At 38.8% G+C, this 51,040-nt stretch overlaps 1 protein-coding gene across 1 annotated transcript; it reads left to right on the forward strand.

The window, feature by feature from the left end:
• Window positions 1–4,167: 4,167 nt before the first annotated feature.
• LOC139139920 (aldehyde oxidase 3-like) lies at window positions 4,168–49,349 on the forward strand. Its single transcript, XM_070708885.1, has 6 exons — window positions 4,168–4,291; window positions 34,548–34,641; window positions 35,587–35,644; window positions 37,765–37,861; window positions 40,185–40,293; window positions 49,293–49,349. The coding sequence occupies exons 2-6, from the start codon at window positions 34,552–34,554 to the stop codon at window positions 49,347–49,349; spliced, it is 411 nt and encodes a 136-aa protein (XP_070564986.1). The 5' UTR covers window positions 4,168–4,291; window positions 34,548–34,551.
• The last annotated feature ends 1,691 nt before the right edge of the window (window positions 49,350–51,040 follow it).

The following is a 51,040-nucleotide window of genomic DNA, read 5'->3' on the forward strand; positions in this document are numbered from 1 at the left end:
TTCTAATACTAAGTTCTCATAGAGAAAACATTCAAGGATCGGGTTTTTGTCATACTTTGTTTACAGATTTCATAATGATTAGTATGCTTTGCAAAACAGACTTTCAATTTGCAAACATCCAGGTACTCTGATATATTAAATTAATTATTCGCCCGAAGGTAGTCTTGCCCTCGCCGGAGATTTTTGGCCTTCATGGCGAAAGCAAAAAAAATTCAGAAGGCAAAAATACTCCCGCAAGAGACTAGACTAGCCCGAAAGGCGTACCGAAAACTGTAAGTGAATGATGAAATTCGTACTTGTATGATGCTCTGCGAAACAGACTTCCAATTCGCAAACATCCCGATATCTCTGATATACATTTCTGATATATTAAAGCCAAAAACTTCAACTGAATGATGCAATTTGTGGCTGGTACAATGTATTTTATGCAGGTATGAGCTTTATTGTGATTCAAAAATACACTACCCCGACTCCCGCCCTCTGGTCAATTCAAAAGCATGGTGACACCCATTACTTGGTTCAAGACTCCAAGCTGAGATGGTATTCATTCTTCATCCTGGAGTACTCAGAATTACGACCTCTTTATTGAAATGCTTAATGAATATCATTTATTCCAAGTCAGTACATTTAACACTTGCAATAACCATCAAGTGGATTTAGTATTGTGTGACGACCCTGCTTGTGTTCAAGTCTCTACAGCTGATCCAGCTATTTCTTCGGACTATCTTGCATTATCATTCTCCATCAACATACCTGACACTGTAAAAGGTGTTGAATGTCCGGAGAGATCGATACATAATTATCGTGAAGCTTATATTGACCATCTTCAAAATATTATCAGTATATTCAAATGGACTTTACTCTACGGTATAAACAACATCGACAAAACAACATAATTATTCTACGACATGCTGACTGCATGCATTGACAAGTACGTTCCAAAAATCAAAATCCGCCCAAGAAAATATCCGCATTGGTTTACATCAGATATTATATGTCTGTTAAAAGAAAAATATGCAGGACACAAACGATACAGAGCATCAAAACAGAAGATGCGTACACAGGTTTTTAAGGAACTACGAAGGAATCTAAACAAGCCAAGAAGCTCGCATACAATGATTACCTTGGTGACGTACAAGATTAAATTGTAACAGACAGTAAACGCTTTTGGTCTTCCTTAATAATAGGGGTAATTCTTATTCTTTCCCGACGTCTCTTACATTTCGCGGGATCAGTGCTGTAAAGTCCGAGGCTATTTTTTAGGAGTGTTGATTGCAATGTTGTCCCTGAATGTGAACTTTTTAACACGACTGGAACTAATTTGGGATAATAAGATGGTGAAGTAATGTCGATTTGATCTGCAAATGTAGGTTCATCTGCTTTTCTTTTTAAGTTATACTTTTGTTTTTATGAGTAATTTGTAATATTAAATTGCAACATTCGGATATTAAGATATAGGGCATGTAACACTTTTGAGAAATTTGAAAAATATGAAGATCCAATTATCCCAAATTAGTTCAAATTGTGCTGATATTTGTTAACGATTGTTTAAGCATTGTCATTATTACTGTTGATGCACGTGACAAACATTCTGAACAAGCGAAACCCTAACAGGTCTCTAGGCCCTGATGGATACCCGCCAGAGTCATTCTTACATGTTCTAAACAGCTTGGCTTTGCCGCTTACGTTGATTTTAACAAGTCACTTCAAACTGTCTTTCCGTCTTTGTTCAAAAGAGGTAATGTCGTTTCAGTTATAAATCTGGCCTTCGTAACCAGGCCTGTATACGTAATTACCGGGCAATCTCACTCCTACCAATTTTCAGAATTTAAAAAAAAACCTGTATTTCCCAACATATATAATGAAGTGCAGAATGCACTGGCCGACAATCAGCACGGATTTGTTAGGGGCTGTCCACTGTGACGAACCTTGTTTCGTACACAGACTATTTATCCAGAGTTATCAATGATCGTTTATATATATATATATATATATATATATATATATATTATATATATATATATATATTATATGACGATCGATATATATATTTATCACATGAACTGGCCCGAATTCCTACACCTCAACTGAATAAATGAGTATAGTATAATCTTCGGGAAAGCGACATAGGAGGCACAAGCCTCAAGTCATTCGACAATCAACGATCAATTTCCTTAATCACACAAAACTCCGTAAAGTCTCGCTCGGAATCAAACTTGCAGCGCGGCATAATGCCGTAGCGAAGACATAAGCTATCGAGCTGTGTGCAGCGCTGTGGAATCCCATGTACTTCGAAAGTTGACTCAGACAACACTCAAAACAGAGTTTCCGTCGACAAAATTAGGATGTATCCATGGACGAGATATGTGTCAATGCAAACATCAAAGTTCGTAAGACGAAAACATTGATGACCGAGATCGGGATTGACGAGTTGCCGGACGAGTTGACACCGGTAGAGACCGGTGACGGCAACGTTGTGGGCACAGACATGCAATGAGTGTGTCATCGAACGGAATCTTTCGCGCTCGCAAAGGTCGTAAACTTGTGTGATATTTTGAAAGCCACGGCATCTCTGAGAATGAGAATTACTGTTTCGATCGTGTCGTCTCATTTACTTCATAAATATAATTGTAAATATTCTAAATAACTCTGAATACTATGATTATCAGTCGCTAGCACGGTTGAAAGCTATGTCCGCCGATGGCCAACTTGCCTTGGCATCCGTACAGCACGAGACAATGATTGACACGTTCACGTGACCGAATCCGTACGTCTGGTTGGTGGAGCTAAATAGCATCAAATTTATAAAGTTTAGAACGATAATTATCGCGCTAAATATCGGATATATCACCCCAAAATTTTTTTCCTTGGTCGGCCAGAAAGCCCCAGCTAAATAGCATCAAATTTATAAAGTTTAGAACGATAATTATCGCGCTAAATATCGGATATATCACCCCAAAATTTTTTTCCTTGGTCGGCCAGAAAGCCCAGCTAAATAGCATCAAATTTATAAAGTTTAGAACGATAATTATCGCGCTAAATATCGGATATATCACCCCAAAATTTTTTTCCTTGGGCGGCCAGAAAGCCTCAGCTAAATAGCATCAAATTTATAAAGTTTAGAACGATAATTATCGCGCTAAATATCGGATATATCACCCCAAAACTTTTTTACTTGGTCTGCCAGAAAGCCCCAGCTAAATAGCATCAAATTTATAAAGTTTAGAACGATAATTATCGCGCTAAATATCGGATATATCACCCCAAATTTTTTTTCCTTGGTCGGCCAGAAAGCCCCAGCTAAATAGCATCAAATTTATAAAGTTTAGAACGATAATTATCGCGCTAAATATCGGATATATCACCCCAACATTTTTTTCCTTGGTCGGCCAGAAAGTCCCAGCTAAATAGCATCAAATTTATAAAGTTTAGAACGATAATTATCGCGCTAAATATCGGATATATCACCCCAATTTTTTTCCTTGGGCGGCCAGAAGGCCCCAGCTAAATAGCATCAAATTTATAAAGTTTAGAACGATGATTATCGCGCTAAATATCGGATATATCGCCCCAAAAGTTTTTTTCTTGGTCGGCCAGAAAGCCCCAGCTAAATAGCATCAAATTTATAAAGTTTAGAACGATAATTATCGCGCTAAATATCGGATATATCACCCCAAAAATTTTCCCCTTGGTCGGCCAGAAGGCCCCAGCTAAATAGCATCAAATTTATAAAGTTTAGAACGATAATTATCGCGCTAAATATCGGATATATCACCCAAAGCCTTAGCTGAATAGCGGCAAATTTATAAAGTTTAGGACGATAGTTTGGTAGTTGTTTAGCTGTGTTTAGCCACTTTAGCTACATTAGCTCCCATAGACAATACATGGAGTTTAGAAACGCATCAGTGTAAAAGACACAATTCCGCACCTTACTCAAATATACAGGTTGTTTATTTAAAAGCAGATACGAAGTACCCTTTCGTATTGTCATGCTAATCACAGGCTACCTACAGAGTTTGTGCCTTTGTCATTGACAATAGTGTGTACTGCTATTCATTTCGTGTCCGGTCACGTCTGATTGATAGGCTGACTTCATTATGTAACGCTGGTAATGAATCACAATAGCATTAATTGTCCATACCTTTAAACGCTTAAAGTTATCATAATTCTCATCTTTAAAGTGTGGTCAGCACCTAGACAGCTATCGGCAGAAAACTACTGACACCCGCCGTTGCATATATCAACTCTATTCAACCGAGAGATATAATACTGAAGTTTCACTTTCATCCCGGTAAGTTTATGGTTTCGGATTTTAAAAATTGTGTTTCCTAGAGCATGTTCTTCAGGATATACAAAAAAAATCAAACATGTTCAATATTTTGCTCAACGGCACAAAAGTAAAAAAATGTCGCAAACTAGATATGAACTGAATTGCCGCGCGTTCTAATTTTGTGAAGTAGTTCTTGAGATATTAGCTTTCTTGAAGTAGGACAATGTGAAAATAGATGACAAAGTTTGGTCCCGAATTTCTCAAAATGGAATAGCTGTACGATAAACTGTTTCAAAGTTAGAGTGTTGAACCATGAATGTAGAGTGTGCTTCAAGAACTGAAATGAGATGATACTAGTCATTGTTTTTCATAGTTTACACAGCATGCGGTTACGAATCCTTGCTGTCAATCACACAACCACATGCATGGTAATGATGATCGCATGCATGCACCACCATACCACAGACAAATAGAAACTATTTGCTGTGACCATACACACTGGCGTCGATTTCCGAAATTTCGCAGTTTATACAGCATCATAAGGCAGTCTCCGCCTTTAATTTACACAACCAAATACGTGGCGACAAAGGCCCTGGAGTGAATGGTGGCAATCATTCATGGTTACATCACAGGGGCTCAGAAGTGGCTATATAAGTCAATATTACAGCGTTTTTCTTTCTTTTTCAATGTTAAAAATAAACTAGCTGAAGAGCAACACTTGTGTAGTTGTCTTTTGTGTAGCTTGTATTGGCATGTATAGTGCGCCCTCAATAGGGAGTGTGATCATATGTAAATGCGACCTTTAGTTCCGTGACCTCTAGCCATGCCTACTTCCCTCTCCATATGGCCGGCCATGCGTACAGACGTCGCTGTGTTTACTGACGTCGGTGTGTTTACTGTACTAATTTAGTACAGTAAGCATAGCGAGGACAGGAAGTAGGCATGGCTAGAGGTCACGGAACTAAAGGTCGCATTTACATATGATCACACTCCCTATTGAGGGCGCACTATACATGCCAATACAAGCTACACAAAAGACAGCTACACAAGTGTTGCTCTTCAGCTAGTTTATTTTTAACATTGAAAAAGAAAGAAAAACGCTGTAATATTGACTTATATAGCCACTTCTGAGCCCCTGTGGTTACATGATGCCATGGCATAGAATACCAGAGAAGCGGGTGCCAAGTCGAAATACGCCTCGCACTTTCAATCTCTACCTTCTGTATAATATACACTATATCTTTTATTTTTTGTAACGCCTAAAATCAAATACATCGGAATTACAGCAGTAGGAACTAGGAAAAAAACTGAAACCACATGTCAGATTTAACCACCGTTATTAATATGGCTTCACTGTGCGACTAATTTGTTACCCTTGTACTCGCATGCGCGCGGCTGTCGGCCAGAGCATCTGAAGGCCGCACTCATTTTCTTTCAAAATCACGTTTAAAAAGATGTAAGATTGATTCAAATAGAAGCGGACAATATTATCATAGTTACGCTAGCCTGCCCCCCCCCCCCCCCGGCACAGAAAAGGGAACCATGAAACAAACTGAACAGGCCTAGGACGATACACTTGTTTCTCAGTAAATTTCAGATCATCGTCAACGCCCGGGTTCTCTACCCAGTGTCAACGATGTGCTCAGTTTGGTTGCCGGGGTTAAACGGCGTCGATTCTCGTGCAACATTCTACAGGGTTTCACGTTGTAGTATTTAATGTCAATTTACAGCGATTTTAAACTTTAAAATATTTCGCATATGTCACAGGAATTGAGGGAAACAAGACGTACTTACTGTATCGCTGCACTGCGACACATGCGGACGTAATCAATCCTGTTCAGTCGAATTAAATACATTGTTTTAGGGTTGTTGTTTTAATTAGCGGTTATACGTCACTGGTGCGCGACCTCACGTAGACGCGTTCTCATGGTAAAGCTATGGCCATAGACAATCATACATTAGCGTAAAAATATCAATTTCAAGAGCTTTATTTATATGCAGGCGACACCCGACAAAAACTAATCAGTTTTTTTGCCATTAGCAAGTGATACCTGTCTACCAAATTTGACTTGAATCCATTCAGCCGTTCTTGAGATATAGTGTATACAGACACACACACAGACAGACATTGCTAAACCATTACCTCGCTCGCTGCGCACATGCGCCCGCGAGATAAAAATCGCCCGCACACAGGGAGAATTTTCCTCCTGAGGAATTTTGCTCAGCCAATTTCTTTCCTGTGAGGCACGCTTTATTACCAGGCATAAATTACCCAGAAACAATAAAAAACTGAATGCAGTCACTCTCCCGCGCGTGAGCAACGAAATTCCTTGTAAGGTGCTCGATGTTGATAAATATTTGTAATCTTGAAAAAAAGTTCAAGGCCTGAGTAAAAAGAATTTCAGTCTGAACCACTCCCTCATCTGTTAATGAATGGCTCTACGCAAATGGAGATGCCCTTTCACATATAAGCGAGAATAAAAGGCGTCAATGCAAAGCGGGGAATTCCTATCATGAGATAACATTTGGAGTGAATGATTAAGACAATAGCGATGGAGTGTTTTTGGCTTGTTCTCTCTGGGTAGACTCTCGATTGTTACTGCCGTATAGAGTTTAGCCAGCAAGGCGCGAGGTATGTCCCCAACCTATTGAATCGGGTGAAGATGGGCTAACCACGGCCACTTGAGCCTTCACGAGCTTAAAACCATAACTTTAAATCTGAATGACCGGCCGTGGATTCCGTGGTCTGCCTATGTCCGTTGGTGAGAGGTTCAATCAGTTTTGCCTATGTACTATGACCGAAATGTCGCGTATTTGTTGAAACAGTATTCGCTGGATATTCATGAATTCATTAAGCATGAATACGTGTCAAAAACATGCCTCTATTAGTGCTTCGCGGGGTTATTTTGCGGCGCTCTCTAGCAATGCTGTTAACATTTTCTATTCAAAGGAGATAAAAATCATGTTTATACTAGCTGCGCTACTTTTATACCCGCTGTCCGGGGTTAACGGGAAATTAGGATCTGAGAAACCATGCCAATAACCCATGAAATCACTCGAATTTCAACAAATCAGAAAAACCTTATTCATCAAAAACAAACAATCATACAATGATAACAAACTAGAGAAGAACAGAAAATTCAATAGTATAAAAAGGCAAAATATGCAACAATTTTACAAACATTTGCCAGAATGGTGACCGACGATAACCTGCCAACGCGACTGAATCTTCGCATGAACGACTACAAAGATCCGCCGATAATCCTGTCAGCGCGACCGGCTATGTCCACTAAAAGCAGCACATCAGAGTTCTCCTTTACCTTGATGAGAGAAGAAACCAATCCAGATCCACAACGAAACCACAACCTAGTTAGCATCGAAGTCTTCCTGAAACTGAAGCAAACCCGAGGCCATTTAACCATACTGTATACAACCAAACACAACCTACAGAAATAGCAACGGTGCCTTGAAACGGGGAAAGTCCCCCTAAATTTGCAAATCACAAAAAGGCGCTAATTCTAGGAGGAAAGCCGACCGAAGAATTTTTCCGAAAGTGTCAAGAATTAGAACGACTTTGCGGATATAAATTGTTAGAGATTGTCTACAATTATCTGTCGGATCATTTTTACCACCATTACAAACAAGAAATTACTATACGGTAATCTGACCAACCCGGTCCTTCAAGAACTCGGAGAAATGGACACATATTAAAAAATCAAGCCAAAATAATCTTCACCAAATTCATCAAGGCAGCTAAATGATCCTCGAAAGAAAAATCGAAAAAGCGTCACCATAAACGCAAATAAACCAAATGCCAAAACAACAACAAAACGGCCATTTTCAGGGTCACCATAGTCTCCCAGAAGAGAACTACCGAAACCTATATCATGGAGGTTACTACCTTCATGCCTAGACACACACACACAAACAAAGAAGCAGCTAAACAATAAACTCCTTCACGGTTTCGCGTACCGACGTTCTATACCCATGATGCTTTCGAATCTAGCGGCTTCGAGGGTACCACTTTGTGCGTATCGCCTATTCTTTAACACAGGGCAGCTATGGTCAGATTCATATTTCGCATGTTTTCAGACCCATTCTATTGACAAAAGTTTGCTCATTGGCCATTTTGTATATTTCTATGTATTTTACAGCCGTTGGATGCAATAATATGCCTTTTACTCAACAAATTTATGGAATTATAGAAAATATTTGTGCCGTGTAGCAAGCTTCCCTGGCTTTGCAAAAGTACATTTGAGTAGTTGCAACAAAAACCTTACACTGGAACACTTCCAGGACCTGTCTCCTCTAGCTTACGTGTGACTATAGTGTTTCTATGGTCCAATGTTTGCCTCTGTGTGGTATCAAGTTTTACGTGTTTGTTTACATTAGCGGAGATTCCAACGGCTCCGAACTGGAAATGTTGTTCAATAGATTTCCTCTGTAGATATTAAAATCAGCAATAGTTTTTGTACGTACTCTTCACATGTTCAGTATTGCATCTACATTTCATATGGCGGCAGTAACATTATAGTACCATTCTGCGCCAAATCATAAGGTACAGCTGAAAATTGTCATCAACATTTCGCAGGTGTAAGCGTACTGCGAACATTAACGACACGATGTTTTCAAGGTTTCTATAAAACGTAGATAAATAATTGGAGAACTATTACATCCAACGGCTGTAAAATACATAGAAATATACAAAATGGCCAATGAGCAAACTTTTGTCGATAGAATGAGTCTGAAAACAGGCGAAAAGTGAATCTGACCATGGCTGCCCTTTGTTAAAGAATAGGCGATACGCGCAAAGTGGTACCCTCGAAGCCGCTAGATTCGAAAAGTATCATGGGTATAGAACGTCGGTACGCGAAACCGTGAAGGGGCTTATTATCCACATAAAAACAACAGCAACAACAAAAGAAAGCTGAACACAAAAACAACACAACACAACACAACACAACACACACAACACAACACAACACAACACAACACAACACAACACAACACACCACAACACAACACAACACAAAAAACAAACAATGTCGCAGCCAGGATTTTGAAACCGGGGACACTGTATCCCCCCCCCCTCTATTTATTCTTGGGGACATTTGCATATTTTGGGACAACATAACCCATGGACGTACGTCCATGCATAAACATTGCACGCACACATACATACACATATATACATACATACATACATACATACATACATACATGTACATACATACATACATACATACATACATACATACATACATACATACATACATACATACATACATACATACATACATACATACATACATACATACATACATACATACATACATACATACATACATACATACATACATACATACATACATACATACATACATAAACAGTGACATACCACATGCAAAAAAGACGTATAATTTGATATCTTTAATAAAACATTCAAGCAACTCTCTTGGGTCTGTGTCACACTGACTGTTTACTTTACCCTCCACTTTATATGAATCACTTGTCAAAATCACATGGTCAAATCTAGTGTTCACAACAGTCCAGGTCTGTCCACTATTGTTCTGATAAATAAAGTCACTGCCGAAGACTGTTTATGCGTCTTTGTTTTACTTGTCTCCATTCATTGAAGGCTTCTCTAAACGGAATTCCGTGATGGGGGTCCTCGGCTTGTGACAAAGTTTGCAATCTTTCAGCTTCCAAACGGTTATGACAATTTGTTTCAATTATATTTTCGACCGAAAATCCCCATTCGCAGTGAGCTGTCTGAACTGGCAAAACGAGTGCAATTTTAGCTAAATTGAACAAGTTTGGGAATTATCTCGATGGTATGTGTCCAGCAACTTCCATAAAACTGCCATCTTATCTTGCGAGTATAACTGAGACAATACAAGTGCCTTCACAGTTGCCCACTCACGAAAAACTGTAAACAGAATTGCAATCAAGGATGGGATCGATTACCGTTTCATCTTCAAGTGCTTTTGATTCTCCGAAATGTGATACTAACACACCGGTTTCCTTGTTTGCGAATTTGCTGACCTGATCGGCAGACAGGCAGGTCAGGGTATCACTGTCCGATAGCTTCGAATGTGAGACATCGTGCCCCTAGGCCTGAGCATGTGGTACATTCATGCCCTGAGCAACAGACTATAGTTGATAGTCATTGCGATCGGTCGACGAACTTTGGGTTGGCTTTATGAAAAATGATCATGGTAATTCGCTTTTGACGTCATTCTAAACTTGAAAGTAAGAAATGCGATGTCTTTAGTTCAATATTCAAAGCATGGTAATATTGGAATTTTTCGCGAAAGAAAACAAATGTGTTGACAGTTGTCCATCTAATTCTGTTTCCTTTTTGCAACAAATTAGTTTTCGCATAACAAAAGTCGGCTGTCGGACCGCGTCTGTGTTTAAATTTCAAGCAAGATACTGAAACAGTGTACATTATCTGCCGCCAGTCAGAGTTGTGTCAGACTACAAACAAGTAAATATATCAAGAGCAATCTTTTAATTACTGTCAAAGGCAGCTCCGGCGGTACATACTAGTAAATACAAGCGTCAAAACATCTTGAAGGAAAATGTCACCATCAGTATCAATTATCACCAGGGTACGTCTAAAGCTACACTCATTCGCCTATGAATGCGCCCGAGGTGACCCGCAGTATGCCAGAAAGTGCGCCGGTGGCTTGAGTTTTGGGGACATTGTCGCAAGGGCGCGCTCTGGCGGCAATACTGAACAAAAGACAAAGAAATATAAACCGAAAAACAAACACAATAAAAATAGTCATCGGATAAAACAAACAGCGAAACTTAGAAAACACACAACTAAACTCGAAAGTTTCATCAAACCCATCATCACAGAAACTTATCGACGTAGAAGTCATAGCAACTTAGCGAAGGATTGAAATTTTTCCGACATTAAAGCGTCCTAAGGCCCCCCAAAAAGTTGTGTTTCTTGTCCATCTTGAAGCAAAATTACTACCAGATATGAACTGAATATGCTCACGTGTTTGGAAAGATGAAGTAATGCATAAATAAGAATTTAAGTAAATATGAAATACAGCATCTTTTATTGCAATAATAATCAACTTAACAGTGCTCAATGCTTCACAGAACAGTCATGTATTGTAAGATCAATATCTGTAGCAAGTTTCATCACATTTGGTGTAGTCATTTTTGAGTTATATGACTACTTACAAAACTTCATTAAATATGCAAATTAGCTGTTTATTTTCTTGACACTGCTCAGTGCCTCATGGGACTATTAGATATCTATCAGATCAATATCTCTAGCAGGTATTATCTAATTTAGTGTTGTAGTTTAAAGGCTTGTGTCGGCGCCAGATTGTCTCACCCAAAAGTTTACCCACCAGACTACCAATTTCAATGGAGAACAAAAGATTATGACACCTCCATAATCCTCTTTTTTGCCTTGAACAAACTTGATCCCGGGGATCAAGTCCCTGGCCTTTAAGAGTTATATCACTAATTACGAAGTTCATTATATATGAAATCAACAGTTTCTTAAATTTGCACAGCTCAATGCTTCACAGTACAATCAGATGACTATCAGATCAATATCTGTAGCAGGTTTCATTAAGTTTGGTTCAGTAGTTTCTGAGTTGTACCACTAATTACAAAACTTCATTAATATCTAAATGAGCTATTATTTACTTTACACTGCTGGATTTTTTTACAGTATAATCAGATTTCTGTCAGATCAATATCTGTAGCAGGTTTCATCAAATTTGGTGAAGTACTTTCTGAGTTATATCACTAATCAAAATTATCAAATTAGTAAATAATTGACATGACACTCGTAGTACCATCATAATGCTGTCTGATTGACATCAGTGATTAGTTTCCTGAAATTCGGTGCATTATTTCTTGATATATGTCAACACTGGCATTTCAATCACTGGCTCCGCTAGATTTATCTTTCTTATTTTATACGCATTCAACCTTATAGCGTACAATGTGATGAGATGGCACAGACAATATTGGTTATGGAATTTCATATTCAAATATCAGAATAAATTTCACTCATTTGGTGTCTGCATGCTCAACTTCTTTCTGTCCAACGAGATTTATTTCCAGTTTTCCGCTGATTGACAAGGCGGACGTATGCTATTTGTCCCTCGCAAAGCTCTGACCGTATCACCATCCATGAGAGAATAAAAAGATAGTTTGAATCATTAATTTTCCCACGACTTCTCCTTTATTTTGTCAGAAATTTTACCTACAATTTTCGGCGCACTTGTGTATGTTACCGTTGGTCGGACTTATTTATATTTTGTGAAGCAGCCCTGAATCCTGAAATACAGAAAGTGGCATTCGCGATGTGCAATTTGATTTTCATTTTCTTCGCCACGCACACCATCGGCTATCTGCACTGCGCACTCGATAAATAGCAAACTTCTTAGCTCTCTTTGCTTGCGTCTATATCCAAACTTATTCGTTCCCTTCGTTCACTTTTAACGACTGACTGGTTAGGTTTCTTCGCAATTGTAAGCGTACAACTTCCCCGCTTTGGTTTGTAACTGCATTCAGCATCGACTCAACCGCAAGGTCTAAACTTTGGCCTGCCTCTAACTTGGTCGCAAAAAAGTCAGTAATTTTCTTACTACAATTCTCCTTACAAAATGAGGCTAACAATGGTCTAATGATGTTGGGTGTATTTAAAAACGATGATGCGTGAAGCATGTGGAGAGAGATGATAGTCGATGACCCGCCAGGCACGACATCAGTGTAGTGCAGTGCACATCGCATGAAAACATGCGAGAAGGTGACGCGATATGTAGCGATATTTTGACATCAATGAAAGAGTCAATGGACTGTCAATCAATCAAATTAGCCAATTAAATGTAGGAATCTACCAAACAAGTCTCAACCAAAAAGCGGTGCCGACAGTGACGTTCATCATGTTTATGAAAAGTGATTGCATTTTTTGGACTAGCGGAGAAAGTTTGGCGATCAGATTACACACATCCAATCTATCATGTTCATTCTTGTTCTCGAATCCACACTTCCGGCATCAAAATATCGCAGCAAATACGGCAAGCCATGAGAGTAGTGCGCCCATGGCCTATTACTAGTAATTCGCTTGCTGAATGCAAGCGGATTTTTAATGCCGCTCGCTAAATGCAAGTGCCTTCAAAATTCACTCGCAATGTCAAAAATGTTGGGCGCAATTCCTAAGCTGCCAATACTATGAGAAATTCAACGCCAGATTTTGAATTAGACTTCTGACGTGTCTTCCGAGTTGACTGTCAATACGTTGTTGCCACATCTGAATTTTGCAAAGCATGACACAAACTTGATTGGTTTTTGACAGAAATTTCTCCGTCTTGTCAAGTTTAGTACATCATTACCCTTGGATTAAAAAAAATAATAAAAATTTTCGCTCGCCGCTCCTGAACCTTCGTCCAAAAAATCCGATGAACAATTATTTTTTTCTTTCTGGCCTTACGGTGAAAATTTTAATCTCACATAATCCCAAAAATATGGAAGCTACACCTACCAAAATCTAACCAATCTTGCGACTGTCAAACAGTACCTGTGCAACAAACAGACAGACAGACAGACAGACAGGCAGGCAGAAGTAAGACATTAGCTCACGTACGCGTGAGCTAAAAATGATGCGGGCGCGCGGCTTTCTTTTTTTCTTTCATTTTTGGAGGGATGTCAAGAAAGGACTATCAAGCAAAATGTATTTTCTTTTCATCATATTACAAATGTTCACTGTTCAGAATTTAGTATTTGTAGCCATTCCTTACAAGTGTGTCATGTGCTTGTGGCCTTGTGGGTTGTTATACCCCTGAAACCTGTCAAATCGTTCCGACAGTCTGCAGGTCCGATCATTCATGATCACGTTCTGACGATGGGGATCAATTATCCTCAGACAGTCTCCAAAACTAGTAACAAAGTGTTCACCGAAAGTATGCTCGTTTGTTCAGCCTATACGAAGATCTTGAAGCCATCTGACGATAGCATTTCTCAGTTCAAACTTCTGTTCGTGCGATCCAAATTGCTAAATTTTGGCCACTCTTTTCGATGTCTTGCAACCATCAATACGGTAAACGCATTCTTGACAGGCTCCGGTGGATCTTTTTTTTTTTTTGCATTATCAGTAATCAGGGCAAATTTTACATCCTTGCCAAATTCAGTGCAATTGTCGAGTTTGGAATTCAAAGGTATCGTCTGGAACATACCATTTGCTGCGCTCGAGACAGACGCTTCTACCTGACACTGTTCGCTGTGCAAGGATATTACCGTCATTGGCACCACCCCTGGGGCGGGCAACATAACGTGATATTGCCCTCGCTATCATCAGTAATCGCGCTAGACTTTTTGATTTTGCGTACAATGAACGCATGGGGTCACTCAAAATGCGTAAAAGTCTCAATTCATACAGGTATTATCGGTGAGGCTCTTTATCTCGGTTTTCTTGATTTTCTTGTTACCCCAAAAACGCATTTAAATGACTCTCCCCTTTAATGATATTAGTGTTTTTGTAATTTTACACTTAAGTGCATACCGACTGCACGCTCAAATTAAAATGATCCATACTGTTACCTGCATCCATTAGCATGAGGTCGTCAACATTTAAAACGAGATCGTCGTGCATTTTTTATTCGATTTTGTGTTGAAAATCCACGCTCAAACGATAGGCTAGTTACAGTAATTACCAGTGTGATTCAGTGAAGAAAAGGCTGGGTATATGTCATTGTATTCCATCACCAACAACCTGCAAGTCTCGTCAAAGTTCAGTTGCGCGCACGTAAGACTACAAATAAGCCTAACGCGTCACTTTCAACACTTTTTAACTAATTAGGGTGTCCAGGCGTGTTTTGGTGTCATATTTTACACAATGTATCAAAATCGCTTACAGTATAGATATTAGTGAATTACATTGCTGCGCCACATGTACATGTATGTCAGAAGTCACAACATAGACACAACTAGTGCCTACCGGTGATGAGCTGGACAGCGAAGCGATTCGTTCTCCTTGGGAGGTAAATTTCAACAGAAAAGATTGCGGACGCAACGGAGCACTTATGCACTTGTCGGGATTTTGCGTACAATTAACGCATGAATACAATTTTTTTGCGTTTTTTGCCTTTTCTATATGCATTATTCTACGCAGATTCCTGCGTTAACGCCATCTCTGTTATCATGTGTTATTATTTAATTATCGCTGGGTCAATTCTGTGTACCTTACGTCTCAAGGCTGTCCTTATTGATGATGTTGCTGACAACCCTACGAAACGTTCTGTGAAAGGTCCGTCGTTTCATTTGATTCCTGTTTTTGGTTTTCTTGTTTGCATCGCGGGATCACTACCTTCGTAATTCAGTCGGGTTGATACGTGTGTATTTTCCACAACAGAGTGGGACCGGTTTCTCTCGTATCTGCTCGAAAATAATGCACAAAGCGAACTTACTGTGCCAGCGACTCAGGCCAAAGACATCACACCCAAATTATGCCTACAAAGACCACAAAGTGCGATATCAGAAGTTTGGGTTGTGTGGTTTAATGAGAAGAAAAAAATTAAACAAGGTCTTGCAAGTGGATGTCATAGAAATTCAATTACCCTGAATAATGTCAGTTTTTTACAGCTGCACGCGGGAGCTGACCGCGGCTTTTTTCAATATCCAACGTCGCTGTTTGCGTTGTCGGTCACATCACAGCCTAGAATCTATCCTTCGTTCAGCTCTACTAAGCCACACTCCCCGTGTTTCTTAATACTGGAGCTACATAGCACTAGGGGAAAGCAGATCGACTGTCGCATTGGATGTTAACCTCGTATATAGTTCTATGTGTCGCATTCTGAACTTACACTTGCAGCTTGTGATTGTTTGTCTTATCGGGTTAATTTGCATCATTGGTTATGATAGCACAGACTTTAGCAAACCGCATATCATGGCCGTAGCCTGACCAAATCGCCGGGGGGGGGGGGGGGCAGAGTCAGTCAACATTTTATCGCCTTCTAAGACAGCTGCAAAGTTGCCGGTTTTTTTTTTCAAACAGACAATGTTAACAAGTAGTCCATATACCTTTAGCCTGACTGCACCCAAATGTCAAATGATGTTGACACACATACTACTGCATGGGACGAGATGGCAGATCGGGGGTGAGTGTGGGAGGGGGTGTCCCCCTCCCATGGTCAGAAAATTTTTGGAAAATAACATGTAAAAACAATGAATTTGGTGCTATCTGGACCCTTATTGTTTTTCTGAAGATAGTCACTTTACATAAACAAGACACATATAACGCATAATCTTACTCTACAAGTAGCTCAAACGGAACTCCAAAAATCGGTTATGGTCATAGATTGCGCCCTATAATGGGTTTTATTTCTTTCATGTTAGCTTCATGTATTTTTTTTCGCCAAGCCATGTGTGGCCGATTTTTTTTCATTGATGTCTGCTTGGAATCTTTTTTGTTCCAATATCTTCAAGACCGTCCCCAGGATATCAAACGGTCCATCCCCTAGTTTAACAGCTTTCTCATCAATTCAAGAAGCACCAAAACTTAATATAAAGCTTACACTGCCACAATATTTGGATCAAATGTAATTTAATTCAGAGAAATTCGGTTGACTTATTGCATTTATTAAAACCTAAAATAGGAGTGCTTTCATGGATTGCGTACAAGTGCATCAATGAGTGTAATTCAAAGCTGTGCACAATATTCACCATTATTACCGTGATTAGCATTCATGTCACACTACTTGCCGTTGCGGTTGTGTTTTGCTCAATTGCGAAGGCTTTACTTTTTGTTCATGAGAGTGATTTCAACTTGCCTATAGTATAATCTAAACACTGGCTCGAAAAATAGTAGTAATTACTGCATATCAAACATCGAAAATGTCATTTGACATTTTTTTCGGTGGGCATGATTACGTGTACTTGGCGTTCGGTCTCCAATTCAGTACACTTAACTAAGGCTAAAGTTATTAAAAAATATCTGTTTTGCATTTCCATTCACGCATGTTTTTTGAAAGTTTCTATGAGAAACATATGGTATTTTGAATAGGACCTTACAAGTCCAATAAGCTTTCGTGCCCGCAAGTCTTATCTTACAAATGTCGAATAATGTGCTGGGAAAATTATTGTTTCTGTGTGGTTTATGACTGCTAACCATTCGAAAATTTGAGGACGTAATGCAGTGAAATTAACCTCAATGGCGTCATTCATGATTGTACGTTACAAAGTATTATAGTTGGTTCATACGCCAAAGACGTCTTTCCTATTTCAGCTGATAGCTTGAATTGTCACAAAACGGTCGACTTCAACATGAGCGGGAATTTTTTTGAGTTCCAGTTCCCATCGACTAACTTTTGTCAGGTGCGCTTTCTTTGAACGTGTCCTGAGTGACTGTACATTCAGGAACACAAGAATTCTGATTGAGCTTCAACTGCTATTTTCGCGCCTTTAGTTAGACATCGAGTTTGGGGACATATTGAAGCTGTTTCGAGAACTGTTGCTGCGACGATGTTAGAGGTTTTGCCCGTACCGCATATAAGAACTTACATGAGCCTCCAAGCTCTGATTCAGAATAATCATACTGATCACCAACAAACCAAACGGCCGTTTTCAGGATCCGTATTGGCATCCGTAGCAACTGCGGTGCATGCATGCGACCTGACATGCGACCTTACGATACGTTGAATGACTTTTCCCCGACCTTCTACAAAATGGTACGCTTACCCTGCCTGCTTCCTGACAAATTTCAAAATACTAGTAGACTGCTGGATACGACGTCGTTTCTTCGGACTTTCACAATCCGACATTGTTGGCAAATTGCAATAGCCGAGAGTGTTCAAATGAAGGCGACTACTTAGGGCAACATCAAAAGTTCAATATAGTAAATCTAACTTAATTGCTTAAGTTTGACCTCAGACCCCCCCCACACCCCCGTTCTAACTTAACTGACCTAAAATTGAAAAACTTTGCGGACTCATACCCTGTACGAATTCTTTCAGACGACGTACCAATGTACCATTGAATTAAATAAAAATCGAAAATCATTATAAAATAACAAAAATACTTTTATTGCAGCCCAGAACACAACAAATTTGCACTGAAATTTGCCTTGAAATCGTAAAATTTGCCAAAAAGCGTTAAATCGTTTTTGACGGCACAAAAATTAATTGGCCAAAAACCCCCCACCCCCAAACTTAAGCAATTAAGTTTTTTTTCAAACATCGATCTTTTGACGTCGCCCCTTATACAGTAGCTGTGTTGAAAACGGACGCTATAAAAATTACAATAAAATAGCTTTGACTTTACCGACGTTACAAAAGAATAAAAGTGTACAATTGTCAGTCTACCCGTATTTGACTTTCATAAGAGTAGTTTGTTTTTGTTTTTTTAAGGTTTTTATTTAAACAAAGAAAAGAGAACAAAGAAATCAAGGAAAGAGTACAGGAACAGAAGGAAAAAAAGAAAAGACAACTCAATGAAATGAATTAATAATTCAAATTACAAATGCGAATAGAAAAGGCTTCAGTGTTACAATTTTCTATTTCAGTCTTCTGAGCACAATGATAAAAAAGATCTCCATTTAGTAAGAAATGCAACGTTTCTTCCCGATTTTTGTGCCATTTTTTCCTCTATAGAAACAACATTTTTGACAGCCTCAATAAACAATTCTATTGACGGTCTTTTATTGAGGAAACGAATCGAATATAAATGATATTTTGCTATTAGTACAAGATGATTCAGTGTTTCATTTGCTTTCGTGGGTAATATACCAAAAATTACATCTCTACATGTTAACTTTACATTTTGTTCTGTTTTATGATGAAAGAAAGTTTGAAAATCTGCCCAGAATAATTTAGCTTCTTTACATTCCCATAACAAATGCTCTAAAGTCTCTTCGGAATCACAATTTTGACAAGAAGAGTTGTTTCTGATTTTATTTCTTTTTAAGTACACGTTTGTAGCCAGTATACGATGGAGGATTTTGAACTGGAAAACCTTTAATTTCACTTCTTTTGTTGTTTCGTGGGGTAGATTCCATGACTTTTCCCATTGAATTTCCCTTGCATAATCTATTTTGAAAATGCTAATTCTGATGTTGGTTGTTGGAACTTTTTCTTTTTTAGTAATTCATAAAATTCCTGTGTGTTATATTTTTTAAGTTGAAGACCTTCTACAATATCTCTGACATTTTCATCTGTTGCTTTGTTGAAATTTTCTTCTTTCAAAAGCTTTCTCCTTTTCCTGGTATTGCTGAAATAATACTTTGATAATTTAGAAAGTTTATTTTAACCATATATTTCTCCTGAAAGGCATGCCAAGATAGTGGAATTCCACTTTCATCGAAAAAAACACTTACGTATTTGATATTATGGTCTAAAAGTTTCTTGTTGAATATTGATTTTCCTTCTATCGTTATGTACTGATTGTTCCAAATTATTTGGGAGGCTATGTCTTGCACTGTTTCTAAATCTGTAGTTTTAAGCTCAGCAAAATATGATAGTATGTCTGTGTAAAAGGGTGGAAGTTTGAATGGGAGAAATGGAATTCTATAATTGCAGTTCAATAGGAATCTTAAGCCTCCTAGTTTTTGAAAATAATAGTTTGGCAATTGTGTCCAACTGGAGTCACCTTTCAGAAGTTGTTTTAAGTAGGATAATTTTAACGCCTTGTTTAATTCTACAACATCTGTCATTTTCAAACCTCCCTTATTTAAATCGCCCATCATTGTCACATTTTTTACATGGGTTTTCTTGCCTTTCCATCAAAATCTGAATAGAAATGAATTAGCTTCTTGGACAAAACTTGTAGGGACCGTTATGGCTTTCATGGTGTAAATAAGCTGTGATATTCCAAAGCATTTGGAGAGGGTAACCTTCCCTGCAATGCTTAGATCTCTAGCTTTCCAAATGTCTAATTTACTTTTCAATTTTTTCAAATGATTCCAACAATTCAACATTTCGTTTTCCTTTTTGTCATGTCCAATATATATTCCAAGTAATCTTATCGGTGTTTCGTTTCCGTTAAAAGTGGTGGAAAATCGCCAGAATATTTCCAAAGACGTTTTACTTTTCCAAACATTAATAATTCAGTTTTTGTATAATTTATTTCCAATCCTGAACAAATGGTAAAGTTTTTTAACATTTCCAGGCTCTCCTTGATATCTTTTATATCCTTTAGAAATAAAGTTGTGTCGTCTGCAAAGCCAGAGATTCTTTTTTCGTACATTGTTGGGAGTGTTATTCCTTCAAATTTATGCGTTGTTCTTATAGCAATGGCCAGCAATTCTATCGATAAAACAAATAACGCTGTAGATAGTGGGCAACCCTGCCTGATTCCCTTTTCTAATCCAAACCATCCTGTTGAAAAACCATTGTTTACAACACAACTTTGAACATTGGTATAAAAAACTTTTACCCATCTTCTGAAAGTATTCGCAAACCCAAATAATCTCATCGCCTCGTGCATTAGGTTCCATTCTAAACTATCAAATGCTTTCTTGAAGTCTATGAAAAGTATTGCTCCCGACTGTTTTTCATTTTCCAAATAATCAATTATATCTGATACGAGTCTAATGTTTTCCATAATACTTCTGCCCTTGATGAAGGCTGTCTGGTCTTGGTGTATGATGGATGGAAGTGCTTTGGCAATACGTTGAGCCATGCATCTGCTAGCTACTTTATAATCTGAATTCACAGGGATATTGGGCGCCAATTTTGAATATTTATTAGATCTTTGTCTGGTTTTGGTAGGAGAGTAATGATTGCCTGTCTTTGTGTGTTTGATAGTTGTCCTGCATTAAAAGCAAAATTGAGACTATCTACAAGAAGATTTGCAATACTATCCCAAAATGCCAAGTAGAATTCAGGTGGCAATCCATCGCTTCCCGGTGTTTTATTTTTGGGACAGTCTTTCAATGCTTGGAATATTTCTTCTTTTGTTAACAGACCTTCACACTGTTCTCGTTCTTCTTGTTTTAGAGTTGGGATATGACGTAAATTTGAGAAACATAGGAATATTTCATTATCTTCTAGTACGGGATTGCTTGAAGTATACAAGTTTTTATAAAAAAGTTTAAGTTGGCTAAGTATCTCTTTCTGATCGTGAATTCTTTTGTCTCCTATTTTTAGCTTATTAATCGTTTTCTTGTTAAAGTTTCGTTTTTCCAGGTTCAGGAAATATTTACTGCTTTTTTCACCATCCTCATAACATTTAACTCGGGATCTTATGGCCGCTCCTTGAATTTTATATATCGTTAGTTTTTCCAGTCCGTTTTTTGTTCTTTCATAATCCGCTAAAACTCTATCATCTAACTGTTCATCAATTTGTTCTTCTAGTCTAGTAAGGTGGTTATTCAGTTCACTTTCTTTGTCTCTCCTTGCTCGCTCTTTGTTTTTACAAAAGGATACAGTTTCTTTACGTATTTTATATTTTAAAAATTCAAATTCAGCTTGAGGGTTACTGTTTGTTTGGTTCTCTTTCGCAGTTTCTTCTATCAGTGAATTTATCATTTTTAAATATTCATCGTCTTCTAATGGACTAATGTTAAATTTCCAAAATCCTGGGCCTTTTGTTTTTGTGTTGGGGATGTTGAAAGTTAGGGTGACTGCACTGTGATCTGTCTTAATACTACTGATAATTTCAGTTTCCTTTGTTTCTTTTTTAATGCAGGGTGAGATTAAGAAGTAATCTAATCTTGAAAAACTTTCTTGTCTTCGCCAGGTAAATCTGTAAGAATCAGGGTTGAACTGTCTAAAGATATCATTTAATGTCAATGAAGTTATTAAATTATGAAACTCATTCTTGATTTAACTTTGGTATCTTTCGTTGCTCCCCTTCTATCCATAATTGGGTCTATAGCTAGGTTAAAATCCCCTCCCATACAAATTTTAGCATGTGGAAAATTACTATTTATAAGCCTTCTTAACTGCATCAGTAATGGAATTTGTTTTTTTTCCTCGTTTGGTGCGTATACATTAACTAATAAAAGTTTGAAATCCGAGACTGTAATTTCTGCCATTATATATCGCCCTTCGTTGTGTTTCAGAACGGAACCTACTTGAATAGCAGTTGATTTGCGATTGATTAGAATTGCTGTGCCACCGCTATGCTTAGTACCATGTGAATACAGAATAGTTCCTCCCCATTCATTACGCCATTTCTTTTCTATTTCTGGGCTGCTATAAGTTTCTTGTAAAAATATTAGATCAGCGTTCTTATTTCTCAAATATCTATATATCGCTTTTCTCTTTTCAGATCTCTAAGGCCTCTCACATTTAAAGATAAAAGTTTTAGAGTTGACATCAAGAAAGAAAAAAAAAGGGGAAAGGGAGACAAAGTGGTCCCTAGAAGAAAAAAACAAACAACAAACTCAAAAACAAACCCGGAAAGGAAAGGGGAACGCAAAAAAGAGACGTCCCACCTCAAGTTACAATAACATGACTATTTAAATTCCAACACTGCATCACCGTATAGGTACATGTGTCAAGTTTTAAGTTTTCGCGCCAAATTATCTAAATTTACATATAACTTAACACATGTAGTGATTGACACTCTCAGCTTTGAATACCTATCTTTGTTGTTGTGGTGGTGGTGGTGGTGGAAATCTTTCAAAACAAAAGGAAGACGGTTCCAGTTACGCAACTCTTAACACCTTGAGTGACATCTTTCAGAACTGTTGTTCATCATTTGCACATTAAATACTGGAAACAAATCAACAGATAGTGAATTCCATATTGCGTAACTTGGTTCTCCCGCCTTTTTCCAAACAAAAGGTAGAATAATGGAAACCTGTTCGACCTCAGTTACTAGAAAAGTTCGACTGAAGTGATTTTTTGTGGCATACGAGATTAATTTTCAACATTGCTGGTTTTTTTCATAATCTACCATAAAGATTTTTCCCGGTATTGTTTTCCATCAATAAAAAGTTTCCCGTTTCTGTACTTAACCTTCTGTTTATTTGTCCGTGCTGCTACGATGATCGGTTTCAACTTCTTTCTTGTTTCCAAGTCTTCTCTAAGATTGTCAAATCTTCGGTTACGAAAATTGCAGTTCCCTGTAGTACTGTCCTTGCTTCTTTCAGAATTTGAAATCTTTTGGACGACTGTAGAGCTTCATTACAATCTGTCTAGGTTTACCATTTCGCCTGGTTCCAACTCTATGGGCATTTTCGACGACATCACCAGTTATTTGGAACTTCGTTGACAGTATTTTCTTCACAATTTATATTGTATTTTCATCATTCTGCTCTCAACACCACCAAACCTTAATTAAAACTTCTCAAGTACCTCTCTTGCTTTAGCTGGTCTTCTTTTAGATCTCCTAGTTGTTGTCTTGTTATTTGCAGTTTGTTGTCCAACCCCGCTAATTTCTTTCTCGGCGTTTCATTCTCTGCTTTGATGTCGTTTACCTCCGCGTCCGTAAAGTTCAGCGACTGTTCAAAGTCTTTCTGATTTTCTTCAAGTTTATCCAGTCTTTGTATCATTTTCAGCTGAATGTCGTTGTCTTCTCAAGTTTTTCCTGCAAACTTAACACCGCTGAATGCATAAACTTTCTGAACTCACGTTCATCTTCTACGATCTCGGCATTTTTGTCCCCAGGTGTTACACTGAAGCCGTCGTAGTCCGTAATAGCTCTCGCTGTACTGACCGTTGTTGATGTTGGTTGTGAGGCTTTTTGGGAGGTTTTGGTGGTTCTTCCACTTCCTGGTTGGGTTTTCTCCATTTCACTTGCTTCTTACTGTTATCCGCTGTGGTATAAATCGGTAGCTGTTGATTGCAGTGTCTGAAACTCTGGTAAAATTTTCTTAGAGGCGGAGCGTCAAAGAAACACGTCTTCACTCTGTCGCCATTGCACACGTAGGGTGTTTCGTGAAAAGTTAAAACAACTTTCAGGGCTACCGTCAGACATTTCGGCAAACAACTTCGATCCACTAGGCAAAAAGAAATAGTGCATCACGTTAGAAGGGTTTTTCGCGGAACGTGAATATGAGTGTTGAGACGAGTGACTAATTTACCCTTTAAATTCAATAGTAGCAAGAACTGAGGCTCCAGAAAATGCCGCGCTTTTCAACCATAAAGGGCGCCGACAACACGGGCGCGCAAGAATGTTTATCTTTTTATTCCATGTGAGCGGGATCTGGCTCGCAATATCACAAATCGAAAATGTGAATTGGATCTGTAGACCAAATTTCGATATTCTGTTTTGTTGCGTATACAATGTCAGAATACGTCCACTTCAACCTTTTAACTATTGCTATTTACACATCATAATTTACATTTTAACTCAAATTTCGATTACGTTGTCCGTTTTCTAGAAAGAAGTATTCCTGGCCGCGAAATGTACCGAACGTGTTCAAATTTTGATTTTCTAATTTAACTTACAAAATCAAGAGCAATTTTACATAAAAACGTAGTTTCTATATCCCCAAATTCAGTAGCAAACTGCAATTTTGCCTTTTTTACATGTCCTTCTTTGATTTCAATATCATAAAGTGGTTGACCTGAAAATGCCACGGATTCTGGTACTCATGAAATTATTGATGAAGAAAGCTATTACTGTGACACTACAACTGAAATTACAACCTGTGTAATAGAAGAAATTATTTCAGTTATAAATGCTATGATCAAGAATACGATTTACCAGAAGGTGTTCATGAAGTTGATGATAATGAGAGTGACAATGATATAGCCGAATAAATGAACGTTTAATAGTGTATGCATGCAACTGTTTATAAGCATTTAGTTTGAGCAAGTATGCATACCAAAACTGTTGTCGAAGGCAAGCTGCAAGGTCATGCAACTTATAACAATAAAAGGCATTTGCCTTATGACCGGAAAATGTTAAGATGTGTTTTAACACGCTAAAAGCACAGGGGGCTGTCTAAATGTCCGTCCCCAGGGGTGGGTAGTGTTTCGTTGTATTGCTAATAAAGATATATTCTACCAACCTTTGGTGTTTTGGTCTTAAACTTAGCACTGCCCTTGACAATCTTGCGTTAACGTTTATCAACATGCTGTATCTATTATCTGATGAGTTTGAGTGCCTAATTGGCCAAAGTAAGCAAGGATAAATTACTAAGCTGTGGACGCTGTCACCAGATTATCACCGGATTAAATTGACAAAGTCTACAACGAACGCGCCAGTAAGGTAAGACTCTTCAGTTATACCTTACTGGCGCGTTCGTTGTTGACTTTGTCAAATTTAATCCGGTGATAATCGGTGAGAGCGTCCACAGATTAGTAATTTACCCTTGATTACTTTGGCTAATTAGGCACTCAAACTCATCAGATAATAGACGCAGCATGTTGATAAAACGTATTCGCAAGATTGTCAAGGGCAGTGCTAAGTTTAAAGCGGCACTTTTCAATCCCAGGTTCTCGCATTAGTGGAGTTCTCCTCCCAGTCAAACACATGGCCAGTATGATGTTTGATTTCTATAACATTAATTACACAAACTGACCTCAACCTTTTGTCACATTTTGCTAATCCTGCAAACAGAGTTTATGCAAGCTTTTGATTGACGGTCGGTTCAAATCGCCAACGGTCATTGATTCCCCGCCACAAACGCTCGAATTTCCTAAAAAATTGTCTTCCAGTTGCGTTAGACATTGAATATAACCACAGAGTTCGATCGGCAGAACCTTCACGCTGACCGCTTGGCAGTCTGTCTGTGTTTTTGTGGCCGGGGAAAACTAAAAAGTGGCACTTTTTTGAGCGTGTGCCCGCGTGTTACCTGTTTGGTGTCCACTTACACAATGAACACCACCATATCTTGGCGTCCTTTTAAAGGGACGCTCCGCCTTTAAGACCGAAACACCAAAGGTTGGTAGAATACTTTATTAGCGATACAACGAAACACCTACCCACCCCTGGGGACGGACATGTAGACAGCCCCCTGTGGCTAAAAGTATCACAGCATCAGATCCGGTCAAGGCAATTTATCACAGATTCTTCATTGTCCTTTTGGATAAAGTTCACTCCACGGAAGAGTATTCATTTCTTTCAATTTGCCCATTATTCAAATGCGATCTATCCATTTCATGTTTTTTTTTCATGTATGTAAATAGTAAAATAAAGATAATAGGCCTATTCATTATCATGTTAATTGTGGCTCAGCATAGGTGGCTGTATAGAGTGGAGGATGGATACATCAAATTTAATTTGACCGAAACTAGACCGGGTTCTGAAGGCAGGTGAGATTTTCAATTTTTTTACCAACAGTGAATATTTTGTCGAGGTTACTGAATAGAACTTAATTGAATGTTAGCAAAATTGTTTTAGATCAAACAGGAAAACTATTGTTGATCATTTTAATCAGCTTCTTGAATTTTATTCTGGTGTCACTTCTCGGGTAATGAATGGAAACTATGCATTGACAAACACCTCGGGCTGGGGATCAGAGAGAAGGGAATGGATTGAACAACATGACTACATGCTAGAGGAGGTGGATCTAAAAACGATAGGAAGAAGGGGGACTTGATAACACATTAAATGTCATACGGATATATATGGATACTTTGGCACTTAACGTTCTCGTTTTGGGTATATGGTTGGACTAAAGTGAAAGACTATGGTGTTAATCAAAGTCGCAGTGTTGTTACAGAGCGATGGTGTAATATCCTTCTTATCATTTTTTCCGAAGGTCTAAATGTACTAAAATGTATGAAGGTGTATATTTTTTCTATTTCTCACACTATGGTTCATAACTATGGAAGACCGGTCACGACATGCGACATGCGACCTGCGACTTCAAAACTGCGACCTGCGTCCTGCGAGTTTGAAACATGCGACCTGCGACTTTGGCATTTAGACCAAGGTGTAGGCCTAACCTGCGACTTCACAACAGCGACCTGCGTCCTGCGTGTTTGTCAAACTGCGATATCAGTCTCGATTTGTTCGCACCATTGCTCTGAACACGAGCCTGAAAAACACGAGGGACACCATTGCACTATATTAAAACAGCCGGTTTACCGCATTCTCGCGACCAGAGCATAATTTTCGCACCGCTGGCCTACGCAAAAATCGGCCAGCGAAAGAATTCAACCAGCGATAGAAGTGCACGAATTTGTGACGGTAGAGAATTCCACAAACGAAGAGCACAAATTTATTTTCCTTCTTACGATAGGCAAACTGATCTGAAATAATGCAATAGCAATATGGTTTTAAACGTCTACATCAGAGTTAGTTTCTGGAACTTTTCTGCCCACATGATCTAAAATATTATATACACACACAAAATAATATGCACATATTATAGTATGTACATATTAGGCTTAAACACTGAAAATAGGATTGTAGGAGGGTTTAATTATGTCCTGTTTTACAGTTTTAACTCGCGTTATCTATAAAGAAAGTCGGTCACTGGCTATTCATGGTTAGCAAATATGTTTGGATTGCACTTCTGTCAATATCAGTATTATTTTAACTGCTTTTACTTTGCATATGTTATTTGTGTAGACAAATGTAGTCCGAAGTTAACCAGTAAGAATATTTTTATTTTTCCAAATCAACAAAAAGTTGGATCAATTCGATTTTTTGACGGAATTGAGTTTTGCCAGACTTGGTGAACGATTTACTAAAGCGAAAGCAATGGCTTATTAATTGATCGATGTTGAACGTTAAATCTCATTTCCACGTTTTACCCTTTGAGCGCTGTAATTTTCTCCCACCAAATTTTAGTGCAAAATTTTACCAATTGTATGAATTTTCTGTAATTTTTTGATAATTTTGGACCAAATCGACATCACATTTCATTGGCTACAGGTTTTTCCCAAAATTTTTGCAAAAATTGGAGAAAAATTGACAGGGGTTTATTATATAAAGGGGACAAAAATCGACTTTGGCGCTCAAAGGATTAAAGTTCACGCAAGACGCCTCCAATCTAATACTGAGGAAAACACCATGAAGCGTTACGTGTTGTTGTCGCATGTCGCAGTTGTGAAGTCGCAGGTCGCAGTTTGACAAACACGCAGGTCGCTGTTGTGAAGTCGCAGGTTACACCTAGGTCTAAATGCCGAAGTCGCAGGTCGCATGTTTCAAACTCGCAGGACGCAGGTCGCAGTTTTGAAGTCGCAGGTCGCATGTCGCATGTCGTGACCGGTCTTCCATACATAACAGCTGTGAATGTACTTATCAAATAACTATAAGAACGAGGCATCTGGCGACGTGTGGTATGATAGTACGTTGTAGAACTGGTTTATTGACTAAGACGCCGCGGCAGAAGGCCCCACGGCCTACGCCGTCGACGACACAGAGTGTCCGAGGAGAACGCTGTCTCTGTCTCGGGAGTGAGATGTGAATCCCAAAGTCTCTGTCTCGGGAGTGAGATGATTAAAACATATCAGAAAGTAACTCTTATTTATACAGTAGCTGTGTTGAAAACGGACGCTATAAAAATTACAATAAAATAGCTTTGACTTTACCGACGTTACAAAAGAATAAAAGTGTACAATTGTCAGTCTACCCGTATTTGACTTTCATAAGAGTATTTTTTCTGAGCCAAACTCAGAGAACGTGAATAGCTGGTGTAACACCGAAATATGGCTTCTCTATCGTTTAACTTCTCGCGTGAGTCATTTCATGCATAAACTTCTGTGGGACTACCGCAAATTTGATGTATTTTGTTCAAGATCAACGGCATCCATTAATTTCCGATTTACTTATGTTACATTTTTTAATGACAACGTGAACTCAATCAACACACTTGTATTTGACTGTCACTAATATCAATTGTTTTGTCTCTGATGGACGTCAATACTTACTTTCGGATTTACAGATATCTGTTTTAATTTGGAACGAGACGATTTCCCGCCTTACGTTTAATCATACATCTTTATTACCAAAAATTTTAAAGAGGTCCTTCATCTCTTATCGTCAAAATGGGTCACCCGGTCATGGGTCTCCTTTTCGGCAAAGAGTACACAGTTGCGCGGCGGGTGTGAAACATTGATCCGCGGTCTTTCTTCGCAAGTCCCGTTCTTTTCTAGTAACCGTGGTTGCCGTGTCGAATGTGTTTGGTCATGGTCTTTCATCGCACGATCAATGTGTCAACGGTCGGAGTGTCTCAAAAGTAGGAACGGGGTCTTTGATCTCAAGGTGACAAACGGTCTCGGTGCCTAAGAAGTGGTCTTTCATCGCAAGTGTAAATCCTTCAAGAAACACCTGTTTGTGTAACAAGTATGGAAATTCGAAACACACGTCACTTTTACACGCATACGTCTTTATTTTACCACTATTTTCACTATCATACTGTTTCACTTCACACACGCCTTTATTTTGCCACAATTCTACACGTCTTTATTCTGTCAAGTTTTGTTTCTTCTCCCTTGCTTTTTAACAATAACTAGGTCATACCACATATGTACAGTGTGTGGCTACGCTACCACCGTAAACTTTTTACACACAATCAACAGTAAAACACCAAGTTCTGGCATGTGAAAAGAGTAAACATGTTTTTGCAATCACAGTCCCTCTATCCACCGGTCTGGAAACGTGGCTGGTTTCTTTGTGACACTCCGTGATATGAACCAACACACGATTCACACCTTAAACAAAGGACACTGACAATGTTCAACTGGCCGCTATATCGATGTCGCTACCCCACGATCCTATGACAGCCGCAATGTGATCGTTCAAAAACATGACGTTTGTGGGTTGTTATTTTCAGAATATCACAAAACATTACAACTTGTTCACTTTAGAAACACTAAACAATTTATTTTTTCATTAAATGGGTAACGTTGCCCCTCTAGATAAAGCTTGAAAGGGGCCACACATTATGGTTGCATTATGATCACGATCGAAAAACAAAATGGCCATGCACTGTTCGCAAGTGTCATGGACTATTGCCCGAAATCAAGAAGACAGGCAAAATCAGCTGAATATTAACATCGACAGCTGAGTAGTTCATTACCAACTTGTTATTGTGTTGACATGATAGCATTTTGTAAAAGGTATTACTGTGCCTGAGCGCGAGCGTATGTATCGAGAGTTCGACATATCACAGTCCCTCTAGTGGATAGAGGGACTGTGGCCATATTGACGCTACATGGGAAAATATATATGCGAAAAAAATCTACGTGCATTTCTGCAGTTGTCGTTCCTATTCTGCTCAGTTAACAGACATAATTTCACAGAATATTACACAGAAAACATATTTAGATCATATTTGGAGGCACTGACTACTAGCATTGCAAGAGAAATGGACGACAAATTTTCCGGTGTGTTTCCAGCCGTGCCTGAGCGAGCGTACGTATCGAGAGTTTGCCATATTGACGCTGAATGGGAAAATGTGCGACCACACAACTAAAATCTACATGCATTTCTGCAGTTGTCTTTCCTATTCTGTTCAGTTAACAGGCATGATTTCACAGAATATTACACAGAAAACATATTTAGATCATATTTGGAGACACTGACTACTAGCATTGCAAGAGAAGGGGGACCACAAATTTTCCGGTGTGATTCCAGCCGTTGCTTGTGCTACATATGTCAGCACACTCGCAGTGGTCAACCCCAGAAATTATCGCACACTATCATCATTTACGATGGGATAAGGATCACGAAAAACACACACCGGTTTCAGGATATGATAATTTCTGTCTTCGTGTCGTAGATAGACGCAGAGAACACTTAATAGAGCCAAAAACAGCGAAAATTCGAGAAAAGCGTACACACAATCGGGGACTGTGGCATGCAGGACAAACCCAAGCTACGCATTATCACGTGACTGGCCCTCGTATCGCGGTTCGGCTGTGCGGTCTTGGTGATTGACACCTTTTACAATAGGCGTTTCCAGACCGGTTGCAATGAACAATGTTCCCATTCGAAGAGCTTATACATTCTCTCCAGACCCCGCCCTAAAAAACAGAGCCTAAAAACCCTCATAGGGAAAATTTCTCTGAAAAAGCGTTGAGTCTACAAACATTTTGAATAAAACAAATGCAAGAACAAAACTTTGATTTTGAGCAAAGCACAAAAGCACTTGACCGTTTGGTGGTAGCGCGTAGACTGACCCTCTAACTACGCATACTTTGATAAACCCTTCCTGAACAGCGCCCTCACGAAACAACAAAACATTTATTTCTCTCTATACGATGTACCTTGAGAAATAACATTTTTCTAGCGTCGCTGTGCATTCTTTCAAAACACACGTTTCAAGTTACTACGCACACGTCTTTATTTTGTCTCTTTTTTCACTATCATACTGTTTGTTTCCTTCACTTTATTTTGTCACTTTTCTACGCACACGTCTTTATTTTGTCACTTTTTTCACTATCATACTGTCTCTTTTTTCCACTTCCCCATGCATACACGTCTTATTTTGTCACTTTTCTACGCATACACGTCTTTATTTTGTCACTCTTCTACGCATACACGTCTTTAATTTGTCACTTTTCCACTATCATACATTCACGTTCGGTAGGTCTTCGTCAGCAATTCGCGGTCGGAGTGTCACAGATGCACGGCCGTGGTTTGTGTCAAGCGGTCAGAATGGGTGATTGCACGGCCGTGGTTTGTGTCAAGCGGTCAGAAGGGGTGATTGCACGGCCGTGGTTTGTGTCAAGCGGTCAGAAGGGGTGATCCGCCCACGTAAGCACTGTCACCCTCCCATGCCTCGGCCACCCCTAAACTCTGTCACCCTCCCACCCCCTCGGCCACCCCTAAGAAAATAATGGTTTCTTCCCGGACCCCATTTGTGGCACGTCAATTGACAAGCTCCAACTACTGGCGATTGTATTTGAAGGTCGCATATATTTCATTTCCATCCAAAGGTAATTGGAGCTTGATATCCGACGCGGAAAAAAACATTAGAAAAAAAACTCATATCTATCGCTGTCGCTTTGTAGCTGACAAAAATACTTTAAAAAAATAGAAAAAACTTTCTTGCGTTTTTATAAGTATATCAAAAGACGAGAGCGTCGCTCGACATTCTATTGTTGTGTACAGTTTGGATATGGTAATGAGTAACTCAACGCTTTGCAGGAAATAATTTTAGAGAACAAAGAAGTCGTATCTTTTCATCGGAGGCAATACGAATTCTTAGAGACATTCGCTTGTATTGAACAAAACAATTGAGCCAAAGGGTGACGAAACATGATAGGTGCTCAACGACAAACTGATGGAAAGCCAAAAATCAGCATTTATCGGAGCATGCATCTAAAAGTTTTCGCGAGTATGTCTATGACGCAAAGGTAAACGTTCAGAAGCAAATAACTGAAAAAAGACTTGTTAGGGTGCTCGGACAGTTAAGAACCCCACACAACAAAAGTTTATATAAACTGGAGCAAATGCGACAAAACAAGAATATTCTCAGGTCTCGCAGAATTCGTGAAACCAACAATGATAAAAGAAACGATTTAAAGAAAAAGCGATTTGAGGAAAATGTAGCTGAATTTTCACCAAGGAGACGTGTGAGAAAAAAATATCTAGCGTTTGCATTGGCGAGAAGAGAATTAGAAACAAACAAACAAGCAATTGCATATTAAGATTAAAAAAGGAACACTAGATGAAAACAAAAAACGTCAAAAAATATTTATAAAAAGTTCGATATGGAATGTTCAAGAGTTCGTGCTTTTGTACATTTTCTTCTCATGGTTAAACTTCAAGTGGTCTTCACAGTCAATGCGATATGTTCATATTCTTTTACCTCATTCTTGCTTGGAGTCCTGTGGCAGTTCTGGTTTTGTCGTCGTGGACGTGGCCCGCTTCAGTTGTCCGACGGACGCCGGAGAAACATCTTCTACGAGACTGTTGTAACCTGTCCTGTTGACGCCTGGAACTTTCCGTTGGTTGGTATCGGCTTCCGGGGAATTGGTCAGTGGCACTCGCTGTCGGTACGGAAATCTTCGTACGGCAATCGCTCGTTGAAGAGACACTCGCTCTCTGTACGGAAATCTTTCGGCGTAGGAGTTGTATGGCTTCCTTCGAGTCGAGGGGATCGCTCATAGTAGAAACACTCGCTTTTCTGTACGGGAGACATCTACTCAGTGTTCTTTTTCGGGGATTGCTCGTGGTAAGCTTTCTGTACTCACTTGGCTGTCGAGAGGCAGTCTGATTTCCCAATCAGACTTTTAAACCGGGTTTGGAACTCCACCATATCAAATAACTATAAGAACGAGGCATCTGGCGACGTGTGGTATGATAGTACGTTGTAGAACTGGTTTATTGACTAAGACGCCGCGGCAGAAGGCCCAACGGCCTACGCCGTCGACGACACAGAGTGTCCGAGGAGAACGCTGTCTCTGTCTCGGGAGTGAGATGTGAATCCCAAAGTCTCTGTCTCGGGAGTGAGATGATTAAAACATATCAGAAAGTAACTCTTATTTAGGGGCAACATCAAAAGTTCAATATAGTAAATCTAACTTAATTGCTTAAGTTTGACCTCAGACCCCCCCCCCCCCCCCACCGTTCTAACTTAACTGACCTAAAATTGAAAAACTTTGCGGACTCATACCCTGTACGAATTCTTTCAGACGACGTACCAATGTACCATTGAATTAAATAAAAATCGAAAATCATTATAAGATAACAAAAATACTTTTTATTGCAGCCAGAACACAACAAATTTGCACTGAAATTTGCCTTGAAATCGTAAAATTTGCCAAAAAGCGTTAAATCGTTTTTGACGGCACAGAAATTAATTTGGCCAAAAACCCCCCACCCCCAAACTTAAGCAATTAAGTTTTTTTTCAAACATCGATCTTTTGACGTCGCCCCTTAGTCACTTGACGTAATTCATAGTGCATGTGTGCGCGCGTGCTTCTTTTTGCATTTTCCCTGACAAAGATATTTTACATTGTGTAACCGCAAAAGAGCTACATTTTATTCAGCGCGCTGCAAAAAGTAACACTTGATTTAGTTAACCAGCGTACAATAAACCATAGCAACAATAGAAATACCAGAATACCGAAGAGTCGGTGTAAATACAGAGACAGGATGTTAGTGAACGCTCACTACAAAGCATGAGTGCTGGGAAACGCCCTGGAAAAATCTCTGTGTATTCGAAAAATCGCACTTTTCCCAAAAATCCCAGGGGGGGGGCAGCTGCCCCCCCTGCCCCCCCCGCAGGCTACGGCTATGCATATGTTATTTTGTGACAGCAAACTGAGTTACATACACAGTATGAATAATCTTTAAAAGAAGGGAATTTCGGACAAGCATTTTACATAACTACAATATAGTCCAGTGGTATAATGGCCTATGCTGAATGCTATTCGCAGAGGGTGACGTCAATAACAAACTATTTTACATTAGCAATTCAATTAACCGCATATCTTTGTTGTAGGACAATGCCACCAATACTACAGAATGCACATTCAGAACTGTTTTCTGACATCCGGTGTAGCGATGAATTCACGTTCTATGTGAATGGTAAAAAGGTAAGACCCACTACTATAATAAAGTCCTACAGTTATATCATTATCTTTAATTTATATATGAGGTTGCAAATTTTCTGTTACAATACTGGAAACCATTACATACTGGCGCATATTTTATGTTTCCAATTCGTTTACATCCTAAATAAGCGTGTCGCAAGACTCTTTTACCTTTTCTTATTTGTATTTTTTTGAGGAATTCTAATTATCTAAACTCAGAGTCATTTTCATGAAAGCTTGTCAAGCATTTCATAACGAATACTTCCCGTAGAGGGACCGCTGTTGACGCCGGACTGCGGGTGTAGAAGGGACACATCCATCTTATTTGAATGGAGAAAAATATCAACGAATTAACTAGTGTGAAAGGGAGCTCAGGAAAAAGGCACACAGAGCACTAGAAGAGGAATAATTTCGACATGTTTTCATGCTTCATGGACCAATAAATATCAAAAGACGCGACACCTAGATTGATATGGAAAAATGATCGCACCTTTCACAAACGGAGATGACCAGACCACGTGACCCACTACCGTCCATGGGATACACAATTATTGGTTGAAAGCCAAACTTTTGAAGCTCACAGAGAGACGTTAGTCGAGTAGTATGTTCATCACCATTGGTGAAAGATCAACTTTTGCCCATATGACGACCGAATGTTGAAACAGCATGCGGTGGATATTCATGGTTGCATACATTTAAAGCACGGAAACGTGTCGGAATTTTCCTCATTTAGTGCTTCATGAGCTTTTTTGCTGAACTGTCTTTCATAATATTAAGCTTGTCTACTCAAAATAGATAAATATTCGGCTGACGCGAACTGTGTCCTTTTATACCCCCGGACAGCCCAATTGTTTTTCTTACGCTCACAAGGTGTGAACTGCGCATGCATTTTAGTATTGAAGCAGGGGAATTCCATATTTCAAAGGATTATTTCTTTGTTTTCCTAAGGTTGTTGATAAGCATGTTGACCCTGAGTTGACCTTACTGATGTACCTGCGAGATGTCTGTATCCCTTATTGTTAAGTTCAATCTCTGTTATAATTTTTGTGGAGAGAGAGAGAGAGAGAAGAGAGAGAGAGAGAGAGAGAGAGAGAGAGAGAGAGAGAGAGAGAGAGAGAGAGAGAGAGAGAGTTGGCAGTGCGCAAGTGTCTGCGTAAACCTGTCACTTTCATTATTTATCAACGTCCCTATGTATAAGATATCAAGGGATAGGTAAACCTTTACTGACTTTATTTTAAACGACCATCAATAAAGGGGTCCTTTCTCGTACTCTTACAACTATGTTCAGGCTCAAAGCAGCAACAAAGCACGTTATATTCTGTTCTACTCGACACGAGTGCTTAGTGTCTGCATTGGTTTAGTACAGGAACTTTTGAGACGCGCCAGGACAGAATTAATGGGGGGGGGGGGGATAAGGGGCGGGTCACCAATTTTCAAATTGCAGGTGTTGTGGGGGAGGGTTACTAAACTTTGTGCATGCATTTTTTGCAGAGTCGTTAATTTTCATGCTTGGAAATTTTGATAAAATGTGATCAAATGTTTCGATGATCTGAATAAAACTTTATCCTACGGCCACATAGAATTTAAATAAAAATCGATATTTCGGGCAAACGTCAGTTTGCAAGTCCAAATCTGTCGGACACGTTTGACTAATTTAAATTTCTTTATGACTAGGCAAGGCAAGAGATCACAAAATTTACTCCAGGTCCTTTCACATGTTGCAGGAACATAGAAATATGTAAGAAGAAAATTTCCTTTGAGCATTATTATTTTCACACCCGAAAATTAATGAAAATTGAACATTTTCTAGGCTTATCACATCATTTCTATCGAAGATTAGTGTTGTGCTGTCAAAGCTTGTACGTCAAGTTTGTTCAAGGGCCATTCCTTTCTGATATACAGAGGTAATTTAAAGCATAATAGAGCTTCCAAATCACGCCATTTAATTACTGTAATTTCAAAATCTTCTATATCAGGCGAGGGAGCCTGCCTCCCCTCTTACTTACATCACGTTATCATCAATTTTCATTAACCAGCCCAAAGACTAAAATAGAAAACGTGCTACCAAATCAATGCATTACATTACTATATATAATTTCAAAATATTGAAAATCATGAGGGGGACATTCCTACTGACCTCCATAGCTACTCCTTTCATCACATTGTCTTCATAAGTTTTCTTCAAGATACTTTTATAAAGGCTAAACAAGCAGCATAACAATAGTCAAAATAGTTGCTATAAAGTGCTATTAAATGTATCAGCTACTTTACCAACTTTTTGCGAAATTGACTGACATTTTGTATGTGATGTGGATCTACAGTAACAACATTAATTACATGGAAACACTGTAGATTGCTCATTAGGGCGAAGTATTAGTGGCGGAGCGCAGAGAGCGCCCTCAAGGGACGGATCTTGCAGTCTGGTCTAATCATGGACTAGTTGGGGAATGTACGCTCTAACACGATTAATCCCAGACGAATACCAAAGTACGCTTAATACGGATGTGATAAACTAAGATGAGTAGGCCTATCTTGGTAGAATAAAATGTAGGGAATACACATTGATACCTGTACAAACGATTGAATCTTCAATATGATTTTACAGTTGGTTATGTACAAGGACAACTTTTCACACACTTTTTGGCCATCCTAAATATTGAGACAGGTCAGTAATTCCTGTCCTCTGTGTTACATTTATTTTTGAGTATTTGGACTGCATGTACTCGTATATTCTTCATGCCAGCAGCGAATTGTCCAAAAGGGAATGTCAGCCTGATACTGTGAGACTGAGGACCATTGGTGATTTCAGCTGCACAAGAATCGTGCTTCACTCTGTCATTACATTTCCTGGCAAAAATTGAGTTGTACTTGGCTGTTTTCTAACATCTCTATTCTACGTGTGCCTGCTAACTCGGGGAGTTCAACATATAATGCACAACGAAATCGCACGCGCGCGAAAACGCACACAAGTATTTGAGCAAGCATTACTAAAAGCTCGAATACGTTGAACTAGTGTCTGGTCTATAAGGTGAAAAACATGTATGCATCATAACACATATGCAGTTAACATGTATTTTGAGCATCATTGGATACTCGTTTAGTTGTCTTCCTTAACCAACGATGAAGTATATTTAAAAGGAACAAAGCTATCTTGCGGAGAAGGTGCATGCGGAGCCTGCAGTGTAATGATTTCGGAATTTGATCCCGTGTCCAAGAAAATAAGGTACGTACATGATGAGTTACCCTTCGGATTCGTTGAGATGGAACATGTCGATTCGTGTGAAATCGCTCAACATGGTCATAGAAAATTATATAATAATTACTGTTACGGATGAGAAATTTTACCAGAGGTTATTGACCTTTCCTCTAGATACACTTGACGTGTATTGTGAAATCTGTCGAATTGAAGTGCAGACGTCGACGTCATCAAATATTTGTAATAGTGAATGAGTGTTGATTCTGTTTATCCAATATCACCGGACTGATAACGAAGTGACGACAAGGTGATTAAGATTATTTTAATGAGTCTCTCAGTTTTGTATTGCTTTATGTAAATTCATGCATACAGAATGTAATCTGTGCCCAATCAGATTGTAATGATTCAATCATACCAATGTTTTACATGTTAAGTCACTCCCCTGGAAAAGAGACTAGTACTTGCAAAGTTTCAATCAGAGAGAAGGAATCTAGCGGGAGATGGGAGTACCTCATACTATTGAGCCTATTCCCGACTACGTGTAAATTACTGGGCACACCTGAAGTGTAATCTTTGATACCATACAATAAATGAACTATAATCGGACACATGTCTCGATGGATGACTGTTCTCGTCAGACCCTAGTACCTCGTCGCATAGATTACCCGAGGTGGAAATACAGCGAGTGAGAACTCTAGTAATAACATTACCCGATATATGCGTATATACTTGAAATAGTGCTGCATTACTGATGTTTTCATTTCTTTCAAATCAATGTTTTGGCGTACTGAAAACTACCAAGATATTTACTAACAGCAGCTTTCCGTGTGGTCTGTCGAAGTGGCTGCAATCTTTAATATGCCAACAATGTATCCCGTTATTTTCTTGTAAATGTTGGAATATTCACCATCTTTGTAAACGTTCCGTTATCTAATGCATTAGCGTTTTTCTCCATTTCTCGGCAAACGTTTCGTTTTCTTATATGAGGTGTTCACGTACCTGATGACTCTCTATGGGAGCCCTGGTTTATCCATGTGTAGCTGAGGTTGAAACAAATTATCTTGCCTCATCTGCAAATATTTATAGTTGTGACGACGGACTTAAGGAATACCAAAGCCATAATAACTACGGATGTGTAATTTGTTAATCTCAAGATATCTTCCATTCTCCGGTTGTCTTTGAATTTGACCCATCACATGGTGCCAAGAAAATTTAGTACCCTATCATTAGTGTCTTGGCAGGTAAATTCAACAGGTTTAGCGTCACTTTAGTTTTCACGTCAGTTCAAAAACTAACCATGTAAAAGAGAAATGATATATTGCAGCTACAAAATGTAGGTCATCAAATGTCATGGATTCAAGGGAGCTTGTTTCTTGGGCGATTGTTGTGTGTATAGAAACACAAGATACATCATATTGTACTTTTCAAACCAAAAATAAACATCTGCTAATTATAATTTATAGTTTAGGAATTTTGCTCGTAGTGGGTGATAGCAAAGCGCTTATTTCCTTTCCTGTCTTTGTACGGAAATTGTGAATCGCAAAAACTAATCAAATATTAAAGGTTGAAAAAGGCTTGGACGCAGTTTAATCTGAAACATTTCAGTAATAGCTTCTGCTACACAAACATCAAACATGACAGTTGCACGGACGCGTGCATCCAAATAAAACCTTTCTGTGCTTATTAGTGCTAGTTTGGAATCCTTTCTTATGAATTAGTAACTTAAGTCAGATATTATTTTTCCCCGTCCTGTGGGCCGTTTAGGGCATGTATTAACCCTGCTATCATATTTATTTGACGCTTTTTATTTTTGTTTATTTCACTCTTTTATCAGCGCCCGAATAACCTTTTCGGTAACTTTCGTTTCATCGGCCCTCAAGCTAAAGTACAGGTCACAAGAAAGTATACATCTGTTAAGAAAGTTCCTTTTCACATAATCGTTTACGTCATTTTATTTTTGGAAATATAAGAAAGGGTTTGTTATATTTCGATTGAAAGTGCATTCCACACATTAGCTGCACAGTTTTGAAAAGTACGTTGACCGAATTTTTAGGACCATGTAGGACCATAAAAATCTTGACGATCAGAAGATCATATGTGATGAATATGGACATCACTTTGCAAATAATGTAAACAAAAAATAGATCAATACTATGGACCACACCCATCCATTCAAACATTTGAATGTCAAAATTGCTGCGAAGTAAAAGATAAGAAACATACGTCTTTGCAGAAGGCTGGATTGAGTCAAATTTGTTTTCATTAATATTTTTAGGTGACATTCTCCGACTAACACAAGGTCTATTTTTACCTACAATTGTAATATCACATTTTTCTGTCATGTCTTCAGCCACCACTGCGTCACTGCCTGTTTGGTACCGATTTGTTCTGTACATGGTAAAGCTGTTACCACGGTTGAGGGCGTTGGCAGTGTCGCCGACAAACTACATCCTATACAGGTCAGTACAAATAATTTATAAGAAACGTTCGAATAAATAGCATGTCATAAGCCATCTTTGTAAATAGGATTTCATGTTTAGGCTTTTCACCACCATGGATTCTTGCAAGTCTTTTTCTATGGTGAAAACTGGAACCTGACACCAGAAAATTGGTGAGCGTGTTAGGATTGTCACCATAGCACTGACGAGATGAAAAGGAATGTACAATTATACATACACATATATATATATATATATATATATATATATATATATATATATATATATATATATATATATATATATATATATATATATATATATATAATATATATATATATATATATTTATTATTTATTTCAGACTGGGTTGTCCATATACAGAAAAGAAATTTAGTAAATGAAAATGAATACAAAACTCAGACCTTTGAAAAAAGAAAAGAAAAGAAAAACTACTTCAAATACAGTTGTTTTCTCCAGAACTTGAAGAATGCACTATCAATTACTCTATCTGATGAGGAGATAGCGGCAATAAGTAAATTTGTTGATTTTTCAAGTCTACATTTAAAGCTATAGATATTTCTGCGCATAACTTCTCCAAGAGACATGATATGATTTGTAGCATACATCGCAGAAGCACTACTAAATGAAGGAAGACCTAAAAGTCTTCTCCATACATTATTATACATAACCTTTAACTTATTCATAACTTTAACTCTATAAGTTACCCAAAGATGGCAACAGTATAGATTTCCACAGTAAGCTGCAAATAAAGTCTTTTTCACTTCTGGACTACAACATTTAAATTGCCTCAATAACATGTTCGCTCTAATACAAAATGCCCGTCTCTGTCTTTCAATATCGTCATCGTCATACATACCTCTACAAATGACATGACCAAGGTAGGTATGCGTGGATACAAAACTCAGTGTTTTATCATTGAGTGTCAGTCTAGGAATTCTTTGGACTTGTACTTTTGTCCCATTAAAAATCATGCACACAGTTTTACATGGATTGAAAGTGATGTCAAACTCTTTGGCGTAAATTTCACATATTCTGAGGAGACACTGTAAGCCCTTCGCACTTGGGCTGAGTAAAGTCATGTCGTCAGCATACGCTAAATTATTTGCACAGACGCCACTAATGTGACAACCTACATTACAATCAGAAAGCTGATTTATCAAATCATCAACGTACACATTAAAGAGATATGGGGAAAGAACACCCCCTTGTCTCACACCATTAGAAACATGAAACCAGTCTGACAAAGAATCCAGCCATTTTACACAGAATAACTGATTTCTATACCAATAATAAAGTAATCTGACAATGTACATAGGAACATTCCTGTCAATGAGCTTTTTCACCAGTTTAAAGTGGTTCACCCTGTCGAATGCCTTAGAGGCATCCATGAAGCATGCAAACACAGGACCACCTTTTGTTACATAATAGTTAATAATTTCTTTGAATGCAAACAGACAAAGGTCGGTAGAATGGTCCTTCTTGAAACCGAATTGTAAATGGTGAGACGTAATAAAATCACGACATCTTGACAGTAAAATATGCTCAATAAGCTTGGACACCACCGACGCCAAGGCAATTGGTCGGTAGTTGCTAGCATCACTGGCTAGCTTCGACTTGTCTTTAACAATGGGAACTAAGATAACTTTCATTACAGCTGATGGTAAGTAGCCGTGGATAAACATGGCATTAATACAATGCGTGAGGAGTGGTAAAATAGACGAATGGGCAAACTTCAGATGCTCAGCAGTAATTTTGTCGACCCCAGAGGACTTTCCGTCTGGTAACTTTTCGATGGAAGAGAGCACCTCATCTTGGCTTACGTACAGGTCGTGGGGAAACTTAACAGAATTTATCTGATCCTCGATATCGACCCCACCTGAAACAGACTGAACAGAGTTCAAAATCCCACAGAAATGATTTTTCCACATATTGACAATTTCACATTGCCCAATAGCTCCGTTAATGTTGTCGGTAGACGAAACCTTTCTACAATTCTGTTTTCGCACTTCCTTCCAGAAGTTATTCTGATTGCGGCACCTGAGACTATCAGCCATTTTATCGGCCCTGTTTTGATTTTCTAGCCTCTTACAAATGCGAAGGTTGTGTTTAAACTGGGCACGTGATTTCCGCATTATTTCAAAAAGGGGGCCCTGTTTAGGTTTCCCTCCCTCCACCCAGAGTAAAAACATAGAACGGGCAATGTCATGCGAATCTTTGACAAAATCGTTCCATCCAGGAACAACATTAATCTTTTTAGACCCCTTTAAGTTAACACTTTCACTAGCAGCAATATTTAAAGCGCCAATGATATCCTCATAAAGCTTATCAATAGCTTGCAAGTGACTCTTGTCTTGACAGTTAACATCATGACAAAATAATTCCTCAGGTAGGTTAATGCTGGCAATACTGGCTTTGGAACACTTAGTGTAATCAGAAATATTTTTTTCCGACAACCGCTTCCAATCAACATATAAACAATGCTGAGATGGACGACCATGATTCAACTCGCTGTCGGGAATGTTGTCAAATTGCACGACTATTGATACTGGAATATGGTCAGAGTCAACGAAGTTGTGAAGCATGGACACAGAGACCACATTGTTATGTGAAATTTCAGTGGTGACGCAATGGTCAATCCAAGACGTACTGCCATGGGCATCGCTAACATATGTGAAAGAATCAGAGTCTAAACCTAACAAATCAACATCCGAAATAATGTGACCAGATTGCTCGCAATGTTTCTTTAACTCTTGGCCAAATCCCGTATTAGAGTTTACATCTGCATTCCAGTCACCTATAACAAAGACATTTGCGGTATCAATGTCAAGCAAAATGCTATCAATCTTTAGCAAGTATTCACTATACTCTTCAAAATTGTGGTTTGTGTTAACAGGCAAGTAGCAATTAACAATAGCAAGTTTGTTGTTGCCCTTCTCTAAAACAAAACCAAGCAGACGACTGTCGTTAAAATCAAGAATTCTAGCATGGCTTCCAAGAGATCTTCGCCATAAAATAGCGACACCTCCGTATGGTCTACCAATACGTAATTCAGTTGAGTCAAAAGCTGAAACACCAAAGGAGGTAAAATCAGGATGAATATTGTCTAAGACTGAAAGCTCCTCTTTGGCAAGCCAGTGCTCTTGCAAAAGACAAATATCATGTACTTCACACAACTCATAAATCGAAGGAAAACATGACTTTACAGATCTACAATTATAAGTTACGATACGTAAACTACTATTGTTATCTGTCATTTTCTGGGGGTTTGTAGAATTTCCTAACAAGGACATCTTGAGGCCAGTTTAATGGATCTAAAACAGTAACCAGGTCAACATTTGACAATTCAACCACAAACGATGCATATGTGTCATATTTGGTTTTCAATCTCGTGCATTTAACTCGTTCCCCAAATTTAGCAGCAGTATAACGCTCAACATCTTCCGGCGAGGTTGATGGCTCCAAACGTGAAACGAATATTTTTGTAGAACGATGTGGTCGCACGCCTTGAATACCACTGGTTGCATTCTGCGATGCTCCTATTACGGGCGGGCGTCGCTTCTTTTTCCGGCCTTGAACAAGAACAAATCCGTCGTCACCGGCATCAGGCGGAATGCTGAGCGACTTCTGTCGGGTCTCGGATACCGATGCGGCCAACACCTTTGAGTAGAGCGCCTTGACAGAAGTATTTCCCCCTGGATTGTCAGCTGTGGCAGAAGGAGTGGTGGCAGGATCAACAACGCCATCGTCAACAATGTGTAGCCTTTTCACACCTCCTGTATCGTGATTATCACCTCTAAGTGCGGTAACATCTTCAATCAACCCCATTACAGAGTCACCAACTTTCTGAATTTGTGAATCTTGTTTCATCTGGATAGACTTGATGGAGTTTACCTCATTACGTAATGCCCGAATTTCCCTCAACAAACCAGTGACATCAATGTGTGTGATATCGACAGGAGGAAGATTCGATAAATCCTTTGCAACAAAATTGGGCATCTCTTCTTCTCCTATCTGTTGCAATACATTATACATATCCTGCAGGTTGTTCATTCTTTTATGTTGGCCTTGCCGGCGTATATACCTAGTGTCGGTGGCAAGTACAAAGGCCGTAGAAAGGTCGAAAAGCAACTTCTTCGCAGACTCGACATCATTGTCATTATAAAAGTCAACGCACACTTTCAACAGAGACTCCATCGGCATGATGTCCATTTTACACACCATAAAACACAGAAGCTCATTTATGACAACATCATTCTGGATGATACCGGCACTCTGGTATTCGCTAATACTTGAAGAGATTCGTGTCGTTTCTCCATTAGCCCCAGCATCACTGTATACACCAGCGTCAATGCATACACCATCATCATTATCGGATTGGTTATCGATGCCACTTTGCGAAACGCTTGCATGGGAGCCAAACCGCCTTTTATTACAATTTGGGCAAAGTATGAGGTCACCTTGAGCAGACCTAACACTGCTGGATGTAACTTTGCAGTCATCGCATCTTCGAGTCAATGGCATGATTATGCTAATCAATGAAGAACAAAGAACTGCCACTTCGAGTCACGGCCAAGTCGGAAAAAAGTCCCAAAATCACACGTTTGACGACACAAATCGACACAAATCCTTACCGCAGTTAGCAGAATCACTGCAGCATGAACTCTGCCACTTCTCCTTGGTAAATGCGGATCTCAGTAGCGACTTTGGATCGATCTGGTTCAACTAGTCAGTAGAGCACGAACGGAGCGATGTTGACACCACGGGCGCCACGGTCGACAATATATATATATATATATATATATATATATATATATATATATATATATATATTATATATATAATATATATATATATATATATATATATATATATATATATATATATATATATATATATAGAATAAAATGTAGTCTTCCCAGGGAAGAAAAGTGCTCAATACAAAAATGTAGAGCGGTATAGTATAATATAGGTAGTTTCAAGTAAGAAACTTAGACTTCGTTACACTGTGTGTTTCTGATGATTGCGTTTGCATGAAACGCACAGTGTAACGAAGTCTAAGTTTCTTACTTGAAACTACCTATATTATACTATACATAATATATATATATATATATATATATATATATATATATATATATATATATATATATATATATTTATATGTGTGTGTGTGTGTGTGTAAAATGTATATAAGATTGCGTATGCATGAATGCACGAAACACCGTTGCAAGGTTTTAGTTTCTACTTGAAACAATTTATATTTTGCTTTTTGAACAAAAGATCGGAGCTGATTCCTAAATGTCGTCGCGAAAATAAATACCCCTTATCGCATTTTTGGCCACCTTCCACCAAAAGGTTCATTCCAGGTCTCCCAAACATAAGACTTGCCACGTGGAATAGCATTTGTCTGATGATATATATTATATTTTATCATATGCCTATGCCCGTATCACTTACTCCTAGTGACGTTTAATGTAAAATATCACAAGTGATATTTACACTAAACGTCGTGATATTCACGTTAAACGTCATCAGTTTTTGCGTTGTTCCCGGAACTATAATATTTCTTTTTCAATTTAACTTGTAAACAACGTGACCGTAATTACCTTGCTTTACCCATCACGGATCAACTTCGCAAGAACGGGAAAGTGGTTTAACAAAAAACAATTAGTGACACAGTTTTATGGAAAGCGTTTATTCGGTTTTCGGCAAGAAGCCGCAGAAAATCCCTCTGACTACCTGCCATGATGCTCGACGCCACGGCGCCGATCGTCGACGGGAAAGTACGCTGCCATAGGATTATCACAGCGCAGCGTCAGTTACATCACTCGAAACATTACTGTGACATGTATTATCTGTGACATATAATCATCATATTCAATACATGAAGTTCAGCTCACGTTTAGTTTGTTTTATTTCCAAATTTCATACACATTTGAAGTGTAATTCGACCTCCTCGATCGTGCATGCAATGATGCAGCACTCGGTGCCGTTACGTACGTACGTCATTCTACGCAAGTAGTTTCGCTCGATCCTGTAAAAGAATTCTAACTTACAGTATATTTTGTATTTGTGATAGTCAGACCATAGCAGTGTGGCCGTATCCTATGTGTAGAAAAACTCCTTTGATATAAAACTTTGGACTACTGGCGTTTTATCCCTAAGGGACTGGTCAGTTTCTTCGGCCTGGGGGGGCCGGTGGATTCATGGGGGGGGGGGGGTCACCCTGTTTTTGACTTTGGTGATAGGGGGGGTCACCATGTTTTTGAAATGCCCAATAGGGGGGGTCAGTGTGTTTTTGAATTTCGACACAGGCTCATCATTGCCTAAAATGCATCGTGTCAGCCACAAATTACATCCAGTTGCATTTTCGGCGCGCCCTTCGGGCGCGTAACTTTAATAATCAGACATATTTTTCAGCACGCCCAACTTTAACATATCAGGCATACATATATCAGAGATATATGTATGTTCAATATTTTTCAGCGTGCTCTTCAAGCGCATTACTTTAATATATCAGACAATTTCAGCACGCCCTTCCTGTGCATGACTTTAATATACAAGACATATATATCAGAGATATCAGGATGTTTCATATTTTTCTCCGCGCCCTTCGGGTGCCATACTTTCATAAATCAGAGATATATGCCAGAGATATCTTGATGTTTGCTAAGTGAAAGTGTACTATTATGAAATCTGCATTTCATATGAAAAGCATGAAAAATTCCTGATACTTTTCTGTTCTCTCTATGAGAATTCAGTACGAGAAAGCAACATGCACAAATATCAATGTTACAAGAAAAGGTCATGTCAGACTCTGCACACATCAGATTTGGTTAAAATGCCTCTCTATTGTTCCTCAGGAGATTTAATTGGATGGCTGGCAAGTCTTAACACCCATCAAAATTTTTGATTTACTGCTTTTTCCTGTTTGATATTAATGATTGACATCCATTTCTGTACTACAGTTCAGGACATCTGGTTAAGCATAGAAAGTGTGAAATACATTCACAGCTCATTCAAAATGTACTGTATTCAAACTTTAAGATTGACACTTTGCAATTCCCATCTTACAACTGACATGCCAACAATTTCATTAAAACACAGAATGACTTAAAATATAAATGTATGTAAAATATAACATATATATATATATATATATATATATATATATATATATATATATATATATATATATATATATATATATATTATATATATATATTACAGTATTATATTATAACATATTACAGTTGTCGCGTGCGGGGGGGGGGGGTCACCCTGTTTTCGAATTTTGAATAGGGGGGTCACCCTGTTTCAAAATTTGGAATAGGGGGGGTCAGCCACTTTTGACGTCGGCAAAAAATAATCCACCGGCCCCCCCCAGGCCGAAGAAACTGACCAGTCCCTAACGTCGTTGAACGAACTCCACGAAATCGGCCCGACTGCAACAAGCCGATTCTGAGAATCAGGCGGCTGATTCTACGAATCAGGTGATGTTACGTGTGTAAGTGCGCATCGGTGAACACGCGCGCGGAGGTAAACAAAACATAGTTCCGCGAGAAATTTACCGAAACCGAGATGACATTCGAGGTTCAAGAGTTTCAAATTTAAGGGAACGAGTGCAGGCATATGATAAATCGGTTATCGCCCGATATCACCTCTTGGTTGGGCCGTATTTGCTGCTCGTGTGGTTGTGAGCCGCATCACACTCGTGTTCGACTCGTGTGATGCGGCTCACAACCACACTCGCAGCAATACGGCCCAACCAAGAGGTGATATCAGGCGATAACCTCATAATATTATATGACATGATATGACATGATATGATATGACATGATATCATATCAAATCATATCATATCATATCATATCATATCATATCATATCATATCATATCATATCATATCATATCTTATCATATACCCATGCCCATATTGCTACATCCTAGTGACGTTCGCCGTAAAATATCAGCCGTGATATTTCACGGTAAACGTCGAGATATGCACGATGAACGTCATCAGTTTTAGAGCTTTCCCGAACTACATTAGCAGTTTGTTGGTAAACAACGTAAACAACAAAATGGCTGCCGCTATCCGCCTGCGAAGCGATGTCGCCGACGTAAAAACTTGAAGGGCTTCGAGGAACACTAGTATTTCTGGTTGCAAAATACGGGAATATCACGTTGAGTCTTGAAATTTTTTCCCATGGTATTATTTTGGGCAAGTTCTAGCAAACATTCTGCCGTTCGCACGGCGCCGGCACTGTGCACGGTCTCCACCGAACAGATAGTGAGCGCGTGGCGTGACAGCGATGTCGCGCGCGCGACGACAGGGCTGTTGACATGGCAACTCGAAGGGTAAACTAACAAAATGGCGTCCTCTCCGCGCGAGCTCCGTGCTGTACGACGATCGAAATCAGGATAGATTTAAAAGCTGAGCAGTTTTTGATCGGGTACAGTTGTAATAGCATATTGCACCTTAAAATATTCCTGCTGTATGACGATTTTTGTATCCCGGTGTCTTTCTTCTTGGGTTTCATTGAGATATGGACGACTTGCAGCGATGTCGTGCGTGATTGTTGACATCTTCGTCGAATACTTTATGAATGAAGCCTGTTCACATAAACATTCTGATATTTATGCGCAAGGCGTAATAAAGTAAAGCCTCAAAATTTAAGGTTTTTCGTTCTATTAGTAAAAATTCCCTAAAATTATGGGCATGGGTATATGATAAATCGGTTATTACCCAATATCGCCTGTTCCTTGTGTCGTATCAGCATTCGTGTCATTTGTGCTGCGTCAGACACTCGACTTCGTCTCGTGTCTGACGCAGCACAAATGACACTCATGCTGATACGACACAGGAACAGGCGATATTGGGTAATAACCTCTAAATATCATATCATATCATATCATATCATATCATATCATATCATATCATATCATATCATATCATATCATATCATATCATATCATATCATATCCTTAACGTAATAGGAGGAACTTATCCGGAGCTATGGACTTCAGTGTGGTTTTTGTACTCCGGTATGGTGATGAATATGTACACGTTGTTACGTAACAACCCTTTGCCAACACGAAGAGAAATTGACCATGCTTTGAGCGGTATGATCTGTCGTTGTACAGGGTATCGTCCAATACTCCAGGGATTTTATACATTCTCAAAGGTAAGGAGACCATATCATATACTGAATTCATACTCCTACTTCTTTTATTTAACAAAGAAATCCGAAATAATCACTTAGGTTGTTAAAAGAATATATGGAATGAAGACAAATTTTTCTCCTTGCTTATGTGTTCACGCCTGTTTGAACTCCCCCAGGGCTCGAATAAACTTTTGAATCTGGTGGTCCGTGCTGACCACCATAGATTACATTTCGGTGGTCCAAACTTAAATTTGGTGGTCTATCAATGCAAAGTAAAATTACTTTGTAAGTTTTTACCATGCATGTTTATCATATGTCAAATAAGCAAAATCATACCAATCCAGAATCCGATAGTCAAAGGTTGAAATTCGTTTATACATGGTCAATTTTCACAAACACAGACACAAAACAACACAGAACAGACAGTGAGTACCGGTACACACAACAAAGTCAAATCCATGACAGACAGATATATGATGGACCTCTGACAAAAATGCCAAGAAGTGATGTCAGGTGTTTCGAAAATAGTAAGCGCACCCTGCCCCACATGTTGCACCCGCCATATATCAATCTGTAAGTCAAAATAGGTAGTGTTCACCAACTATAGACAGATGTCACTGATACCATCAATGATCATTTGTCGAAGATCAATCAATCATCAATGATCAATATTCAATCATCAATGATCAAGATCAATCATCAGTGATCATTAGTCACTTAGTAACTAAGTTACTTCGTAATTTTTTCTATCAACGCTGTTTTCAAACTACCCAAAACGTAGACAATTTAAGAGGTGGTCCAAACGGACCACCAAATTTTCAAATTTGGTGGTCAGAAAGGAAAAGTGGTGGTCTTTGGACGCAAGACCACCGTTAATTGCGAGCCCCGTCCCCCATGGAAGTATTATTTTTCAAAACTTCATTTGTTAAAGAACATTCAAATTTTGAAGAAGTGAGGATGTCAATTTAATTCTATTATATTCACGAATCGTTATCTCAACAAATTTGTTTCCATAGGATCTTAGTGTATTACAAAACCTTGTCATTCAATTATGGACCGAACTCAAACGATTTGCCATGTTATTGTCGATGAGGGCGTTCTACTATGTAGAACGTGTGCGCACTCCCGCTTCGTTTATCCATGGCGGGTGAGACTAAACTCATAATAGTCATATCGAGCGATCTGGTTTGTAGTCTTCTGAAAACAATATGTTATGACAGTTTTTTTCTTGGGCATGTGTGTAAATGCAGGATCTCTGATATCTAAAGGTTTATTTTTGTGTTCAGAATTACATTTGACAACAGATAATATGGTATTTTCGCTGCGGTATATACCAATGAATGGAGATACGATAGGCGTAGACTATTACTAAAAGGCAGGCATCGATATCCTACTGTAGATACACTTGTAGGTCGTTAATTTTTCAGTAGAAACTAAAGCAACAATAAGGTACATTTCGTAATGAAAATTTGAACCTAGTCAGTGTGCTTTTAGGTAACATTTAAAATTCGAGTTTGCATCAGTCTAGTTTAATTGGACGTTTGAAACAAACGTTTGAATCCGCAGTAGAAGGATCGGCAG

This window comes from Ptychodera flava, chromosome 9 (assembly GCF_041260155.1).
Source record: "Ptychodera flava strain L36383 chromosome 9, AS_Pfla_20210202, whole genome shotgun sequence".
Classification (NCBI taxonomy): Eukaryota; Metazoa; Hemichordata; class Enteropneusta; family Ptychoderidae; genus Ptychodera; species Ptychodera flava.

Coding starts and splice junctions, on each gene's coding strand:
- LOC139139920 (XM_070708885.1), top strand. CDS start 34,552: ATGCCACCAATACTACAGAATGCACATTCAGAACTGTTTTCTGACATC. Junction 35,645..37,764: donor GATGTACCTGCGAGATGTCT/GTATCCCTTATT, acceptor CCAACGATGAAG/TATATTTAAAAGGAACAAAG. Junction 37,862..40,184: donor CCCGTGTCCAAGAAAATAAG/GTACGTACATGA, acceptor TCATGTCTTCAG/CCACCACTGCGTCACTGCCT.